Here is a 72,089-nt window from a genome sequence, read left to right as displayed (position 1 = left end):
TCCAGGTTGATTACATTGGACTGCTTCCACCATGGAAGGGGCAGAGCTTTGTTCCCACTAGAATAGACACTTACTCTGGATACGATTTGCCTTTCCTCCATGCAATGCTTCTGCAAACCTACCATCCATGGACTTACAGAATGTCTTACCCATGGTCATGGTATTCTCCACAGCATTGCTTCTGATCAAGGAATTCATTTCACAGCAAATTAAGTGAGGCAGTGGCTCCATGCCCATGGAATCAATTTACTGATCTTAGCATTCCCACCATCCTTTTGACAACTCAGTTAGAGTCAGCTGGGTGGTGATACCTTGCAGGGCTGGAGCAAAATTCATCAGGAGGTTGTATATGCTCTGGATCAGCATCCAATATATGGTGCTGTTTCTCCTCTAGCCAGGATCACAGGTCCAGGAATCAAGGCGTGCTAATGGGAGTGGCACCACTCACTATCACACCTAATGACCCACTAGCAAAATTTTTGCTTCCTATGCCTCTAACCTTATGCTCTTCTGTCTAGAGGCCTTAGTTCCAAAGGAAGGAATGATTCTGCCAGGATATTAAAAAAGGATTCCATTGAACTGGAGGTTAAGACTGCTGCCCAGCCACTTTGGATTCCTTATGCCTCTGAATCAACAGGCAAAGAAGGGAGTTACTGTTCTGGGTGAGTGATCAATCCTGACTGCCAAGGGGAAATTGGATAGCTACTCCACAGTGGAGGTAAGTAAGAGTGTCTGGAATACAGGAGATCCTGTATTCAGGATTCAGATGCCTATTAAGGAATCTCTTAGTATTAACATGCCCTGTGATTAAAGTCAATGGAAAAATCTAACAACCCAATTCAGGCAGGACTGCTAATGGCCCAGTCTCTTCAGGAATGAAGGTTTGAGTGTCCCACCCCCAGGTGAAAAACCACGACCAGCTGAGGTGCTTGCTGAAGGCAAAGGGAGTATAAAACGGGTAGTGGAAGAAGGTGGTTATGGATACCAGCTATGACTACCTGACCAGCAAGAGAAAGGACTGTACTGTCATGAGAATTTCCTCCTTATTTTGTTGTGAATACGTTTGTGTTTATATACACATATGATATCTTTACTTTCTTCCCTTTCATATCCCCTTATTATGTAACATAAGATGTGTTGACTTTACTTCATATTATTTAAGCATTAACTTTACATCATAACATGATAGTATTTAAGTTATGGAATATCAAGGAGAAAATTGCCCAAGAAAATAGTACTCTAATGAACAGCAATTGGAAATTAGGAGCAGTAAATAGTTTATGACTAGGGGAGAGTGGGGAAGAGGAGGGGAATGAGTTAGGTTTTAAACATTTCTAGGACTGAGGTGCCATAGGAAACAAAGTTGGGACTATCTACCCAGCAGTTGAAAATATAACAATCCTGGAGAAGGTTTGGACTGGAGATTTAGACGTGGGAATAAATCACATAAAGTTGGCATTTGGAGTTTTTGAAGGGAGAAGAGTGTATACTTATATCTGAATTTCAAATTCATAGACTCTAGGTTGGAAGGGGTCTGAGACTGTTCTTTTATTTCTTTCTTCTACCCAGTTGGAAGCCTGTAGTCTTTTAATCTCTTTCTTACAATGAACCCCTAGTCTCTTAATAAGAAGTATATTTAAACTGAAATGCCCTGGATTCGTGGACAGAGGTGTAAGCATGCTCTCACAAGTTTGCATGAGAAGCATGAATCAGATTCCTGAGAAACAGAAGGCTTCCAGTTCTGTTGATGCTGACACACATTTATGACATTCCAGAAACAAAGCTGAAATCTATAGCCTCTTATCACAAACCTTGAGAAGCTTACTATAGGAAGCTTTGTATTTAGATTGTTTTATGATTTCAAAGTATTGTTTTTTTCCAGCTTTAGATCTACTTTGACGTAACTGCACACCAGCCAGAATGCCCAAAGACTGTTTGTAAAGGCAAATCTTTGGAAGACAGGAACATCCTGCTGGGGGTTGACGTGCCAGGCAAATATCATTGTGAAATCTCAAGGTGTTTAGGCATTAGATATAGCTACATGATCAAGTACACTTAAAAACAGTTAAAATTTTTTTTTCTCTATCTCTATCTGTCTATCTACATCTATCCATCTATCCATCTCTCTCTCTCTCTATCTCTCTAACTATATTTCTCTGTCTCTCTATTTCTCTCTCTATCATCTTTCTATCATCTATCATCTATTTTTCTATATAAAAGGATAAGCGCTTTCTCTCAGAAATTAAGTAAAGATCTGTTTAATCTATCCAGAAAGTAAAGCAATATTTTGTCTCTTTAGTTTAAGTGAAGCTTGCCTGTTTAGAAATTTTGCCATCATTATACCTCAGGGCTCAGGTGTTTACCTCAATTCTTCCTGATTGCTCACTCTGCCTGTCCCTCTCAGCTCCTCCCCGTCCCTGTGTTCCTTCAGCTTCATGTTTTAGTCCTGATACACACCCCCAGGCCATCTTCTCTGGCTGACTTGTCTCAGTCCCCATTTCAGACTTAGCTCTTGACTCTGTGTTCTCCTGGTTACAGTAAGACTTGTGCCCTGAGTGAGTGATGTGCTCTCCCAGGCCCCTACTGGCAGGGACCCCCTACCCGTTGCCCCATGGAAGGCAATTAGAATGTTGTGCTTCAGGTTCCAGGTAGTTCCTACCTGAGTGGCTACACATCATGTGTCAGGCAGCAGGGTAAGGTGAAATAAGAAGGGAGACTTCCACCTGCAGCTGAATGTCCTCCCAGCTTGGGTGGCGAAGGACAGGGCAGAGCCTGTAACGCTGAGCTGGCAAATCGATTCCACACAAGCCACACTGCTGTTCCTCACCCTTACCAGTCCTCATCCCCACCATGTATTCACCTGGCTACCCAGATTTCGGTTTCAAAATGAAGCTTTCCAATCATACAGAGCTCAGGTTCTTGGTGGCTCTTCCACAGTGGTGAGCTTTTCACATGGGACTCAGAAGTGAGCTCTGCCTCACTAAAGCTTCCTGGAAATGGAGCAGTGCTGCTGGTGCTCTGCCCAGATTCCCTTGGATTTGCACCACCAGTCCTCCGCCTCATCCCCCAGCCAAGTGTTTCCCTTTTATAGGCCTAGGCCTGCTTCCTTCAGAGAAGGAAGTACGTATGCCCTTGGGTGCTGGGACAGCTTTGCCCAGAAGCTCTAAGAGCACAAGAGTCTGGGAGCCGACATCTCCTTGGGGCAGCCCCCAGGGAGGGACTGATTGCAGGAACAGGAAAGCCCAGCTCTCTGACTCGAGGAACGACACTCCCTGGAGCGCCCCTGAGAATCGGGCTGAGGCCAAGACTGTGCTAAATCCACTCCCTCCTTGGCTTTTTCCTCCCCCACCCTGCTTCCCTGCTCCCTGATGATCCCCTCCTGGGAGCACTTTTTAAGTAAGTCACTTGCACAGGAATCCTCATCTCAGGGTCTGCGTCTGGGCATCAACCGCAAGCGGGATTCCACAGGTTTCCTGAGCTCTGAGAATGCTGCCTTTGGAGGCAGCCAGTGGCTGATTGCAGTCTCCTGCTGGATTAGAAGCAGGGTGGTGACATGACATTCCAATAGCTTCCATCTCCCTGGCACCCGAGTGGGGGGAGGTGCTGGGAGATGTTTTGTGCTAGTTTCCTGGGCTCGAGAGCATGTGAGTTGCTGGGGACAACATCTGAACTTCTATTTAGGTGTCACAGCCAACTCTGCACACAGATCCTTGTGTGGGAAGCTAGCCTGGCCTGCCTCTCCCCATACCCCCACTGTTCCCTACTCCCACTTGCTGCTACTGGTCGTGGTGGAGGATATTCTCCAACATCTTGGAGCTTAGAGAGGCAACCAGTGGCCTCTTGGTTAAGGCCATGATGGACTGTGGAGTTTTAAGCATAGACTAGCCAGAGGTCTAGCCAGTCAGTCTAGCTTTTCCTGCTAAACTTTGGACCTAAGCCTGACCCCTGTCAGTGGATCCCACCAATGACTACTCCTGGGGGACTGGTTACCCACAAGACCGTGACAAGCCAGAGGTTCACTGGGATGACCTAATACACAGAGAGCTGTCCATTAGCCACTTGCAACCCTTCCTGTTCCTTGTCTTCTTCTGGCTGGGGACCCTGTTCCTGCTACTGCCTGACTGCACTCGGTGTTTACTTTAGAGTTCCTGCCAGCATGGTCAACATGCACCATGCGTCCCTTCTACACCCACCTCTTTGTTCCTAGAACCTGCAACATGTGTGCTGCTTCTCAAGAGGTGCTTCCAGATGGGAGTGGAGGAGCAGCCCCCACCTCAGGGGCTCAACAGCTCTGGAGACCTGGGCCCTCCCTGAGCCTAGACAGCTGGATGTACTTCCCCCAGAAGCCTCAGGGGCAGGCCCTTCACGGTGCACACACTCTCATTCGTGGGGGTGCTCCTCATTGTCCTGGAAGAAGCAAGTGAAGCTCTGACCTTATCTGGATTTCTGGGGCTTCAGTGTGATCTGGACCCCTGAATTCAGGGTCCAAATGTGGGAGCTTGAGTCTTCACAAATATGGATCTTCAGGATGCCTACATACTCATTCACCCAGCTAAAGCAGACCCAGAAACTCAACTTGAGCCAGCTGAGGAGGGCTGCCTTGCACAGGTAGCGTAGAAGGAAGATTGGACACATTTTTTATTTGTCTGAATGGGAAGCATGCTCTGACTGAATTCTCCTCACTTTCTCTCTCTAGTTAAGGTGCGGGTGAGTCCATTCAGTGACAGTCACCAAAGGCAGATGGAGGTTTACAGAAAGTGCTAAAAGCCCTGAGTTCTGCTTTGTAGCCTTTGGGGAAGCTTGGTGTAGACACCCTTCCATAGGTTTGTAGGAACTGGCTCCAACAAAAGGCAATGCCAGGACCTCGCTGAGTGGTTGTGTCCCTAAGAAGACATGGTGGCCCAGGGTTCCTGCAGAGATCTGCCAGGGAGGAGAAGACAGGGCCCCATGGCGAGAGCACCCCCTGGCTGGGATGGGAGCTTTCCCAGAGGGCTACCAAGAGTCTCATAAGAGACAAGACCCTCTTTCTTTCTTTGATGACAGTGAAGATGGACACACAATTGTGATGGTTCTCATGAAGAGAGTTCAGAATTAGTCAAGTGGAAGCCAAGGTGAGCATTTGAAGTCACTGACATCCAGAGACTGATGATGGAGTAGAGCCAGCTGGGATTGAGGGGGTAGGAGGGGAGAGACGTGTGAACACTTCTCAGGAGCTACTCAGGGTGCCAGGGGAGGGCATAGCCACCCACATCACATCTACTCTCCTGAGTGCTCCCTGAGGGGGACAGGCACCAGCTGGCACTACCTCCCTGTCTGTGGTGCCCAGAGACTGAGAGGGGATGGTGACCTCAAGGATGAAAAGGACTCTGCTGGAAACCTGGCCACATTGCCAACAAAAATTCAATCCTCAAGTCGTGGCCTATAAACTGGAGAAAGCAGAGGATCCCCTGATTATCTCAGACCCGTGAGAGGTTCCCCCACTCCTGCTGCCCCAACCCAATGCTGAGTCAAGTGATGAAAAGAGCTCTCTAAGGAGCATTGCCTCCTCTTCCCGAGGAGGGATTCTGAAGCACCAAGTGAGAGGAAAGACATTATAATGTGCCAGGAGAACCCAGAAGACGGAGAGGGTGCTGAAGGTGCTGCTGATAGGGGCGGGGTCCGAGGGGAAGAAAGGACTCGGGGGCTGTGGCGTCTGTGGTCTTGGTGCTCACTCTGTTGTAGATGCAGCTGGGCTTAGGGTGCTTGTCAATATTCATTTGGAAAACCACAGTCCGTTTAAAATGGGCTTGATTTTTCTTCCCTTCTTTCCTCCCTTTGTCCCCCCTCCCTGGAGCAGCGGTGGAATACCAGCGGTCTGACCACAGGCCATGGTGTCTGCATCAGGGCTAGGGTGATGGGGGTGTCGGGGGAAGAGGAGGAATCTCCCTCTGCCCTTTTCCTTAAGGTTCTTATGGCTGGCCAAATAATTAACAAGACAGGTTAGCAGGAGAAAATAATACCAAGTTTAATAACATGTATACATGGGAGAAAGCAGGGACACTGCGTTTCTCAACACAATAGCAGAAATTCTCGTCTTAAATACCATGTTCAGCCAACGACAAAGGAGGATTTTGGGGATGAGGGGGAGTCAGTTACAGGAGATTACCACTAAAGCACAGTAAACAAGAGTAAGGTTTATTATGCAGATTTAAGGCCTCAGCTTCCACATTGTTAAGCCTCTAGAAATGAGGCCATCTCCCCTCTTCCCAAAACAGAGAGGGAGATACCTTTACAAATGGAGATTTCCCTTATAAATGTAAATGATTGTCTGGCAACTCCTCTCAGGGCCATCCAGAGAATGTGGCCAGAGAGAACTTCCGATAAGATGGGCTTGTTGGTGCCTTTCCTATTGTAACATTTATCCTACATTATCTTTACAGCCATCATGATAGATCTGTTCCAGGAAGGAGCCACCATGTCAAATTCTTTAGGCAGTTAGTGGGGGAGGTCAAATGTCCCTCGAGAAAACAACCAAGGTAAAGAGATAGATTTCAGGGTGGCCAAATCTTGATCTCCCACAGTCCCACCTTTGAAACTAAAAGTTTCACAGTCCTTTTGAAACTTAAAGAAGTTTCGTAGTCCAGAAGCTGAGTTGGTAGATTGTTTCATCTCACTGAACACATTTCTTAGTCCTGATAATAGATCAGTTCAATTAAGTTCCTTTTGGAAGGTGGTGATGCAGGTGGGCTCTCAAGGTTACGGCTATATTATGGAAGCAAGCAATCAGGTATTTAATAGAAGCATTTCTGTGTAAATGAAAGAAAAACAAGGTTAATGGTTGGAGCAAGTTGTAAAGCAGTTTCTGAGTTTAGAGGACAGCCAGTTAAGGTTTTAGATGTCAGCGTCAAAGCATCTTTTGCAGTTTAAAATGTCTCTGATGGTGTTGTCAGGTCATCTCTTAAGTTTATATCAAGTCCGTCAGCTTCAGTTTGTAAGGCTTCAGGAAAAAGGGCAGGTTCAGTTTTCAGTGATTTCAAATGAAAATGATGGAAAAAAAAATGAAAAACATTAGTTTGGAGATCTGTAGCCAGATATTTTAGGAGACTAGAAGAAATCAGGATCCAGTCCAGTAAATAGATATAAGACAAAAACCTCAAAAGACAATTAACAGAACTAGGATCTAATATCTGCAAATGTATACTATAGTTTTTACTGAAATATAATTTTTCTCTCTAAAATCACCCTCATTTTTATTGATAGCCAAATTAAAACTAACTAGTTTGCAAAATAAGTCTAGTTCCAATAGAGTTGGCACAATTATTTACATAAGTACAGCAAGAATAGCAATTAATCATATAAGCTCTCTTAAATCTGCTTTGCTGGAACTTTTTATAAGGAATCTCAGATTGAACTTCAAAGGCCTCTCGAGGCCAGGAAAGCCAAGCCAAGGATTTTGTCATCAGACTTTGCCTGCAATACCTACAGATTTGGGTGAATTCCTCTCTTCCGAGGTCCCCCCAAAAATATTTTGAGGTTCCTTGTACCTGCCAGATAAGTGATATTCTTTACTTATCCTGGTAAGTGCTGCTTGGAACATAAGGTACCAGGCCAATATTTCCACGTGGCTTTATTCCATAAAGTCCAATCTTCATTCTTCAAAAGCTGTATGGTTATATCGCAAATATGATGTTCCAGTCACAGCCTTGGTAATATAACCAGTGTTTCCAATTGTGTCCTGTTATAAGGAGAACAGATTTTTATTGAACTTATGCAAATAACTATATTGCCATGAAAACAACAGTACTCACTTACTTACTAAGAGTTTCCAAATTAGAGGGATCAGGTAGAGAGAAAAAGATAAATATTTCAATTTTACTTACAAAAGTATCATTTACCAAATTGCTATAAGTCATAGCTAGCTCAGCAGAAAAGAGAAAAGGTTTTCCTTAAATCTGAAAAAACAAAACATTAAAAACTCAACAATACTTCAAATGAAAAATCATAAAAATTATAATCATCCTTATCAGTTCATTTAGTCCTGTGTAATCCATTCTTGATCCCAATCTTTTTGTTAGCAGCTTCATGAAGTTATCAGTCTCTCCATCAGATTTCTGTAATTTTTTTACCAAGTTCAGTTTTATGCTCAGAAAGTTTGTCAAAAACGTGTACTCCAGTGTAAATGTCAGAGTCCTTTCCATGAATTTTTCTGAAGTTGAAACATTTTGCAAAAGCATTAGAGCAAAGAAATGTCTGTAAACAACAAGACCTCAAAATGGCAATTGACAGAGAAATTTGGTTAATTTTGTGACATACAACACTTTAAAATAATAATAACCACAATTATGACTGATAACAGGACAGACCAGATTTTCAGTAATGTTATACAATTTTAAAACACCTATATCAATAACATTCACCCACATAATACCACCTAAGAAGGTTTATCTTCACTTGTCTGACAATGCTTTCCATGTAATTTAACATACTGAATAAGCCTAAGAAGTTTAGTATCTTTCTTCTTAAGAGAGCAAACTTATTTGAGAAGTTCCAGGGCCCTTTGAAAATTCTCAAAGAAAAAAAGTAAAAAAAAGACTTTATTTAAGATATGAATTTTGGGGAGCTTGTCAAAAATATAAAAAGTCAAAGCAAATAGAGCACTAACAGTCCAAAAAGCCTTAATAGAGCGACCTCAGTCTTTTGAAAGCAGGAAATTATTTTAACAGTTTTTTTTTTTTCTGTCTTTTAGGTAGACTTACCCAAAGGTAAAGAAAAATCTTTTATAACCTCTTTATCAAGTTTAAGCAAATTATCCTTTTAAGAGAAAAAAGACCAAAGTATAATTTTGTACGAGCTTACTTCTGCTATTAAAACTCATTTACTTAATTAAATTCATTTCAATCTTAGCCAACTTGACCATGCAAAAACTCCTTTTCCAGAATTCCTCTTCCACAAACCTATAACTTTCTTTTTACATTCAGAATTTGTCCCATGTCTTTCTTTTCCCTCCTAGTACTTGAGGACAAATTTATCTTTCTTAATCAACCAAACAAAATATTTCCATTCTTTGTTCCTTCTTTATACATCTTACTTTCCTTGTGCACAGACATATTTTTCTTAATTTTTAGTAGCTTCAATCACATATACTAATTAGAAATTTTAACCCTTAGAAACCTTAATTTGTAAGTAAAAACTAAGTAAACAATTATAAACTTTCTTTTACATTAGTATCTTGTGGCTTGGAAAATTTATAAACACTTCATAATTTCTAGAAATATATTACTTTATAGTACAATCTTTTAATAAAACACATGTTTACCAATAGACCCAAAACACCTTTTAGTTTTCCTGTAATGAAAAGCCAAAAGTAGACAAATGTACATTTAGCAATCAATGTCTAATATCTTATGCTATTTGGAAATGATCTAGATACTCAATTGAATTTTTATCATAAATTTAGCAAAACTCTAAAGTTTTAAGTTACGAAAAAGAGTTTGGAAGCTGTAACCACCATAATACATAATTATTGTTTAAAGTTCACCCAACATTCATCTTTTTCACAACTATTTAGTTACTTATTCCCAATAATTATTTAGGTTGCCTACAAGACTTCATAAGACATTAGATAAAATTAGCCATCATTTAAATTACTGTTTTTGTTAACCAGTTCTGTAATAGAAATAACATCAGTTTTTTTTTCTACAAAATTTTATGTAAATTTCATCATCTCTTATCCCTTTAAACATAGTTATCATTAAGATTTTTATCAATAGGTCTTGGTCTTCTAATTTTGGACAAGGGAAGCCTTCCCAGTCAGACATTTTAAAACATACTCAGGCAAAGTTGATGTAACCTCTTTATATAAAATTAGCTCAAACATTCCAACCTTTATAATCTTATCAACACTTACACTTTTACATGTTCTCGATTCAATTGTAACCTGAGTCAAGGTCTTATTCCCTTCCTTTTTTCTGGCCTTTTCTTAGGTACCAAATAAACAATTATGTGAGAGCTCTCAAAACATTTTTTTTTCCCCCAATTTAGAAGTTTTCCCAATTCAAAGGATCCGTCGTCTGGCCATTGACGAGTAGGATCTCCATTTGTATATTTATTCCAATAGTGACTCAAATCAATAGCTTTTTAAGGAAAGACCCGGAGGTAACTTTCCACACTTAGAATAAATCTTTACCGTGGATGCAAGAGGCATCCCTGGTGAGGGCGCAGATGATGTAGCCCCCATGATCCACAGAATTCACTCCCAAAGATAGTCAGAGAAAGTAAAGACCTTCGTTGCACAGGCGGTAATGATGGTGTCTCCGGTCTCCCACAATAGTGTGGGACATCTCCAGTCACAGACCCGCTAATCTGTGACACCGGGCAGGCAATACTGGAATGGGATTTTTCCAGCACTAACAAGCAACAAGGGTTAAGATGACAAAAGCCCTTATGGACTGGGCCCTTTATGACAAAATCCCCTGAGAGCTTGGCACAGCCGGACAAAGAGACAGTTCGGAACCCCAGTCTACTCGACTGGCCACCAAGGTGCACCCCGGTAAATGCACCTTCCGTATGGTGGAGACCAAGGAGAATATTCTCACTGGTCACAAAGCCAAGTTCTCAGGACACAGAACAAGACAGAGACTACTCTGGGAGGAAAAGGGATCAAGATCAAAACCAAGAGTACTCTACCAAATTTAAACCAAGAGTCACTAAAAGCACAAGAAACTAGTTTCCCAAATATTTTCTCCTGCCAATCTAAATTTAGAAAGAGAAAAAAATTCTCACCACTTCCTTCCATCGGACTCTGCAGATAGAGATTCCGGGAGGCTGACGTGGTAAGAAGTCTTACCTTTTGCCGGCTTTCATCAGGCGTTCCCGTATCTCATCATCTACAGTAGTCCAGGGAGAAGGCAGGTCTTCCAGCCAGAGAAGGCAACTTGCCAGCCAGTGTGGCTCCTGGCGACTACGCCAAAACTGTCGGGGGAAGAGGAGGAATCTCCCTCTGCCCTTTTCCTTAAGGTTCTTATGGCTGGCCAAATAATTAACAAGACAGGTTAGCAGGAGAAAATAATACCAAGTTTAATAACATGTATAAATGGGAGAAAGCAGGGACACTGCGTTTCTCAACACAATAGCAGAAATTCTCGTCTTAAATACCATGTTCAGCCAACGACAAAGGAGGATTTTGGGGATGAGGGGGAGTCAGTTACAGGAGATTACCACTAAAGCACAGTAAACAAGAGTAAGGTTTATTATGCAGTTTTAAGGCCTCAGCTTCCACATTGATAAGCCTCTAGAAATGAGGCCATCCCCCCCTCTTCCCAAAACAGAGAGGGAGATACCTTTATAAATGGAGATTTCCCTTATAAATGTAAATGATTGTCTGGCAACTCCTCTCAGGGCCATCCAGAGAATGTGGCCAGAGAGACAGAACTTCCCATAAGATGGGCTTGTTGGTGCCTTTCCTATTGTAACATTTATCCTATGTTGGGGGAAGAGGGAGAATCTCCCTCCGCCCTTTTCCTTAAGGTTCTTATGGCTGGCCAAATAATCAACAAGACAGGTTAGCAGGAGAAAATAATACCAAGTTTAATAACATGTATACGTGGGAGAAACTCAGAAATGAGCAACTCGTCCCTCTGTCTAAGCTGCTTGCTTAAGTATTGCAGCTAAAGGTGAGGAGTGTGTTGGGGGTGGGTAGTGGCCTGGGACTTCAGAGGGCAGGAGGACAATTCTTTTCAGGGTCATCTATAGATAATGTGGTCAGGGAGAGATAGAGTTTTTTGATAAAAGGGGCTTGATGCCCCTCCCATTCTAACATCTATTTTACATTATCATTACAGCCATCATGATAGAAGATCTGTTCCAGGAAGGACCCACCATGTCAAATTCTTTAGGCAGTTAGTGGGGGAGGTCAAATGTCCCTCAGAGAAAACAATCAAGGTAAAGAGATATATTTCAGGGTGGCCAAATCTTGATCTCCTACACCTACATTATCTTTACAGCCATCATGATAGATCTGTTCCAGGAAGGAGCCACCATGTCAAATTCTTTAGGCAGTTAGTGGGGGAGGTCAAATGTCCCTAGAGAAAACAACCAAGGTAAAGAGATAGATTTCAGGGTGGCCAAATCTTGATCTCCCACAGGGGTCAGGGGCTCTGCCTGCAGGAGAGGCCTGGCTGGGGGCTTCTCCTGAACCAGGGCTCAGCAATCATCTTCTATAAGAGAGTGAATATTTGAGGCTTTGTGGGTCACATCTTCTTTGTTGCTGTTGTTTTTGTAATGATGAGTAAATGAAAAGCAACAGGATACTGGAGGATATGGGGAAGCCATTTGGTTTAAAACTAATTCAGCCTGACCTTGTTTTTCCAAAAGGGCCTGATGTGGCCTGTTGAGCACACATTGTACATCTGCTTTAAACATTTACTATGTCCCCAAAACAAGAACAATGCCCTTAAAGATAGAGATGGAACCTCCCCCTCCCCCCTCTGCCCCCGTATTGGCATTTCTTTAAGGATGAAGAACTTAACTTTCTTTAAGGTCTTCCTGGGAACTAAGGATTAATTACTAACCTGCTGTGCTCACTTTGTGACCTGCTGCCCACTGACCTGCTGTGCTGGCTACGCATGTAGTAAAAGAGATACTCCTGTCACATGTGATGTATGCTCTTTGTTCCAAGACGGTATATAACCACTCTGTGCACCCCACTCCTTTGGTGCCCTTCCTTCCTTGGAGAAGGAAGGCCCTGGGCTATAGTCCTTAAACCTGGCTCATAATAAACTTACCCCAATTTTGATTTATAGATTGATTGTGGATTATTTGCATGGACAGTAACAACCTTTTAAAAATATAAAAACGTTCTTAGCTCCCGGCCATACCAAATGAATATGGATTTGGCCCAGGGGCTATAGTTTTCCAACTCCTGTGATCCTAGACCAACAACCCACAGGGAGTGAGAAGGGGAGGGCATGGACAATGAAGAAGGGAGGTGTGGGTTTTCCACTTCAAAGTAAACCCCTTAGGGGAAGAAAGCAGATTGTCAGATCCCTTTACTACAAGCTCTAGTTCCTTCAAGGTCCCCCCACGCCCCCCAAAAAGAGTCGATACCTAGAAAGTTTTTAGAGATTTTATTCTCATGTCTAGTCTTTCTCTCCCCTTCATTTGTTGTGGGCATTCCCCATATTTGAATTCAGAATACTCAAGTTTATATGGACTAAATTTGCCTCAGATAGATGTTTTAAAGTGCTCTTTACAGCAAAACCCACACTAGTTTATTCGGGGTGAGATGGGTAAGGGTCAGAAGACACATGGACTTTGATGCCAAGTAGGAATCAGGTCCTCTCTCTGCCAGCAGGCAGTGGGCCGGGGCAGGATGAGATGTGGCCCTGTATGGTACCTGAGAGTAAAGGATGCCCAGGATCCCAGGAGAATGGGGCGGGAGGTCTGGAGAGCGGGTGGGGCGCAGAGGCAGCTGCACTCAACTTTGTGGAGGGGCAGTTTCTGCCCAGGGCTCCCTCCGGCTAATAGACATTTCCATGATAAAGGCACTCTGAGCCAGGGGCCCCTTCGGGAAGAAATGCCTTTCTAAGCATATTTCCACCAAGGCTTTGTTGTTTTCTTTTTCTAAACATGCCCCTTAGAAAAGTTAGGAGATCTGTTAAATAATCAGGAAGGCTCCCTGGACACTCAAGCTGTGGCGGCACTGCTCTCGCACGCAGAGGAACTGAAGAAGCTGCAAGCTGCAGCCTGATGAGGCGGCGTTGGCCACGTGCGTGGTTCCAGGAGCGTGCAGGGCAAGGAGCACCAGTCGCGGCTGGGCCCCAATCCATGCCATTTCTGCCGGACCTGACTGGGGGGCCGCCCCGCTCCTGGATTCTTAGTCTTCTCATCCCAAAAATCTCATCCCCAAAGTGAGGCTGTTGAACAGTGTGACCTTCTTCTAATTCTCATTCCAAAGTTTCATGATTCCAAGCTCCTAGTTCCATTTCCCATTGCTGCTTTTTTTCTCCTTCTAAGTGAATGGTTTCAAAGTAACTTAACTATGAACAGCTACAGTTTGATCTTTCATGACTGTGGTATATGTAGGAGAGCGTGTGTGTGTGTGTGTGTAAATATGTATATGTGATTAGAGTAAAAGTTCTTTTAAACATATCCATAATCATTGAGAATACTGGATCGTCCAGGATACATGGGTGTATCTTTATTTTATAGTGCTGGGACTAAAGATCTTTTCAAATTGAATGAAACATTAATTCTTCTTCAGAGTACATACATCAAGTATTTTTTTAAAGGACATAGCAGAGCTTTGTAAGAGAAGTCCATAAATACTTTCGGTGACTGAAATTTACGGAGAATATAAGAATGGAATTGATTTTAACAATTAAAGTAAAAGTAATTTTACAATTTATAACAGATGAAAGGCAAGTTTTGCCTAGTAGGAAACTCTAGACACATTGCCTATTTCTTACCATTACCTCCTATATGCCTCTGCTACATGGTATACAGAGAAGGAGCTGTTACGTGCTTGCTGTCTAAATTTTTAGGTAGTTCCTGGAATGTACACTGAAGACACGTGGTGTGAGGGTTTCCTGATAAAAGTTTATGTGCTATTCAATCTGCTGGCTCCCTTCACCTTATCTTTCCTCGGTGCAGCTCAGTACTGTGCGTAAATCCTATATCGGATTATTTGTCACATGGCTAATGAGTCGCATGTTTACCTTAGAAAGTAGAAAGATGAAAGAATGCAAACAGAGCTTAATTTGTTCCTGGGTGGAGCAGATAATTTTCTGTATCGTATGATTTAGTGGCACAGGAAAGCACAACTCCTACAAAATGCACCTTCCTGACCTTTTAAAATAATGCACCGATCTTTGTACAAATTGTGTAAATGATGGTACACACTTTCTTGAGATAGGTTTTAATAAAAAGAAGCAGCAGAACACAATTACACGTGTTGGCCAATCCTGACAATTTTGCTAGAAGCGTCTTTTTAAGAAGCATAAAACATGATTCTTCCCAGAGATAAGGGAATATCAATTCAAGTTTTCCTTAAAGTGCATGTGATGCTGGCTATTGTATTTTATTTTTTCCTTGTGCTAATCTAAGGCTTTTTTCCTCTCTGTCTAAGAAGTCCACTTGAAATATAAAATCTTTTTCTGCTTTCCAGCCTTGTGGTGGCCACAGAAGTGGGCTGTTTCATGTTAATCGTGTGCTCCTCATCACTTGTTGCCCAACTTTGGCCTTTCTCTTTGGTATTCAGACCATCTCCGGCTTGAGACTGCCCAAGTCAGGTGCAGCTCACTGGCTTCCCTTCCTCCTTTCATCCTCTGTACCTCGTAACCTAATATCTCTCAGAGCTGGGTCATCCTCTGTGTCTCATTCTTTTTTTTTTTTTTTTATAATTTTATTTATTTTTTTCCCCAAAGCCCCAGTAAATAGTTGTATGTCATAGCTGCACTTCCTTCGAGTTGCTGTATGTGGGACGCGGCCTCAGCATGGCCGGAGAAGCAGTGCGTCGGTGCGCACCCGGGATCCGAACCCGGGCCGCCAGTAGTGGAGCACACGCACTTAACTGCTAAGCCACGCGCACTTAACCGCTAAGCCACAGGGCCGGCACTGTGTCTCATTCTTGACTGGTAAGGATAAAAAGTGGTTCCCCTTTCACATTCTCCCTCGTGGTCACTCCTCATCTTCTTTGCTTCTCTTGTTCATTTTCTCTTATGTTGAATCTCTACTCTTGTTTATTTCTCTCTTATCATGAATTTGCCTCTGGGAGGCCAGGCTATTGTAAACTAGTGATGGAGTTCACTCGGGTGTTTATTTTGCCTTAGTGTAGGTAGTATCATGTGGCAGGTGAGTACATGAATGATCATATCATTTAACTTTAAACATCTACTCAGGATTTGATTACATTTAATGAAGTTATTATAGTGGCATAGAATCTACGGACAGTGTAGAAAAGCTTAGGATTAGAGGAAGGATGTCATTGTCTTAAGAATCCTTGGTTATGAGGCTCAAATGTCTAAAACCTAGTAAGGAAGTCCTGACCAGTTGCTCTCAGATCTCTGTGCGGAAGGTCAGGGTGCTTCCTGCCATCTTCTTCTGGTAGTCCTTGTCAAATTCTTCATTCTGAGCCACAGTAAAGTGGTTTTTCCAGTCCCCAGGCATCCCTGAAACAAGGCAAAGTCTCAGTGATAGCTACAGGAGTACAGGGAGAAGTGAGCATGCACCCTTAGAGCCAGCAGGAGAATGGGGAAAAAAAGGAAGTTTGCCTCTGTCCTGTCACTGACAAGAATAAGTAATGGTGTGTGAAATGTCACTGGAAAACCTAAACGGATCATGAGGACCACAGAGTCTAATTTGGCATCTTAGAATATAAGTCTTATGTACCTTTCCTCATAAAAGGGGAGATAGAGTGGTCCATGATGCTGGTCGGTAAAGTGGTGTAGTTGGCCATTGGGTTTTGTTTCATGATGTCAAATGAGGTGTGATAGATGATTTTATCCAGAACTTCCTCCGGCGTGTCTTTCTCTAGGAACTTCACTATCTTCTGAATTTCCCGCTTTGGGTCCTGCATGTAGAACAGTCACACAAAACAAATAATTTTGGGTTTTCCATTAGGGATGACATTCTGTTTGGACAAATAGTGTTTGGGGAGGGATGATTTAAGGGATCAATTCAACCATATTCAATGAATATTCCTCAAGTGGTGACTGTGTGAGGCACAACACAAAGGAGAGAGCCATCCCTGCCTTACCTGGCAGTAGGGGATGAAGTGTAAACACAACTAACTGCAATACCTGGCCCAGAAAATACGCTGCCTCCATACAGAGAGAGTGCCATGAGCTTTGATGGGAAAGATGAATTATATGTCCTGGGGGAGATCAGGAAAGGTCATTCAAAGGAGGGAAAGTGCTGCTGGTGAGGCACAGTATGGCTAACTCTAGTATTTGAGCTATAAGAGATGACAAAAGAGTCTATGAGTTTAACAGAAGGTCAGTAAGAGGATGACTAAAAGGGATCTCAAGTTGCCCCAGAAATGTGAATCCTGTACCTTGTTTCTTTCTGATCAGAGATGGAGAAAAAAGGAGCTATAGCATTTGATTAGATTTCAGAGGACTTCTTCTTAGCATTGGCATAAGAAGTAGCTTTTTGATTCTAGGACACTAATCCACTGGGTCATGTGGGTGAACGTGTGATGCCACTTGTACACAATGACTTGAAATGGAGAAATCAGTCGTCTGACCCAATATGTGGGATCAATCCTGCTAATGTTTATATGGGTTTATATGGGTGTGGGGTATGGAAGAGGAAGAAGGAAACTAAATTTATTGAACACAACTAAGCACTTTACAAATATGATCTCATAAACCCTTAACAATAATTCCATAAGATACAAAATGAGATGACACCCATTTTGTGGGTGGAGAAACACGGTTCATAAGTGTCAGGTTTAATTCGACCATAAAGGCATGTGATATTTCCTGAGGAGGAAGGATCTTTTGGAAATTGTAAACTGTAGCAAAGAAAATATAGAAGACCAAAAGAGTAGTTAGAGCTTTTGAGGATAAAACTGAGTTGGAAATAGTGTCACGGAGAGAGAGGATTCACATTGAAGGCTTTTCTGTGGGTGAGAGCACATGTCAGGGTTCTAAGTGGTGTTTGCTGCATTGGAGAATGTGGGAGGAGCTGATGGAGACTGCCGTGGTCCTCACCTCCTTCATGTCCTCGTAGAAGAGGTAGAGAATGCGGTGCTGGTCTTTCGCATCCCACCATCCCTTTACATGGTCATACCAGGAGCCCCACAGCACTGAGGGGAAGGAGAGAGATTTGGCATCAATACCAACTTGAAACTTATAAAATGAACATGAATGTCTCAAATAAAAAAGGACATTTAATAAATACAACCAGAAGACAAAGACCCTGGGCAGAATTCTTATTTGTGGAAGACAGGGATTTTTTAATATTTAGGGAGACGATGAAAAGTATTCTGGATTCCTTGGTTTATATTTCCACCCTTGAACTTACTACCACATGAGATACAGTCTTGTGGCCAAGGATTCATAAGTTTTATTTCCCTTGCATCACTGCATAGATCAGTGTTATGCAATAAATCTTGTTTCCTAAGAGGATGATTTTGAAAGGAAGACTTTCATTCTGAAAAATCCATAATTAGCATATATTTGGGCACCTTTACTCTCTGTGATGGTGAACGGGAGGAAGAGAGGTGCACTGGGTATCTTTTGTTGACCCTGCCAGATCCACTCTCCATCCTCTTCCACCCTGCGTGGTTGACCTCTATGGACTGTGTCAATGGGCTCCTTTGACCTCAGAAGGCTTTTGGAGGCAGGAGGAGAGTGAGGATGGTGTGTTTATTTCCCTGATGTCCTCCCTGTTGGCTCACCATGGTTGACTGTTTCCCCTACCAAAGGACTTGGCTCCTGCTAAGGGGCCCTCTCGTTTCTCCAGGGTGCAATGGCTCTCTGCTGGCGCTCTCCCCGGAATATTGTACTATCACCTGTTGGTTTCTTTAAACTCTGCCCATAGCTTTCTAAATAGTCTCTTAGCTAATCTCTCCCCAAATGACCCAGTTTGAGTGTGCCATCTATGAGATAGGCAGGAAGCTAGATATTAGCTGGGAGCAAGGTTACTCCACCAGTTGCAGCATCCTAATTGCTGGGCAGCAACTCTTCAGACGTGTAACACTCCCCCCGACTGACAAAAAGGTCACTCCACCAGGTGCAGCATCCTAATTGTTGGGCAGCGACTCTTTTTTTTTTTTTTGCTAAGGAAGACCGGCTCTGCGCTAACATCTATTGCCAATCCTCCTCCTTTTGTTTCCCCAAAGCCCCAGTAGATAGTTGTATGTCATAGTTGCACATCCTTCTAGTTGCTGTATGTGGGACGCAGCCTCAGCATGGCCGGAGAAGCAGTGCGTCGGTGCGCGCCCCGGATCCGAACCCGGGCCGCCAGTAACAGAGCGCGCGCACTTAGCCGCTAAGCCACAGGCCGGCCTGGGCAGCGACTCTTCTGACATGCAGGACTCCCCCCAACCCTGACTGAGAGTAGCCCCAAGCCTCATTATACCTTCCTTTGCATTGCGATTTTGAGCCCCCTGTGGGGGATCACTGCCATAACAGTGCCGGAGATGTCTATGTAAGGAAAAAATCTCCCCCTCCCGACGTGAAGGTAGAGACAATTGCCCCAATTGGCACACGTTCCCAGACCCTCACCTGCCCGCAGACTGACATTTCAAAACCACCAACAACCACAACTTCACTGCAGTTGCTCCCCCTCCAGCCTGCCCGCCCCTCCCCTTGGGGGTGTACTTTCGCTTTGCTAATAAATCCTCCTCTGTTAAAACTTCTGCTATGTGTCCATTCTCAAATTCTTTTGTGTCTGTGGACCAAGAACCTGGGACCCCACAGCATCGATCTGACAGGTGCTGGTAACAATCTACATCCTCCCAGGACATTGATGAATACAGTGTCAATGAAAACCCTTCCTTTCTGATGTCAGTATGTGAATGAATAAGGAAACATGAACCACAATTTCCTTTTATTTACCTTTTCCAGCTTTGAATGTCTCAACATATTCCTCCCACGTACCAGGATCAGGCACCATTTTATTCATTCTTGAGAAGTGGTAGTAGGACACCAGAGAGTCCTTGGCATTTCTAGCCACATAGATAATCTCGGATCAGCCAGCAAGGGGATTTAGACACAGAGAGAAAACAAGACAGAAAAGAAAAATCTTAGACTATCCCGTCTGAGTAATTGAATGTCCATGTGTTTTCTATGATCAAGATGACCGTATCCTCCAGCTGTCCAGGCAGAGTTCAATTGATATCTGTGGTCTTAGCATAATTAAGAGCATCCCTTTTCTCTCTGAAAAGTACCAAGTTTGCATGATAAATACTACAGTCACCCTAACTATGATATTCCTGGAGGTTAAGGAGGCTCCCGTGGTATTTTTCAGTGTGAAAGGAAGGTCCTCCTTGGCTTTCACTAAGCAGGGAATCTAACTAGATTATAGGATAGAAGGAGCTAAAGCAGTTAGCCCTCTAGTCACATTTGCACACCATGCATTGTGGCCTTACAGGTGAATTATCACTCCTAGTTTTCATTTGCTGATGAGATTCCAGGACCTCTCAGGGCAGTGCTAAGTCCACCTTTGGAGCTGCTTGTGACGATGTTTTCTCACAGGAAAAGCAGAGGTGTGATTTGGCTGAGGAGAGCTGACCTCTTTGCTTTTTGTCCTGCTGTCGCATTTTTCCCACTCACCACCCAGCCTCTGATCCTAGCCTGAGCTGCTGTGTGCACTCTCAGCAGAGCCGGGGTGGAGGAGCATATTATGGTTTCTCAAGCATTTCCCCCTATGTCTCACTTACTGAAGAGAACTTCTGTGTCCACACAACCAGTCACCCAGTCCTATTTTCCTCTTAGTGAATTACCCCAGGCTCCTGCCTCCCGGACTGCGTTTCCCCAATTGCTCTCTCAGACGAACACACACCTCCCATGATTCTGTTTCTCTGCCCCTTTTCCTATTGCTGGATTTCGCTCCAATATTCATGAAAGCACTTAGGAAACCAAAAATGTGACACAACCATAAAGCCCAATTATTATGTGAATATATTTCTTAATGCTTATTATGTTGGTTATTGCCTTTTTGCAAATCAAAGCCTGAGTAACTAGAAGACGGGAAGTCTGGGCTAGACAGGGAACGTATTCAAGTGTACTTGTGATGTGGAGTCAGGTAGCTGGGTGTGATCTAACATCAAATGCTTAAATTTTCTGAGACTGTTGATCCATCTTTGTGAGATATCTATTGCTGCTGTAACAAATTACCACAGACCTAGTGGCTTAAAACAAGAGATATATACCCTTATGGTTCTGGAGGCCAGATTTCACTGGGCCAAAGTCACGCTGTCGGCAGGCCTGGTTCCTTCTGGTGGCTCTAGGGGAGAATCCATTTCCTTGCTGGTTCTAGCATCTGGAGCCACTTGCATTCCTTGGCTCTTGACCCCGTCCTCGAATCAGTCCGATCTCTTGCTTCAGTTGTCACATCTGCTACCTCCTCCTTTGATCTTCTTGCCTCCCTCTTGTAAGGATCCTTGTGAGGCTATTTGGGGCCCACCCAGATAACTAAGGATAATTTTTCCATTTCAAGATCCTCAGCTTAATCCCATCTGCAAGGCCCATCTTACCATAGATGGTAGCATTCACAGGTTCTGGTCATCAGGATGTGAACATCTTTCAGGGATCCTTAGTTAGCTCACCACTCCATCATAAAATGGAAAGCTTGGACTAAGCTCTCTAAGCTCACTTTCTACTCAAATAATCCACAATTCTAAGCAGCTAAAGGGAGGTGCTGCCATTGAGATTTTTACATTTTTAGAAGGCCTGATTTTACAAAAAGAAGGTGTTAGTGTGATGACTAACCAAGTATTAGTGTGTCTTCTCACAGAGTCTACAATATCAGTTGGAAAGAATATTGTTTCTTATACAGTAAAATTAACATATGAGTGAAGTTATCTATCTGTGGGAATAAACCAAGAAGTTTTCACAAGTCAAGGTGACCTGGGTGTAATCTCCGGGAAGCAATTCAGGAATGGGATAGCATTTTGATACATGAAAACCTATTCAATTGTATCGTATCCTGTTTGGAGTTAGGAGATGGACAAGATGAAGAGCTGGTGAGTCATGGAAATCCAGAAAAAAGGGAGAGTCAAAAGCAATCACTTGCATTGTATGTCTGAGCACTGCACTGAGGAGAGGGCGTCTTGGCTACACATTATAGTTTCCTTGGTAAGGGTTCAGCCCAAAAGTTGAAAGAGTCCGCCATTGGGTTTCCAAAGTAGCTTGTCCGTTGGGAGAAGGTGTGCTGGTTCAGCTGATACAAGCATTTGATTCTGCTGGGTGCCTACACTTTTCACCACAAATTTATAAGTTGATATTTGGTTTATATTCCATATTTCATTGATTTCCAGACTCACTGATGAAGCAGATATCAAAAAGAAACACTAGTAAATTCAATGCACACTGCATTTATAGGGTCTGAATTTCAAAGTGTCAAAATAATAAAATTTTTGAAAATGGAGGACAAGAGGTAGAAGAGTACCTGGGAGATTGCTCCACGAGCGATGCTCTCTGTAAGCGTGGACCAATTTCTAAACACTGAGTCATGGTCTTGTGGCTCTCCATCCTCCTTTGTCTTGCTCCACTTTTCCCCACACGGGTTTTCCTTAAATAAATCCTTTCACATCTTACTCTGCCTTGGCTTTTGTTTCTTGAAGGATTCAAACTAAGATAATAGCCTTCCTCAGGAAACATGTGCTTTGTTTCACTGCTCAGTCTCTTTGAATGTGGCTTAATTGGCAGCCAATCAGAATGACTTTGTCTGAAAACTTCCTAGTGTATACCCAGAAATAGTATTTTGAAGGAAAGGTGGATCCAGAATAGAGTGTGTGGGAATGTGGGGGTAATGCCACCATCTGCCCTGTATCTCCACTGGTTATCTTTTGATATCTTTGTTGTCTCCACTTAGATAGAGACATTCTGTGGCCATACTGATCAAAACTGGGTTTGAAGAGTTGGCTCTTCTTACCTTTGAATTTTCTTTCCAGAAGGAAGGTGGCAGCATCTGAACAGGTAGATGAGTCTTCAGAGTTCTAGGAGAGGGCATTTTGTTGGCTCGATCCAGACCTGGGAAATAAGTTCATGCCATTTAGCTGAACATTTCTCAATATTCTTGTTTTGTCAAACATCTGGAATCAGGCTTATCAAATAGTTGGCTCTGCCTATAAAAACCATACCATTATGGTTTTACATGTCTAGTTTTCCTCATGATGAGAACTTTACCGTTCCTTCTGGTAGAGGAAAGCACTAAGGAGATACTGAAAACTACTGAGGCAACATTACTCTCCTTATCTGCTAGGTATTGCAGTGTGCTTGTGTGGGAAATAAACTGCTTTGGGAGGTTTGAGGTTGGTGATAACTACGACCCCAACAAGCTCTTAAATGTTTGTCCCTTGTGGTTTTCTGTTACTGCAATGGGAAGTAGAGAAAGGCAGCTGGAGAAGAGATGACATCCCTCTTAAGGGAGGGACGTTGTTGGGCCAGCTCTACAGCCTTAGAAGCTTTGTCTAAAGAACTTCAGTCTTTCTTTCCACGTTTACTTTCAAGGCCAAGAACCACAATGGCCACCAGTCTTATGCCAGCACTGTGCTCTGTGCTGGGATGTATTGTCACATGAAAACTTGAGCCTTATAGTGGTCAAATAATTTTTCCAAGTTAGTAAATGTGAGAGCCAGGATTAGAATTCAGTTAGTCTATGGGTGTGGAGCTAGGGAGGGAGGCTTAAGAGACTTTGTGAAAAATAGTAGAGAGGCAAGGAAGACTTAGATAAATACCAGACACAATCCTCCCTGGAAATAGAAAGTCCACTGCTAAATGTGAAAATCCTGAATACAGGCTGAAGTTGGCCATACACAGCACTAACCATGGGGAAGGGGTTTGCAGGTAAAGCAGAGTGGCAGCCTTGGAGAAGAACAGCGTCTGATGGAGAATCAGATATCTAGAGAAGGGGAGGTACTCCCTGGAGACCTGGCAGTGAAGGGAAAGAAGAAAGTAAGAGGGAGAAGATTTAAAGATCCTGCAGAAATGAAAGAAAAACAGAGCACGCCTATTTCTCCTTGTCACCCAAGCACCAATGCCATCCATACACAAAACTGCACAGCAGAGGGCAGAACTGACAGAAGAGGGTGCTTTCAACCAAGACCCACGGCCATGAAATGAATACAAAGAGAAAGAGGCAGATTTCACTGATACAAAACTACTACAAAATCAGAGCCTTTAACTTGATGAAGTATTCTCCCCAAAAGCCGACTACAAAGCTGAACAAAATTGTAACACAACACTCCAAACTGAATGAAAAGGCAAATCAGAGCTTTTAACTTGATGAAATATTCTCCCCAAAAGCCAACTACAAAGCTGAACAAAATTGTAACACAACACTCCAAACTGAATGAAATATGCTGAAACAAACATTTGAGAATATGAAAAAATAACTCAAATATATAAAAATTCAGAACAGAAATAGACCAAAAACAAAAGGAGATGTAAAAAAAGATCTGATTGAACTCAAGAAAGAAATAGAAGACAAAATAACATAAGAAATGATTAAATCATAAGGTTGACAATATAAATTTAATGAAGGACAGGGAAGAACAGAAGGAAATAACCAAGAAAATGATACTGCGATAAGAAAGAAGTAAAAAGGGTCTGAGAGACAGCAGCTGACCTAGAAGACAGGCAAAGGAGATCCAACACTGGTGCAAATTGGAGTTTCTGAGAAGAAAATTAAAATAGTGGAGTAGAACTAATATTTAAACCTGTAGTCTGAACAAACTTCCTGGTAAAAAGGAGACTTGAATTTATATCTGTTGCCAGTTTAGCTAAACTGATACCAGCTCAACACCAGGTTGACATAAGGGAAGCCATATTGTAGAAGAGAAACCCTGTTGTTACTTTGAATGACCTCTAATTAACTAGCCCAGACATGCTCTGTGGATTTTATGGCCCCTCTCAGCTGCTATAAGTTGATAACTTTGTTTTCTTGAGTTCCTTAGGAATGTGATGACTCCCGGGCAGAGAGTCTACACTGATGGCCATCACCGAGGACAACTGAAAGATCAGGGTATAGGGCATTGCTCTGGTCTCTGATGCATATCCAGTAAAACCAAAGACTATCAGGAACTAAGATCAGATGTCTGCCCCCACCTGGAGATCAGATGGATGCCCCACCTGGAGAGCAGATGTATGCCTCCACTTGGAGATCAGATGGATGCTCCACCTGGAAAGCAGATGTCTGCCTCCACTTGGAGATCAGATGGATGCCCCCTTCTGGAGATCAGAGGGATGCCCCCATATGGAGATCAGATGGATGCCCCTATCTGGAGAGCAGATGCCTCCCCCACCTGGAGACTAGCCCCCTATATACCTGGCTGGTAATCTTTGTTCTGGAAGATGGTTCTTTCAGACATTAGTCAGCCATCTTCCCTCTTGCTAGCAAGCTGAAATAAAAAGTTTTTTCTTTCCTACCACCTTGCCTCTTGACTATCGGGATATCTTGCGGTGGGCAGACGAACACCCTTTATGGGCGGTAACAAAACTATTCCATAATGTCACTGCCTCGGCATCCATTCCATGTGTCCAAGCAGGCTGCAGGGGTCTTGAGCTGACACTAGCCCCTCCTGCCAGCTCATGCCCTCAGATAACAGCCTGCAGAGACTCGTCCAGTGGCCCTTGTGATAAACAGTCTCCCTGGCATCCCAGGACCTTCCCCTTAGATAAGACCCCCTTGAAACTTACCAAAACCTTGCTTTTTGTTTTGAATTGACCAATCTGGCCTCATCCCAGGAACCTCAAAGCACTCCACCTGTGGACCCTAATAAGGGTGTGTGTCCCAGGTCCTGCTGAGCTCTCTGCCTGCAGCCTGCCTTGACCTCCCCACGTAGCCCCTCAAGGCGTGCTGTGTACTTCTTCCAGGACTTGTGAGTAATAAACCTCTATTTTAATTCCCTGTGGTCTTTTGTTGAACTGAGGCTCACCATCTGACACCCTGGGGCTCTACTTAACGAATGTTCATTTGACAAAGTCACTGACACTTGGCTTCACAAGCAGGATGGATTGGGTCAGCTTGCAATTGACCATGGGGAATGCACATGGCTTACTGATTAGCTCTCCAGAGGGGTAATTCTATCTGGGAGGGGCCCACTGCCTGCTGGCACCTGGTTGCCCTGCTTTGTGCTACTGCATCCTGCCTCTGCAGAGTGCTGCCTGAGTTCCCTCCCAAAGTGCAAGCTCTGAAAAAAGCAACCCAGGTCCTCACGAACCTTGGAGCATTGCTCTTTGGAGCTGGTTTGAGGGGCCACAGATGTGTTTCCCACCTCTTAACTCCCCACAGGGGTAAATTACCCCAGCAGATGTGAGACTTTGGGTGTGTTTCCCAACTCTAAGCACAGACCCAGCTGCTGACTCAGGACAATTGGCTAAGATTTTCACAAGGTCCTGCTGCATTTGTTAATAGCTGGGACCTGTGAGTGGCAACTCCTGCCCTGCTGTTGGCTACTGGATAAAGGTGCCGAGCAGTGCCCTTAGAAGGAGCAGAGGGACATTCCCCTCCCTGACCACTGTTCTTACTGGAGGCTCTAGGACTCTCTCTGGGTTCTCCCTGTATCATAGGGACACCCTTGCTGGGGAAGTCATGGCTTCTCATAAAGGCAAGAATGGCTGAGGACAGCAGTCCGTCTGTTGCTGCATATACCTTGCTGCTGTCACACCTCATCCCCTGACCCGTAGGTTATTGTAGGTCCCACTCCTGGTGCATGGTGGCACAAAATCTAATGGCCCGATACAAACAGTCTGAGCACCTGGTGCCTGCACCAACTAAAATGCCCGAGGAAGTTAGCAAGCTCCTCACTAAATGTAAACTGCACATAATGGTGGCCTGGGTGCTGCTCGGTGCCATGGAGTGCCAACATGCCAAGACACTGGTTCTATGCTCTCAGGGTCTAGGAGCCACCTAATGATCCTGCCACCATTGGGCTAGTGGAGGTTGACCCCAATCCCAGAGAGGTCAATTGGGACACTCTGGAGAGGGAAGTGGCCTCCTAGGAGTCTGGCCACTGGGGACGTCCACCACAGATCTTTCCAGTGACAATTCATAAGGTCAAATCAGTGTGGAATAATAGAGAATTAGAAACTGAAACTCAGAACTTTATACGCCTTGAGATTCAAAATATTTGAAAAGACTTTGTACAGCAGGAAGGAGAAAAAGGGGCTGACTGGCTGTTGAGAGTGTTTAATACTGGCTCTGAGCTCTTACTCACTGATGCAAAAATGGGGCAACTAGCCCATATTTCCAAGAACCCCAAAATGCATAGCCTTTAAAAGACCCCCAGAGCCTGAGGGCCAAATCTTGAGAGACACAGGTGACCCAACCCTCCACTTCTGAGAGGCCGCCCCAGGACTAATTAAACCAGAATTAAAGCAAAGGCTGATGCCATGGACAATTCCAATGTTATAGTTGAGATTTCTAATCATGAGGGAGAGTCCAAACCCAAGGCACAAGCCCTAAAGATGTAGAGGGAGAATCCCTTCCTCTGCTACTTGGATTTTTATGGCTTGGCATCTAGCCCACCCTTCTCCCTTGGTTATTACTGCAAAGGCTCAAAGCCAATGGAAGACTTAGGTGAAGCCTGACTTCTTCTCCATATGATTAGTATGGTCCAATCGGTCTATCACTTCTTTGAACATAGCAACCCAGATGACTCGGGTTTCATCTCCAATCCTGAGGAGGCCCCAGTAGACCTCGAATTCAGAGAACTCTTCTTATAGGGAGTCCCCCTCCCCACCAAATTACCAGGCCATACTCCATTTTGTGGGGACCTCCCATATTATTCAGGAGGCCTTGGTGGGAATAGACATAGTGGCCCATAATGAGGGAGACACTTACCCAGACTCCTAGATTTTACAGTACCAAGGCAGCCCACAACCCCAAGGATAGCCCTTGGGTGCCATGCCCCACAACCCACCTCCTGGTTCTGGAGCCACCATGCCAACCCCATCGGGAAGCAGCACCCAGGATGATTCTAAACAGCATAAGATCTTATGCTGGCAGCTCTGCCAATTGGGGGTCCCCAATGATCTTATATCTGGACAGTCCTGGTGCAAGTTCCTCTCAAAAACAAGCGATCACCTCATGACAGAGTCCAATCTCAACGGCCCAGAGGCCTTCAGTGTTTCCTGAGACTCCCTCTGCCTCAAACAACTTCCCTGACCTGCGGGCTTGACAACCCCCCAGAGTGTTACTGTAGAACTCAGCAGCTGCCCGGTGCTTATCACCTCGTGGAGACAATCACCTATTCATGACTCTGGTGGTCCACTGGGACAAAGGCAATAACCAGAGATTCTTGGCTCTATTAAACACAAGAGCCCAAGTCATAGTAGTTTCAGGTAATTCTAAATTCCCCAAGGGAACCTCCTACAGCCTACAAGTCATAGCAGGTAAAACTGTAAAGGGGGTATGCTGTAAGCTGGACGTGTCTATTGGCACCCTGTTTCCAAAACAGTTGCCACTGGTGGTGGCCCCCCCGGCTCTTTCTTTTCCTGTTAGAGGTATGGATGCCTTCACCCAGCAACACTCTGGTGGAGTAAACCTAAATTCCTGGCCTTTCTCGTGGGACCTGCCAGATGGGAACCTGTCCAATTGTTCCCTCCAGTGAAAACAGTAAATACACCACCATATCGGTTGAAGCAAGGTACACAGAGCCTTTGCCCTCGTTGGAGATATGCTTGACACTGGGTTCGTCAGGCTACCATGTCACCCTTTGGTGGTCCTATCTGACCAGTGTTAAAACTGCCACCAATGAATGGAGATTAACAATTGACTATCGATGCTTAAACGCACAGGTTCCTGCCATTAAGGCTCCCATTCCCAATATGATAGAGGTAGTAGATGACATCCAAAAAGCTCAGGGCCCCTACTTTGCTGTCCTAGATTTAGTCAACATGTTTTACTCGGTGCCGATAACGGAAGACTCACAGCCTCAATTTGCTTTCACCTGTGTACCTTCACTCGGCTGCCTGGGTTATCTTAGTAGCCCTACCATGACATAACCCATGCAGACAAGATTCTGATTCACTCCAACTAACCCACTGCCACCTTTGGCATCATATAGATGACATTCTGAGGGCCCTCTGAGGATGCCATCAGGGAAGATTTGCATCTAGTAACACAACATTTACAGCAGAGAGGATGGGCCATTGCCCCCAAAATATCCAAGGACCCGCACTTCTGTCAAGTTTCTTGGCATAGTGTGGCAGCTGAGGGCCTCAAAATTCCTCTCACTATAAAATATCAACTCCTCACCATCAAGCCTCTCATGTCGTTATGGCAGGCACAGCATGTATTAGATCTCTTCACCTTTTGGAGGCAACATATTCCACACTTATCTGTTTTACTTACGCCTATTTATGCTGTTACATGCAAATCAGCTTCTTTCCATTTGGGAGGACCTCATCAAACGGCCTGGGGCTAGCCAGGCAGGCCATAGAGCAGGCTCTGCCCTTAGCCTCTCGGGGCTCAGACTTCCAAGTTGAATCGCTGGCGAAACCTGATTATGCCTCATGGAGTCTCTGGACTAAGCATGCTCTAACTGGCTGCCCATGGGGTTCTGGACCAAACGCCTACCCTAGACAGCAGCCTGGTACACAACACTCAAGCACCAAATTTTGGCAGCACACTGGACCCTTCTAGAGATAGAGGCATTCACAGCCCACACTGCTCTGCAACAGGTCCCCATCATGTGTTGGGTCAGAGATTCAACCCAGCATGGCCACTGAGGCCTCATTGTTAAAATGGAAATGGTACCTTCAAGAAAGGGCTAAATCTGATGTCAGTGGGGCTTCCCCCACATTCAGCCTCTTGCCCACTGACATGGAGGTGCAGCTAGTGGCACCCCCACTGCCAGCCACTCTAGCAGCTTCGAGAGCCCCTTGGGGCCAACTGTCTGACATGGAAAGGGAGTCAGTGTTCTTCACCTACAGCAGCACCACCACTGTGCACAATGCAGCCCGCTGGAAGGCTATAGCATCTCATCCTGCTAGTGACATATCCCTAGTCGAGGAGGGCTCTCCTGGCTTGGCCCAACTGGCAGAATTGGTGGCAGTGCGCCTGGCTCTAACAACAGGCAATAAAAATGGGACTCTCAAAGGCACACATTTTTACTGACTCCTGGGCAGTAACCATTGGGCTCACAGTCTGGTCTGTACAATGGCAAAAGGATAATTTAATGATTAGGGAAAGCCACTCTAGGGTGCCTCCGTTTGGAGAGAGAGAGCCTACTCGTATATGCCGATTGTGGTCACTTATGTCTCTGTACACACATGCCAACAAATCCCAGAAGCACATTATAATAACACTATAGACTCCTTATCCAAATTGCATTCTTGTTCCAAGGCCCTGCATAAGCCACCTCGCAGAATACCAGACACAGCCCCAGATGTAACTATTCCTCCTGCAATGCCATACCCACTAGGAGAGTGGGCCATTATTACATCAGGCCACAGGGGAGCGACAGCACTCACTGATTGGGCATGCACTGTGGCATTCTCCTCACTCTGGCTCTATCCAAAGTGGTGGTAGTTACTTGTCCGGTTTGCTTCCAAACAAAACTCTGGAAGGGGCTCCCAGGGGCGACAGACTATTGATGGCAAATTGATTTTTATTAAACCGCTGCTGCCCTCTGCTGGAGCTAGTAGGTATGCAGCCACCATCATCAATGCGTCTCTGGACTCCTGCTGGCTGCTCTGTCCTGAGCACTGCTTCCTATCCTGAAAACTCCTTCTTAACTAGGGATGTGCACAACCTCTTTGGACCACCAGACATTATGGACTCAGATCAAGGTACCCATTTCAACTTCCAAGCTGTTCAGTCATGGGCTCTAGAACATGGAATCCTGTGGAATTTCCATCTAAATTACTGGCCCCAAGTGGGTGGACTCATAGAGAGGCACAATGGCCTACTCGAAGACATGCTCCTCAAGCTTTTAAATAATAGGGGTCCCCCAAATGGACTGAAATTTTACCCCAGGCTTGAATACTGCTTATTCCCTAGCCCTCAGGTGTCCAACCGCCCACACCAATTATCAGTCTTCTCCAGAGACTCCCCTGCTAGTGCTTACAGGGAAGCCCCACTGCTCTGACATCAGAGAGGACATCATTCACATCTGCTTACCGGATGAATGCTCCCTACCATTTTGACTTTTTGATCATCTCCCATCTTCCTCATGCTGGCAACATGATCGAGGGTGGAATGTGCAGTATGACCGTCTTATAATGGAGGGGACAAACCCCTACCCACTAGTTTAGAGATTATGATTATACAGATTTCGTTGGCCAGACAATGGCCCAGTACCAGTGCAAAGCTAGGCCCACAGGCTTTGCCTCACTATCTGGGTTATAAAGGCTAGTTAATTAAACCAAATTCATAAAAAGTTTTGCAGGAGATTGAAATTACAGCTCCAGGATCAACTAGCAGAACTGTAGATCTCGGAGAGAGGAAAAGAGGTCCTCTGCCTAGTGGATGCCCAGCACATAAAGAAACGAAGTCCTCAAGGGAACCCGGGAACCCTGCAGTTGCTATCAGTGGAGGAAGGCCAGGTCTCTACCCCACCTTAGATGAAGAGGTAAATGACCTCTTGCTCTAAAGCAACCACACTCTGCCTTTGGTCAGATTGCTGGTTGGAAGGATGCCCCTCAAAGGTAGTCAAATGCAAATACTATCCTTTTTTTTTCTTTTTTTGTGAGGAAGATCAGCCCTGAGCTAACATGGTGCTAATCCTCTTCTTTTTGCTGAGGAAGACCGGCTCTGAGCTAACATCTATTGCCAATCCTCCTCCTTTTTTTTTTCCCCAAAGCCCCAGTAGATAGTTGTATGTCATAGTTGCACATCCTTCTAGTTGCTGTATGTGGGACGTGGCCTCAGCACGGCCGGAGAAGTGGTGCGTCGGTGCGCGCCCGGGATCCAAACCCGGGCCGCCAGTAGTGGAGCGTGTGCACTTAACCGCTAAGCCATGGGGCTGGCACCGCAAATACTCTCCTTTGTCGTTGCTATTGCTCTTATTGTGTACAGCCTGGATACACAATAATTGCTGCTGGGCCCCTCCAGCCTAACCTTGTCTCAGGTGTGCTGGAGCAAACCCAGCCAGATGCACACCTGCACCACAGGATGCCTGGGTACCAGGTGCTGGCAGGCCCTGTGAGAAGGGCTTCTGCCAGTGTGCCATCAGGCGTGGATCCTGACCCAGAGTTCACATTCCTCTACGTTAAATGGTGCCAATGGAAGCGATGCTTAAATGAGCCACTCCCTCCTTATACCACGTCTCAAATTACACCCCTGGCAGAATAGCTCTCTTCATGTAACCAAATCAGACCCATCTGGCCAGCAGGTCTGTGTTCTAATGAACCCACCATAGTTTTAATGGGGCGATCTCTAGTTATAAAGCTGCCATCCACAAAATGTCCCTACAATTAGCTTATCAGTGTGCCCGGAATCTATATGCATTGTGGATGGAGTCCCCACAAAGCTCAGTCACAGGCATCACACGCTCCTTTGCAAGGTGCACCCTGATGATCTGATGGAGATCACTGAGATCTGCTCAACCAGCAGCAGAGCCCACACTTGTGGTTCCATCCTGAGCCAGGCCTCTCATGTACACACTCAGAATTAACACCAGCAGCCACTCCTACCCTTCATGGATGTCCACCTGGGAAGGCCACCCTCCCCTGGGCAGGCCTCCACCACCACTCCCAAGTATACCAATGCCTCAAACGATGTTGCCCCAGCCCAAGAGCTCACCATTGGAGATGGTCACGCCTCAGATGGTGACGTTACAACCCAAGAGGATAAGGAGGGAGACAATGCACCTCAACCTCACTCGACGTTGGGACTTTCCCCCTAAGATCGCATCTGCACCAGGAGGGAAATAGCTGTGGTAACTGTCAACCTAGAGGCTGAGTTGCAAAAATGCCTCTAGTTGAGGGACCTTGAGGACCCTATAGAATTCTATTTTTCTGAAATAGCTAACTGCTTGCCTTGGGAACCTTGCCTCTACCAAAACACTTGCACAACCATGAGTAAGTCTCCTGCTGATGGCCTGGCAGCACCAGAGGTCATTTCACCTTTATGGCAAGCCAAACTGTGTGTTCTAAACCACACTAGCCACAATAAGGCACTTCCTTGCAATACCCCTAGCTTGACCTGCCTAGACCCCATGGCTGGGAGCTCTTACTGCTGTGTGCACTGCTCGCTGTACCAGACTACAGCTTTCGCTTTCCATCTGGTGCATCCATTACAAATCCTACTCCCCTCGCCATTCACACCACCACTGCTGTCACCTTCTCCACACCCAAAATTGCCACCTCCACACCTCTCCACATCTTAGGCTTAAGCCCCTGTGCCACACCACGACCAAGTGGGACAGATCTGACATGCCAAATATATTCCTGCAAACCTCTGAGATAACAGCCCAGGCCTTGCAAGTAAAAAATGTTGGATCTGTCACCACGCAGGGCCAGACCTACAGCCCCATGTCACTATCTATCCCACAGTTCTCCCTAGTGATCAGCCCCTGCAAAACACTGCCAAGTCTCATTTAAGCTAAACCAAACCTCTAATCTAGACCCCAAACAGGACACCCTGTGGGTAAGCATCAGAATAATTAACCCCCATCCCCACCAAGGTGATACTTTCTAAAGGCTACCAATTATACTCAGACACAAAGGCTGGACCTCACCCTGTATACTCACTGCCTGTAGTGGTAAATAATGCCTCATTTGGATTCTATTATGGACTTGACTCAAGGGGCCAGGAGCAAGTCCACTTAACCCTACCCCACCCACAAGCTATCTGTGGAGATGGCTCCTATTATTGCAACATTAATACTTTTAATATTTCCAGCCACTCTTTATCCTCCCAGCACCTCTCCTCTGAAGAAGTCCTGCTCGTGTACCAAAAGGGCCATTCTTATCCCTATCCTGTTGGGACTGGCTATCCTGTTGGGACCGGTAGGTATAGGAACAGGTGCTACTGCCTTTCCCCAACAAAATCAAATACTAAAATCCACCCAGCAATCATCACCCACCCTAGCCAACTGCATGCAAACACTACACCATACTCTGAGTCTGATGCAGCAACAGCCTATGTCACTAGCACAAATGGTGATGGATCACTGACTGGCGTTAGATTTCCTATTGGTTGGATGAGGTGGAGTCTGTTCTTTACAGGGCACCTCTTGCTATATGCACATTAACAACTCAGGGCACGTCCAGGCCAACCTCCAGATGTCTCAAAGTATACAGCTCATGCATAATGTAACTAAAATATTTCAACAAATTCCCACACTCTCTGAGGTCACTGATTTGTTCTCATGGCTCTTGCCATCTGCGTGGGGGCAATGACTGAGAACGAAATTTCAAACAGTAGCTAGTCTATTATCATAGGCTTCGTTGTTATTGCTTTGGTTAAATGTGCTTTACAATGGCTTCAGAAAACAATACCCTTATCGTTTCAGATATCTGTTACATGAGTGTTTGCTATTCCTGATGCTGAGACATCACGGGATGGATTATTGAGAGTTTAGCTAAATTACTCCATAGTATTGCTGCCGCAGCATCCATTCTGTGTGGCCAAGCGGCCTGCAGGGACCTTAAACTGACACTTGCCCCTCCCTCACACACATGCCCTAGATAGCAGCCACAAGGTCACAAGTAAATCTAAGTTCCTGATATGACTCCCCCAATGGCCCTTGTGACAAGCAGTCTCCTCTACCTTCCAGGGCCCTCCCCTTAAGTGCCCCTTAGATGAGACCCCCCTCAGGGAGCTTGCCAAAACCCAGATTTTTTGGTTTGAATTGATCAATATGGCTTTAGCCCAGGAACCCCAAAGCACTCCACCTGTGGACCCTAGTAAGGGCATGTGTCCCAGGTCCTGCGGCCCTGTCTGCCTGCATTCCGCCTTGACCTCCCTGCGAGGCCCCTTGAGGCATGCTGTATACTTCCTCCAGGACCTGTGAGTAATAAACTTCTCTATTTCAATTCCTTTGTGGTCTTTGTTGAACTGAGGCTCACCATCCAGCACCCTGTGCTCCACTTCACAAATGTTAATTTAACAAAGTCACAACATCCTAATAATGGTGTATCAGGGAAAGTTGACTCATTATGATGAACTCTGAAATGTATCACAGTAAAATTATTATATTTTAAGATAAAGAAGAACATCCTTAGTGCCTGCAGGCAAAAGATTAAATAATTCATATAGTCAAGAGAATCAAATTGGCATCAGACTTCTTGAAAAACAGCATACGACGCAAGGAAAGAACAGAGCAGCATTTTTTTAAGAATTTAAGGAAAGAAAGTGTGAATGAAAGATATTATATCCAGGCAAGCTGTGCTTCAGGTATCAAGACTATAGAAAATGTTTAAAATATTCAAAACTCAGAGAATGCAACACGCATGTACCTTCCTGAGCAATCTACTAAAATGAATTTGATTCAACCAAGAGATGACTGGGAAAATATTATCTAAAGGACTGATGGTGAGCATTTCACATTATTTAATACTAGAACTAAAATTAAGAAGAGTGAGGTGATGGGTAGAAGAATAATACGTAAACCTTATAGGTTCTGACAAAGTAGAAAGAAGGCAACTTAAAATTTAGAATAAGACCATGGTAGTTGTATAAGTAATAGAGAGAGTTGAAGGATTGCTTTGAAACTGGCAGATCAGATAGTAGAAGCCTAAGTAAGAGAAAAGAGGATTAAGTCCTTATACAAAGTAATAATACACAGGCAACCAGCTACTAGGAAAGAAATTAAAAGTTTCCTAAAAACACCCCACAAAACAAAACTGCCCCAATAAAGACAATACAAAAAACTCCCACACAATTAAAAGAAAAAGAAAAACAAAAAGGATACACCAAATAGGGAAAGAACTACAGTAATAGTACTTAGTGCACATAGAAGTTTCAACACATGATAATATGACATAATTATGACCAAACATATCAGTCATATCAATAAATGTGAATGGGATTAAATCATCTATTAAAAATTTTCCAATTGGCTCATAAAGGAAATCCCAACTATATGTGGAATACAAGAGAGACACCTAAAACACAGAAAGCATAAAAATAAGAGGATGGATAGAGATAGAACATGCAAATGCAAACTATAAGAAAGCAGGGATTTTGATGCTATCAGATAAAGCAGGATTCAACTCCAAAAGCATTACATAAGACAAAGAAGGAACTTTATAATGCTAAAGACCCCATTATATCAGTAAAATATAATAATCATGAATATCTATGAACCAAATAATATATAAAGCAGAAACCACAGTAGATGTAAGGAGGACTAGAAACACATTAATAACAGGAAACTTTAACTCTGAGTGCAAGGCAAATGAGCAAAGGAAAAAATAGGAGAAGGATATAAAAGATTTAAACAACAAAAACACTTTAATAGATCTTTTGGATAATAGAGAATATATCTTCTTCTCAAGTGCACATAGAAAATTCACAAAAACTGATAATCCATTAGGGCACAAATAAAGCATCAGTAGGTTTCAAAAAGTTGGAATACTACAAACAACACTCTGATCACAAATGCAATAAAACTAGAAATTAAACACAAAGCCAAAAATTAAAAATATCCTTTCATCTGGAAATTAAAAATATTTACTAAACATCTCTGCTATAAGATTACAGAAATTCTAAAAAATGTAGTGAAATGGTACAGAAAATACTACATATCAAAACCAAGTATATTGAAAATAGTGACCAGAGAAAAATGTATAGCCATAAACAAAGAGTGAATGAAAATAAATTAAATCCCCAGCTCAAAAAGCATCTGACAGAATCCAACACTGATTTATGAGTAAAAACTCTGAGAAAACAAGGAATACAACAGAACATCTTCAGCCTGATAAACAGCATCTACAAAAAAGCTACCACTAGCATCATACTTAACGGTAAAACCTGAATGCTTTTCCACTAAGATCAGGAACAAGGCAGGGATGTCTGCTCTTGTGATTTCTATTCAACATTGCACTGGATGTTCCAGTCCATGCAATAAGGCAAGAAAATGGAATAATACGTATCCGAACTAGAAAGGAAGAAGTAAAATTTTCCTTATTCACAGAAGACTTGATTGTCTATGTAGAGAACCCAATAGAACGTACAAAAAGTGGCTCCCACACTGGAGGGGCACACTACACACTACACACCAGTGTGCTCACAGGAATCATGGCCCAGGCACAATAGGAGGGTGCATGCAACCCAAACAGGGGACACACCTGGAGCACCTGGGTCTGGTGACCAGGAGAGATTGCACTACCAGGCCCACATGACATCGTTTACACAAGGCCACCCCTTGTGTAGACCAGGAGATGTAGCTGATCTACCTAATACATAGAAATGAAAACAAAGACAGGCAAAATGAAGAAACAGAGGAAGGTGTTTCAAATAAAAGAACAAAAACCTCAAAAAAAAGAACTAAATGAAATGGAGATAAACAATCTACCGGATAGAGTTCAAAGTAATGATCACAAAGATGTTCACTGAACTCAGGAGAAGAATGGATGAACACAGTGAGAACTTCAACAAAGAGATAGAAAATACAAAAAACAATCAATCAAAGTTGAAGAATACAATAACTAAAATGAAAAAATAAGATGAGAAATAGAGGGAATCAACAGCAGATTAGATGATACAGAAGAATGAAACAGTGATCTGGAAGACAGGGTAGTGAAAATCACCCAAGTGGAACAGCAAAAAGAAAAAAAAAATTTAAAAAATGAGGATAGTTTAAGGGAGCTCTGGGACAACATCAAGCATACTAACATTCACATTATAAGGGTCCCAGAAATAGAAGAGAGAATGGAACAGAAAACCTGCTTGAAGAAATAATGGCTGAAAACCTCCCCAACCTGGTGAAGGAAACAGACATCCAAGTCTAGGAAGCACAGAGAGTCCTAAATAAGATGAACCCAAAGAGACCCATACCTGACACAGTATAATTAAATTGTCAAAAGTTAAAGAGAGAATCTTAAAAACAGCAAAAGAAAACAACTAGTTACATACAAGGGAACTCCCAAAGACTATCAGCTGATTTTTCAGCAGAAACTTTACAGGCCAGAAGGGAGTGGCACCATTTATTCAAAGTGCTGAAAGGAAAAAAACTTACAACCAAGAATACCTTACCCAGCAAAGTTATCCCTCAGAATTGAAGGAGAGGTAAAGAGTTTTCCTGAGGGGCAAAAGCTAAGGGAGTTAATCACCACTAAACCAGACTTACAAGAAATGTTAAAGGATATTCTTCAAATGGAAAAGAAAAGCCCATAAGTAGAAACAAGAAAAATATGAAACAAAAAAATCTCACTGTTAATGGCAAACATATAGTAAGTGTAACGGATCAACCATCTATATAGCTAGTTTGAAGGTTAAAAGACAAAAGTAGTAAAATCATCTATATCTACAATAATTTGTTAAGGGATACACATAATAACAACATGTAAAATAGGACTTCAAAAACAGAAAACATGGGGGGAGTAAAAATGTAGCATTTTTAGAACATGCTCAAACTTAAGCAGCAGTATATAGACTGCTATATACATGGGCTGTTACATATGAACCTCATGGTAACCACACACCAAAAACCTGTAATATATACATAAAATGTAAAGAGAAAAGAATACAAACATAACACTAAAGAAAGTCATCAAATCACAAGGGAAGAGAGCAAGAGAAGAAGAAAAGAACAGAGAAGAACAACAAAAACAACCAGAAAACAATTAACAAAATGGCAATAAGTACATACCTATCAATAATTACATTAAATGTAAATGGACTAAATGCTCCAATCAAAAGACATAGGGTGGCTGAATGGATAAAAAACAAGACCCAAATTTATGCTGCCCACAAGAGACTCACTTCAGATCTAAAGACACATTCACACTGAAAATGAAGGGATGGAAAAAGATATTCCATGCAAATAGAAAGGAGAAGAAAGCTGGGGTAGCAATACTGATATCAGACAAAATAGACTTTAAAACAAAGACTGTAACAGGAGACAAAGGACGGCATTACATAATGATAAAAGGATCAATCCAACAAGAAGATGTAACACATGTAAATATATAGGTACCCAACATAGGAGCACCTAAATATATAAAGCAAAGATTAACAGATGTAAAGGGAGAAGTTGATGGTAATACAATAATAGTGGGGGACTTTAACACCCCACTTACATCATCAGATACATCATTCAGACAGAAAATCAACAAGGAAACATTAGCCTTAAATGACACACTAGACCAGATGGACTTGATAGATATATACAGAACATTCCATCCCAAAACAGCAGACTACACATTCTTTTCAAGTGCACATGGAACATTCTCCAGGATAGATCTTTAGGCTGCAAAGGAGTCTCAATAAATTTAAGAAGATTGAAATAATATCAAGCATGTTTTCTGACCACAATGGTATGAAACTAGAAATCAATTATAGGAAGAAAACTGGAAAAAACACGAAAACCTGGAGGCTAAACAACATGCTAGTAAACAACCAACAGGTCAATGAAAAAATCAAAGCAGAAATTAAAAAGTACCTTGAGACAAATGAAAATGGAAACACAACATTCCAAAATATATCGGACACAGCAAATCAGGTCTAAGAGGGAAGTTGGTAGCGATACAGGCCTACCTCAGGAAACAAGGAAAATCTCAAGTAAACAATCTGACTTTACACCTTAAGGAACTAGAAAAAGAGGAACAAACAAAGCCCAAAGTTAGCAGAAGGAAGGAAATAATAAAGATCAGAGTGGACATAATGAAATAGAGACTAAAAAGACAGCAGAAAAGATCAATGAAACTAAGAGCTGGTTCTTTGAAAAGATAAACAAGATTGATAAACCTTCAGCCAGACTCATCAAGAAAAAAAAAGAGAGGGCCCAAATAAATAAAATTAGAAATGAAAGAGGAGGTGTTACAATGGGTACCTCAGAAATACAAAGGATCATAAGAGATTTCTACGAACAATTATAAACCAATATTTGGAAAACCTAGAAATGAATAAATTCCTAGAAACACAACTGTTCAAGACTGAATCAGGAAGAAAGAGAATCTCGAGAACAGACTGATACTAGTAATGAAATTGAATCAGTAATCAAAAAACTCCCAATAAACAAAAGTTCAGGACCATATGGTTTCACAGGTGAATTCTATCAACTTTCTCAAACTATCCCAAAAAATTAAAGAAGAAAGGGTGCTTCTAAAATCATTCTACAAGGCCAGCATTACCCTGATACCAAAACCAGAAAAAAGCACTACAAAAATAAAGTACAAGCCAATATCTTTGACAAACATAGACAGAAAAATCATCAACAGAATATTAACAAACCAAATTCAACAATACGTTAAAAGGATCATACACCATGATCAAGTGGGATTTATCCCAGGGATGTGAAGATGGTTCAATATCCACAAATCAATCAACCTGATTTACCACATTAACAAAATGAAAGATAAAATTCACATGATCATCTCAATAGATGCAGAAAAAGCATTTGACAAAATTCAACATCCATTTATAATAAAAACTCTCAATAAAGTGGGTATAGAAGGAACATACCTCAACATAATAAAGAACATCTATGGCAAACCCACAACTAACATCATCTTCAACAGTAAAAAGCTGAAACCATTTCCTCTAAGATCAGACACAAGACAAGGAGGCCCACTCTTACCACTTTTATTCAGCAGAGTATTGGAAGTCCTAGCCACAGCAATCAGACAAGAACAAGAAATAAAAGGCATCCAGATTGGAAAGGAAGAAGTAAAACTGTCATTATTTGCAGATGATGTGATACTATGTGTAGAACACCCTAAAGACTCGACACAAAGAAATATTAGAACAAATAAATGAATTCAGTAAAGTTGCAGGATACAAAATCAATATACAGAAATCTTTTGTGTTTCTATACACTAATAATGAACAATCAGAAAGAGAAATTAAGAAAACAATCCCATTTAAAACTGCATCAAAAAGAATAAAATACCCAGGAATAAATTTAACCAAGGAGATGAAAGGCCTATACTCTGAAAACTATAAGACATTGAGGAAAGAAATTGAAGATGATACTAATAGATGGAAAGATATACTGTGCTCACAGATTGGGAGAATTAATATTGTTAAAATGTCCATACTACCCAAAGCAGCCTACTGACTCAATGTGATTCCTATCAAAATACCAACGGCATTTTTCACAGAATTGGAGCAAATAAGCCTAGAATTTGTATGGAATTACAAAAGACCCTGAATAGCTAAAGCAATGTTAAGAAAGAAGAGCAAAGTTGGAGGCATCACGTTCCCTGATTTCAAACTGTACTACAAAGCTATAGTAATAAAAACTGTATGGTACTGGCACAAAAACAGACATGTAGACCACTGAAGCAGAATAGAGAGCCCAGAAATAAATCCATGCTTATATGGTCAATTAATCTATGACAAAGGAGGCAAAAATATACAATGGACAAAAAGACCCCATGTGTCTTCAATAAATGGTGTTGGGACAACTGGATAGCTACATGTAAAAGACTGAAACTGGACCACTTTCTTATACCATGTACAAAAATAAACTCAAAATGGATTAAAAAATTAAATGTAAGAACTGAAACCATAGGACTTCTAGAAGAAAACATAGGCAGTAAGCTCTTTGACACTGGTCTTAGCAATTTTTTTTGTACTTGTTTTCAGGCAAAGGCAACAAAACCAAAAATAAACAAACAAGACTATATCAAACTAAAAAGCTTCTGCACAGCAAAGGAAATCATCAACAAAATGAAAAGGCAATCTACTGAATGGGAGAAGATACTTGTAAATGATATATCCAATAAGGAGTTAATATCCAAGATATATAAAGAACTCCTACAACTCAATATCAAAAAAACAAACAATCCAATTAAAAAATGGGCAGACGACCTGAATTGACATTTTGCCAAAGAAGCTATACAGATGGCCAACAGGTACACGAAAAAATGCTCAACGTCACTAATCATCAGGGAAATGTAAATGAAAATCACAATGAGGTATCACCTCACACCTGTCAGAATGGCTCTTATCAAAAAGACAACAAATAACAAGTGTTGGTGAGAATGTGGACAAAAGGGAACCCTTGTGCATTGTTGGTAAGAATGTAAATTGGTACAGCCACTATGGAAGACAGTATAGAGGTATCTCAAAAAATTAAATATAGAACTACCAAACGATCTGGCAATTCCACTTTTGGGTATTTATCCAAAGAAAACAAAAATACTAACTTGAAAAGATATATGCACCACTATGTTCATTGCAGCATTATTTACAATAGTCAAGATACGGAAGCAACCTAAGTGTCCATCAATGATGAATGGATAAAGAAGATGTGGTATATATGCACAATGGAATATGACTCAGCCATAAAAAAGAATGAAATCTTGCCATTTGTGACAACGTAGATAGACCTGGGGGGTATTATGCTAAGCGAAATAAGTCAGGTAGAGAAAGAAAAATACCATATAATTTCACTTCTATGTGGAATCTAAAAAACAGAACAAAGAAACAAGCAAAACAAAGCAGAAACAAGCTCTTAGATACAAAGAATAAACTGGTGGTTACCAAGGGGAGAGGAGTGGCAGAATGGGTGAAATAGGTGAAGGGGATTAAAAGGTACAAAATTCCAGTTATAAAGCAGATAAGTCACGGTGACATGATGTATAGCATAGGAAACGTAGTAAATAATATTGTAATAACTTTGTATAGTGACAGACGGTTACTAGACTTGTTGTGGTGATCATTTCATAATGTATATAAATGTTGAATCATTGTGTTATACAACTGAAACTAATAGAAGATCGTATGTCAACTATAGTGAAAAAAAATGGAAAAACGAATATGTTCTCTTAAAAAATAATAACAGTGGATTTTCAATAGGTATTACTTTATGAATGAAGATACATTAGGTTTTGAGAGGTTTAACAACTTGCTTAAGGTAACCTCGATAAGAATCCAAACCAGCATTTGAAGCTGGACTGTTTGATTCTGAAGTGGGTTGTCTCCTATTGCAGATGCTATTATTTACTATTTGTAAAAACATGTCCTTGAGCCAGCCCTGATGGCCTAGTGGTTAAAGTTCAGTGCTCACTGTTTCGGCGGCCCAGGGTTCAGTTCCTGGTGGCGGAACCACACCACCCATCTGTCAGTTGCCATGCTGTGGTGGCTGCCCGTATAGAACTAAAAGGACTTACAACTAGATGTATACAACCATGCACTGGGGCTTTGGGGAGGGAAAAAAAGGAGGAAGATTGGCAACAGATGTTAGCTCAGGCCAAATCTTTCCCTGCAAAAGAAAAAAAATCCAAAAACAAAACACAAAACATGTCCTTATTCCTAATTGATTGAAAGCTCCTCAAGAGTGCTATGTTTTATATTTCTTAGTATCTTTGGTGTGAAGTGTAACAATTTGTTGATAATAATGATACTACATACAATTTAGCTTGATTCTCTGGTAGACAGGTTATAGATAAAGCACATTTGAAGACAATCCTCTATAAGAGGGTGGCACAATGACACAGGAATATGGTTCTTAATTACTGGATGCTAGGAGTCCTCAGGCCTGCCTTTACCGTGTTATACATTCGTGGTCACTCTCAAGTTCTCAATCAGTAGCAGGGTATGTGCTCTTTCACGCGACCCAATCATATATTTTAGGAGAGGAATTTAGGAGTCTTTTTTCCCAATTGAAGTATGTTGACCTGACGCCCCTTCAAACTCCTTCCCAGTTCCCTTTGGAAATATTTTCCAGAAGTCTGATTGTAGAAATAATTCTCTTCTCAGATGCAAAATGACCCAGCACAGCGGTTATGACCTCATGCGTCCTAGCTGGGCACTTACCTGAGGGGCTGGGCGGGGGCAGAGTCCACTCGATGAAAGGCTGCCGGTCAAAGGTGTTGGCCCGCTGGCACTTCTGCACATCTCCGTCATTTTGGATCATGTCCACAATCTCCTGTGTCCAGGTTGTGCCTAAAAACATTAGTTATTCTCAATTCCACCCACTCAGTGCACAATTTAATTCTATTTCCTTGACTATTCTCATATTGAGTAAAATTCACATTTGGTGAGTGTTGAGCCATATTAGCTCGTCATCTCCTCTGCATAACACCCAGCGTGGACAAAGCCTCTGTGTGACACCCAGGATGGATAGAGCCTCTCCTGTGAACACTGGTGGCCCCTGTGCTCATTGTTAAGGTCTGCTTACATATCTGCCTTGTGAGACTCAGAGCTCAGCAGAGGTAGGGACCTGTCCTTTTGTTCCTGTTATCTTTAGTACCTAGCATAGGGCTTTGCACCCGATAGATGTAGCTCGAGCAAAAGAATACTGAATCAAATCAATGTGGGGAAATACAAAGCTGAGTTAGCCACTGTCCCTGCTCTAACAAGCTTACAATCTTTTTGGAGGAGTTAAGATATGACAGCGACTGCTTCTAGCCTAGTTAATATCCACTCTTCCCTTCTGTCTCAAATTAATAGATCCTCAATTTTTAGCTGGGCATATAGGTACTTGGCTCAAAGGTGACATTTTTCAGTCTTTCTTGAAGCTAGATGTGGCCATGCCATTAAATTTTGGGAAGCTGTCTTTAAAGGGAAGGAACATGACCTTATGCCTCCCTTCCTACCTCCTTGCTGCTGTTTGGAACGTGCATGTGATGGCTGAAGCTCCAACAGTCTATTGGACTATAAAACCAAAAGATACACATGAAGACGGTGGAACAGAAAGTTAGAAGGACCCAGGCTCTCCGCTGATCGATGTGGCCACCATTTTAGCCCTGGATTATTAGCCTCCAGGCTGCTTTTTCTTTTGTGTTATTTTGGGTTCTCTGACGCTTGTAGCCAAATTGAATCCTACCTGATACAGAAGAGGGATATAGATAAACATATGAGTAGCAAAGACCTAGATTGTGTCTGTTGTCCATCAAATATCCATTTTCCTCTTTACACCAAAAGTATTTGGTGTCTCCCCGACTCTTAGCCAAACCTGATGCTCAGTGATACGTAAGACATACACACAGATAACTAAAAGTGTACAGTCTACAGTAAGAGCCATAGAGGACGTGCAAAGGGCTATAGTAGTTCTGAGGAGGAGGGCCAACTTATGGTGGAAGGGATCAGTAAGGCTGGGTTGAGATGATAGCTTTGGAGTGAAGAGTTAAAGCAAGCCTAGAATGTCCACCCACATTAAGAAGCCAGGGCATCCCCGGTGTGGAAACCTCAGGAGCCAGGATAAAGGCAGGCATATTTCCACATTGGGAAGTAAAAGTTGGGCTCACAGGGGGTTGGGAGGTGGTGAGGCAGGTGGGAGAATAAGGCTGGAGAGAGAGTTTGCACTGTTGTGTGGCGGGTCTTGGGGATGACTGCATAATTTCCAAGTTGAGCTGAAAACAAATATCTGCTCTGAGGTGCATTACAAATTAAGTTCAGGTCTGAGCAAGAGACGTACAAACCAGACAGGACAGGAGACTCTTGAGAAATTGAACTGAATTTCTCAAGACATTCAGGGGCCCAAAGGAAGCCCCTACTCTAAGTAAGACCTGGCTGGTTAGCAATGTTGAGTGGTGAGAACAGAGTGAAGCCTAGGGAGGGAATTCTGAGCCAGGGAGGACAGAAATCCGTTCCAAGATGGTTCACAGAACTGCCCTGAACGAACTCTTCTGAAATCGTTCCAGTTATGAACATCTAGAGTTCTTTTTCTTGAGCCAAATGGCCACTTGAGAGACTTTCCCAAACTGGTTACAGCTTAAAGTTTCTGACCTCACTCGGTCCCACTGGTTTAAATGATGAATACAGAGAACACAGGGGATGACCAGCTGTACACAGTCTTCCCTGATTGTGATGGGCTCTGTTCCTCTGCCCCTGCACAAGCCTGGCATACCCTTTGCCTCTTCCGACTCTTACATTTTCCAAACTCCTCTTCATTTCATAAGATTCTGGTATGTGTCACCCCCTTTCCCAGATCCTTCCCACTGTATGGTGTAGGTTTGGGCCCAACACTGTTAACACTTGTTACAGTGGGGTGAAAGTACTCAGTTCCACTAAGTTCCACTGTCTCCTCCACTAAGAGAAGCTTCTTATGGGCAAGGGCTGTGATTACTTCCAGGAGAGCTTAGCAGATAAGACAAGGAGTGGCTGGGTTGGCAAGATTTACTGTAAGAACTTCTGTGCTATTTTTCAGACTCTATGCTTTTAAATCATTCTGTACTTCATTCAGTCCTTTGATGATTTGGGATTCTGCCCGTCGTTTTCTCCATCAGGGACCTAAATAAAAAGGAGGATCTTGGATTGTAGGGGACTGGAGCTCACAAGTGAGTCTGGTTTTCATTTTCTCAGGGGCCTGCCCTGGTGACAACCTGCACTTTTAAAATCGAGATGCCCCTTCCAGGTGTCACGGCTTCTCTGAAGCTGGCTTCCCCACCACCAGTTTCTCAAACCTACCTGCCTTTGCATAGGTCGCAATGAGGAGATCATCAGGTTTTGCTTGGAAATTCCAGATTTTGTCCCAGTTATCACTCATTATCTTGGTCATGAGGATTCCATTCACTTCTTTCGTTTCTGGTTGTAGGTATTTTCCCTCCAGGCAGAGATCTTTCATTTTCTCCAAGGACATCTTTCTATGTGGACTTACTTGACAGGTGCTTAAAAGAAAGTTGTGCTTGTGTCGTTTCTAATGCTTAGAGCCGTCGTTCCTTTTTAAAAAAATTATTCTCTGAGAAAGTTAGGAGAGATACTATGTTTAGTGTTAATTTGAGAGAAGTCAAAACTATGGGAGCTTGAAGCATTTTGAATAGCTTTGTTTCAGAGTGTAAAGATGATAAAGAGATGAACATATTTCTGATGGAAATAAAGGCCACAGAGGAAGATAAAACTGGGAGATGTGTTAGACAATGGGGTTCTGGATTGGCTCATCAGAGATGGCCTGTTTGAGGCCTGAATGACAAAGAGGAGACAATCATGCAGGGGGACCAGGGAAGAGGGCCATTAAGTTCACAGACCCTTTTCAAGTTTGAGCCACAAAAGAAGGCCAGAATGGAATCAGCACTTAGGTTGATTGGACACAAACCAGTGTTGAAACAGGCTGGGGGTAGGTTGATGAAACTATGACTGACCTTGACAGCTATAGAGCTGAGAGAAGAGGCAGGAGCAGGTGAGGCTTAACTAAACTCGTGTCAGGGTTCCCTGCTGGCACAATGGCCATCAAAAAGTTTCATTGTGGCAGTCTGGAGTACACAAAAATCTCCCTGCATGTTTACAGCTTCAGGTGTCACGTCCTGCCCCAAATCTCTGGGTGAAGAGCAACGTTTGCCAGCTGAGGAGGTGACCCCAATGTGCTTGGAGGAGTAACGCCGACTGGCTTGGGACGCTGGGATGATTCCCTTAGTAGATGACTTTGTTTCAGTCTCTTAAAATCTTGAAATTAAATTTATTATGGAAATGTAATAAAGTAAATCAAACTATAACATTACTATTTTTAAGTTTAAGAATAATCTTGGCATATTTACTAAGTACTTATTATGTAGAAGAAACTTTGGCATATTGGAATATACAACAGATGAGCCTTACAATTAGAAGTTAATATATTATTGAGTAATTTCATATTTAGACTCAGGATTTTAGGTTGAAAGGTTAGGCAATTTTACTTAGTTTCTAAATGCTTAAGAGAATTTAAGAGTCACCATATTCATAAGCTTAATTTATTAGATTTGTGAGATTTATTGAAGTAATTAGGATTCTTTTGTTTTTGTTATTGTTAGACAACTGAGATACTTAAAAAAAGAGTAGAGGGCCATGTGTGGTGGCCTAGTGGATAAGTTCAGTGTGCTCTGCTTTGGCAGCCTGGGTTTGGTTCCTGGGCGCAGACCTACACCACTTGTCTGTTGGTGGCCATGCTGTGGTGGTGACCCACATACAAAATAGAGGAAGATTGGCAACAGATGTTCGCTCAGGGTGAACCTTCCTGAGCAAAAAAAAAGAAAAAAAGAGTAGACTATACTAAATTAAATGCAATTTAAAATATTTAGGGGAATTTTATTAACTAGGTTGAAACAACCTTTGTAAGTGGAAAACATTTACCCGTATTCCCGATACACTGTGGCTCAGTGTGGGGTGGAAGTCTTAACTCTGAGTTTTGCTTTCCTCATCTGTAGAATGAGGAGGTCAGACTGTAACTCTAAGTTCCCTATGATTTAATAATTGCATATCTAATTTAACGTTTTCCTTAGCTGAGAGTCAAATAAAAGAGTGACGACTCCATTTACAAGAGGTTTTTGCTTTCTGAGACCTCTTTCCTCAATCTTAAAATTTAAAGAGATGGACCACACGCTCAATTGTGCGTTTGACAAAGCTTGACTTTGAGACTTCCCTGCACCTTTTCTGTCTTCCGCCTTGGGGCTCCTCGTGCGCACACCACACCCAGGCCTGTCCCTCTTCCTCATTCTCCTGGCCCAGTTTAGCAGTCTTAGTATCCATTCTTTAAGGTCTGACATTTTCAAGCAGCTGTAGGTGTTTCTGGATCACTTGGGATGCCTCAGTGACCACCAGGGAGGCCTGGGTGCGTGTGGTTCCTGAGCGGATGGGCTCTGGGCCCCGCCCTCCCATCCGGTTTGAGCTGAGCAGGTTCACATTTACCTGTCTTCTACTTTGGAACTCCGTGTACATTTTGTTTTGAAGAAAAGGTTCTGGAATTAGTAAAACAGGTGTGACAACCACCTTTTCAGGACACTGCTCTCCACTTCTAATGTGGCAATCAGTTCATGCTAACAGTGTGTTAAACTTTTCTGGGAACTAACCTCCCTGAAGTCAGAGGAGATGAAGCATATTGGGGGTGGAGGAGAAGGGGCAGCTAGAGGTGTACTCTAAAGAAGCCTGAGGCAAAAGAAACATTTTTGGAGAACTTTCTTCTGTCTCAAATATTAAACAAATTACAACAGCATATTATTCAGCACTAAAAAGAAATGAACTCTCAAGCCAAGAAAAGATACTGAGGGGTCTTAAATACATATTACCAAGTTAAAGAAGCCAATATCAACAGGCTACGTACTGTATAATTCCAGCTATATGGCATTCTGGAAAAGGCAAAACCATGGAGACAATAAAATGATTGGTGGCTGCCAGGAGCTAGGGGGAAAGGAGGGATAAATAGGCAGAGCACAGAGGGTTTTTAGGGCAGCACTCTATTCTGTATGATACTATAATGATGGATACATGTGGATGGACACATTATACCTTTGTCCAAACCCATAGATTGTACAAAATCAGGAGTGAACCCTAATATCAGCTGTGGACTTTGAGTGATTATGATGTGTCAATGGAGATTTATCAGTTGTGACACATGTACCCTCTGTGGGAGGTTGTTGATAATGGCGAGGTTATGCATGTGTGGGGGCAGGGAGAGTATGGGAAATCTCTGCACCCTCTGCTCAATTTTGCTGTGAACCTAAAACTGCTCTAGAAAATAAAGTCTATCAAAAAAATTAAACAAATTTTCCATTCCTCCTTGTGATATTTCTATTAACTTTTCACATAATATTTTTTATCCACTCAGACTGTGCAAGTAAAATTGATGCTTCAGAGATATGTAGCGTGTTTCAGGCACACCAAGGCCCACTATACATATTTTCTGTGGCATCTGTGATCTCGTTTGAGAACAAAATGAATGACATACTAGTCTCTGGCAGGATGGTTTTAGTAAGGCCAGGGAGACATAAGTCAACTTAAAGAAGCGAGTCCAGTGGTGGCAAATCCAAAGAGGCCAATGGAGCTGGCTTTGTCGGTTGCAGCCTCCAATAACTGTTGGTGCTACCTCTTCCTCCTAAATGGAAGGTACATTCTACCTGAGTGTTTTAGACATTGCCCTAGGTTTGGGTAGAGTTTGAGATATTAAAAATGGCATTTTTTCCAACTGTGTAGAAATACGATTCTATCAACTATTCCAAAGAAGGCCTCAGGAAGAGAGAATCTGGTCCCTGACGGACATTTGTTTTCATCTGTCATCACTCTCCTCCCCCCAATGTCCTGTTATACCCACACTGGACTTATTTCCATTTTCTGAGCAGCCTTAGACCTTTCATGACCTGGGCTTTGTGTATCCATGCCCATGTCTTTGGGTAATCAATCTTTGACCCATTCTTCAAGACACTCTAAAATATACCTTCACTGAGCTTTGACCCTATGTGTTAATACACAGTACAACATCCTGCTATACCTTTATCTATACTTTACATGCCATGTTTTTACAGGGAAGGAATTAAGTCATTCACTTATCTCCAAGGAAAAAAATAGATGTGATCTGTTTCAAGGCATGTAGCACAGAGTATACAAAGAGCCTATACTTTAAATTTGGAAAGAATATGCCTATTATGTTTTGTCTCAATCCACACATTTTTGTAGCATTTTATGGATGGAACTAGGTAGAGCCCTTGAGACCAGAAATATGACTCATGGTCCCCCCTCACCCGCCAGCAGACCACTGTAACTCCTGCAACCCAGGCCTGACACCCTCAATGCTGTGCTGGGGGGATAGGGAGCTGCAGCTGCAGCTGCTGCCAGGGACTATTAGGGCACCTATGTCTGTGCTCAGAGGGACACGTTTCACCTCGACCTCTAAACAGGAAGCACTCTTTTCACTAACTTCCCCTGCAACCCCACGGAGCTGGACAGAATTGAGTGATAGGTACAATAACGGCCCCCAAACACATCCACACCCTAGTCCCTGGAAACTGTGGTTGTGTCACTTTACATGGCAAAAGGGACTTTGTAGATTGATTAAGTTAAGGTTCTTGGGATGGGGAGATTATCCTGGATTATTCAGGTGGGCCCAACATAATCATGAGATCCTTATATGAAGGAGGCAGGAGGGTCAGAGTCAGAAAAGGAGATGCGATGACGGAAGCAAAGGTTTTATATATATATATATATAGATATATTACGTTTATATGTATGTGTATATATGCGCACACACACACACACACTCTCACGCATACTATGCTGCTGGTTTTTGAAGAAGGAGGCCACAAGCCAAGGAATGCAGGCAGCCTCTAGAAGCTGGAAAAGGCAAGAAAACAGATTTGCCCCTAGAACCTCCAGAAGGAAAGCAGCCTTGTAGATATCTTGATTTTAGGACTTATGATCTCTAGAACCCCAAAATCGCAAATTTATGTTGTTTGAAGCCAACAGATTTGTGGTAATTTGTTATGGCAGCCAGAGAGACTGACACACAGTAGTGATCCCACAGAGAAATCGTAAACCTTAGGGCTTGCATTAGAGAAGCAGGCCAGGAGCAGCAGCCAGCTAGAGCCAGGACTGTGCAGAGCGTATTGGAGGAAAGCAAAGTCTTCTGTGAAATCAACTGGATAAGGACTTAAAGAAGGCCCATAATTCCTTATTAGCAATTTCAAAACTCCCAAAGCTCTGACAATGTTTTTTAATAAATCATTTGATGGCAAACCCGCCCTGCCCTGTACTCATTAAGGGGCAAAATCTGACCTGAATGGCCATGAGCCCCTTTTGGGCCTGTGTGTCTCCCTGGTGTGAGTGTTCATATGCTTTGTGCAGTAGATTCACCTGCTTGGACATGGGTTCTGTTCCAGACCCCACCTCGGGTGGTGTGTAATCCGCAGCATACTCCCCCTGTTATCTTTTTAAATCAGTATGTTCTGAAACCTGAAACACGTCTGGCCCTGGGGGTTTCAGATAAAGGACTGCGGACTGTACTTCCACACGACAAGACTGACTGCACAAGAAACATCTTCATGACAGAGTTGAGAATGTAGAAGTATCAGCCCTGAAGCACTTGGAAGACTTCCCTGTATAGAATAAGTGATCCCAGAGGGACAAGACCAGACGTGCCCAGATAGCACTTTCGTGGGCAGAGCCTGTATGTGCACAAAGTGGCTTCCCTCGTCCTTCCAGTGTGTGGCTAGAAATAGGTGGTTCTTACTACAGACTGGATTCAGCTGTTCTCAACAGGCCTCTTTAATGGAGTTCACTAACCGTTGAGTTAAAATGTCCTCATCCAGTGCGAATCCTAGTACCAGAGGATCTCCCACCTCACCAGAAGAGTCTAGACTCTGGGGCCAGTGTGGCCAAAAACAGACCAGCCATTTCTCCTCCTTCTTATTGGTCTGAACAAAGGCAAAGTGTCTGGGTATGGAGATAAAAATTACTCCAATTCCCACCTAACTTCTCTTGAGGAAAGGAAATTCAGGTGGAAGGGCATAAATCATATTTTAGTATGAATATCGGAAAGCGGTGTTAACATCAGGGCTGACATCTTTGTGGCTCTCATCCAGCACAGAAGGTTGTTCTGAGTTCGACTCTGATGTCTGTTCCACTCACCCTTTTTCCACTGTAGAAACGAATGGAATTTTTGTTGGTTTATATTTTAAATTATTAATTGTGAAACAAGGCAAATATACCAAAAGAACCGCAAGAAATGAAACAGACATTCATGGACGTACCGGGAAATTTCAGGCACTGTTCACATTAGCCTGATGCGGTTGAATAAGACATGGTTACAGAAGCTGACGCTGTCTCCAGTCCCCTTCCTTTCCTCCCTCTTTCCCCAGAGAGAATCAGAATCCTGAACTGAGTGTGTGTCACCTTCATAAATGTTTTTGTAATTGTAATTATATCTGTATTCATAGTAAATGATAAATACTACTTTTGTGAGTTAAAATTTTTTACATAAAAGTATTATGCATATTCTTTTGCCTTTTCATTTAGCATTACATTTTTGAGGTTTTATTAATATGGTTAATATTTCCTATAGTATTCTTGCCAAAATTATTTAATCTGAATCTAAACACGAGGAAATGATCATATAAATCCAGAATGTGGGACATTCTGCAATACAATTGGCCTGAACACTTCAAAAGGGTCAGTGTCATGAAAAACAAAAAAATCCTGGGAAACTATTCTAGATGAAAAGAGGCTAAAGAGATACAACCAAAAGCTTTGATTGCAATTTGATCAGATCCCAATTTTTAAAAAAAATGCTATGAAAGGTATTCTTGGGACAATTGGGGAACTTTGACTATTGACTGTGTTTAATAGTATTATGCTTATATAAAAGAGTGTTTGTGCAGATTCTAGCTAATTTATTCCAGTCACTGTGTTGTGGTTCATTTACAATGAACTCAGTTCATTTATTCACTTCTCTACTGACATTTGTTATTTCTTGTTAAAGTCTTCAATAGCTTAGCTATATTTTGTCTGAGTCAACATTTACTGGAAAAGAACAGCCCACTAAGATTATAAAATTTTCCAAGTTCTTCTTGTAATTCTCTCAGTTTTTCCTTTTATCATTATGAAATGCCATCTTTGTCTCTAATATTGCTTTTTTCTTAAAGTTTAGTCTGTCTGATGTCAATAGCCAAACAACCTTTAGATAGTATTTGCCAGGTCTACATTTTCCTAGCCTTTTATTTCCAACCCTATCATCCCATTGTTTTTTGGCCTCTTTTTGCTGTTGAGAAATCCACTGCCTCGTAGATAGTTCTGTTGTGGCTAAAGTGTCTTTCTTTCCTAGTTTTAAAAATAATTCTTCTCTTTGTTCTTAGATTTATAGGGCAATATCTAGGCTTGTATTAATTTTATCTATCTTTCTTGGAACTTGTTCTTTTTGATTTCAAGGATTCATGAGTGTCATAGATTCTGGAACATCTTCAGCTCTTCACATATTGTCTTTCTCCCATTCTCTCTGTTCTTTCCTTGTGGAACTCCGACTGGCTCTACATTTGACTTTCTCACTGTGTCTTCATATTTCTTAGCATCTCCTTCATGTTTTCCTTTGCTTGGCTTCTCTGGCTATGGTCTCTACAAATTTTTCAGCCCTATCTCTGTTGTATGAATTCTCTTTTAAGTCTGCTATTTAATGCTTTCTTAGTTTCAATTATTGTTAGTATTTTTATTTATAGATATTTTATTTGTTTCTTAAAAGCGTGCCTGTTTATTTCATATGGTTTATGATTTTTCCCTTTACATATCTTAGTGTATATATTTTACATTCTGTTGCTGACAATTCCAGTACCAAATCTTTGCAAGTCTGACTGTTGTCTGGTACTTCAGCTAGCTCTTGCTCAAAGTGCCTTGTTCCAAAGATGCTTTGTAATTTCTCATGGTGATTATGATCATTAGCATTTTATTGGTGGGAATTCTTTAGCTCTCTTTTGAAAGTGGGCTCCTCCAGACAACATTTGCATTTGCTTCTGCCAGGCTCTGCGACTGCTTTTTAAAAGTCTCAGCCGATCTTTAGAGAAGAATGTCAGCTAATAAATGTGGAAGGAATGATAAAAATAAAAAATCACCAATGGATGGTAAACATCATTGGAGAAAATGTTTAGAGAAATAAGATATTCACAGTCTCAAAGTATCCGCCCACAGATTACAAAGGGGAAAACGTGCCTTCAGAATGAAGAGCTCTGAGGTGATCACCTTATTCAAGTGTTGTAAATTAGCATCCTTCATAGCAGAACTACCTGGCATTACGTGCCGGCTGTGACATAGTCTGCTATCAACAACCTGACCTTTGTAGTTTACCAGTAACAATGTTTAACCTGAATTTAATCATGAAGAAATAATCAGAAACAACCAGACTATGGGATGTTCTATGAGACAACTGGCTTGAATTTTTCAAAAGAACCAACATCACAGACCTATACAGCAAAAGAAAATGAAATGGTTTGGGCTAGGAGTACTGTTCTAGATTAGAAGAGACCAAAGAGACAGAACTAAGTGCAATGCAAGAAACTAAACTGAATTCTGAATTGATTGGGACAGTTGGGGAAATTTGAACACAGACTGTATGTTTAATAGTGTTATGATAAGGGAGGAGAATGTCCTTATTCTTGGGAGATCAGCTGAAGGATGTAAGGGTTAAGTGTCACAGTGACCACAACTTACATTCAGATGTTTCTTCAAAACACTATACACTTATTTGTATATATAGTGATGAAAATAATGAGAATAATGAGAAGTTTTCACATATTGAGGTATATGGGGAAGCCATTCTGGTCTAAATCTGATTCAGCCTAAAATTTGTTTTTCCCAGAGCAGCCCGGTGACTTAGGGCCCACTGAACATGCATTCTACAACTGCTTCAAACATCCCCAAAGCAAAGAATGCACTTGTTAAAGATAGGGATGAATATCTCCCTTTCTCTGATGCTGATACCAGTACTTCTTTGAAAATAAGCTTTTCTTCCCAGAGAACCAAGGTTAAGTTGCCTGCCGTGTAGGTGCTAATCTGTGGCAAAACATCTCCCTGTGACTTTTGGAAAAAATTGTATTCTTGTCATGTTTGATGCGTGTGCTTTGTTCTGAAGTGATATATAACCATGCTGTGAATCATGTGTCCCTAGAGTGCTTTCTTCCCTGGGGAAGGGAACACTTCCAGGCTGGTCCTCACATTAGTTCATTAAATTGGTTATTGATTATTTGCATAGACATTTCTTAGCGTAGTCAGCAGGATTTCAGAGAAATTCACCTGAGACCCCCTGGAATTTACTTTGAACCAGGACTGGTACCAGCATGGGCCCGTTGAATGTCTCTGGCTTCACTACACTCTTCAGGTGCCTTGGAGAGTCCTCCTAAAGTCTAGATGTCCTTGCTTAAGTTCATGGTCCTGATATTTATTTGAGCAGTTTCGGGTCTTAAGGCTAGGTGTCTTAGGGAATATTGGTACGTTTCCTAGGCAAGAAGAACCTAGGGGGACATTTCCTAGGCAAGGTGGCTTTGGGGAAACTTTGAAATGAACTGGGTTTTGGCTTTTTTGGTTTTGTCCTTTTAATTTGGCTTTAATTGAAAAGGAATTGTGCTTATAGAGTCTGAACAAACTGTTTGATAGTAAAATGACAGACCGAACTCCTTCAGCTCAGAAGAGCAGGGACACTAGCTCCTTCCAGCTGTAAGGTCTTTTCAGGCAACTGAGAACCAAGCGGAAGTGTCTGAGGCTGATCCTCATGACATGCAATGGTCCATGGGGAATTCTACCATGATTGCGCACTTTAAATAATTAAAGGCTTATCTGGGGATGTGCTCATGAGGATTAGTCGTCTAGCGCTCTGAGCCCCCACGGTAGTTTTAGATTACCAGAGGCAGAAACTGAGACACATAAGAGAGTGTTCATGGCCTTTTAGGAAGTGACACTCACACGCAGCACCCTTCTGACCCACTACACTGTCCTTAGAAACTGTTCAGACTTGATAATAAAATGAAACTAAAAGAAAATGGGAAATCGTGCTTCTAAAGCTGACCAGTTCCCCGATGGGCAGCCACCCACTGGAACTCTGGCTGGCTTCATGTACAGTATGTATACAGCCAATACTTGCAAGTACTTAACAAAATGGGCTATACAATTAAACACATAGAGTGGTAAGCATATTATAATTGGCATTTAGAAGCTTCAAAGCATGGTATGGTAATGAGAAAACGACATCTTTACGAGAAACTAACCAGAACTTTGTAGAGACTGTAGCAAAATTAGAGAAAGAGAAACTCCAGAGGCTGCCCGCCTCCTCTGCCTCCTCCTCCACATCCGCTGCCACTTTGGCGCCCAGAGCTTGCCGCCTCCTGCGACTGCTTTCTTCTCCTTTGGCACCTCCTTCTGTGGCCACTTGATCTCCTCTCCTGTCTGAACTTTGTGCCCTGACTTGTCTACTTCGCTTCCTCCTCCTCCTCTACTCTTAGAGGAAACAATAAGTGCATCCCAGGGAACTATTGCTGAAAGTAAATCTCAGGAAACCAATATCAGAAGTCCTAAGGCCATTGTGGCTCCCTTTAGAGAGAAAGCTACTGGGAGAGGTGAGCCTGCACTTTGTATACTTCCTGGACTAGAGCTGAACTTAAGAATTTAACTAAGGACTTCCCAGACCCTTTACAATATCCTTTAGAGTTTGCTCAGGGATTTGACCTAACAGTTAAAACATATGAATCAGGATACTCAGATTTATATCGGCTTGTGCATTTGCTAATATCCAAAAGTAAAGCTAAGGATTGGCTAACGGAGGCAAATTGGAAAGCATTCATCGAAGATTTTCATAAACATGAGTTTCCTGACGTACAGAAGTGCAAGGACATTGCTTTTAACTTGTACCAAGCCATTCCCAGGATTTTTCCTAAGAAAATAGATTGCAGCAAGGTGCAGCAATGTAGACAGAGGCCCAGATAAACTATTTTTGATTATTTTGAAAGATTTGAAAAAACCTTCAAACAATACTCCATGATGGCTCCTGGGAGTTTCCTGCATCATCAAAATGATCCAATTTTATATTTCATCTCTTTGGAAGGATTAGATGAGGAACTAGCAAGGCTGATCAAAAGACATGAATTGGATTGGGCTGCATTACACACCAGAGCACTTGTCACTATTGCAGAGAAACTCTCTAAAACTTCACAGAATAAAGAAAAAGAGAGAGACACTAAGGTTATGAGTGTACAGCTGCAACAGCTTAGTGGCCCAGTTAAGATATCTTTTTCAAACACTGACCAGAAGCAAAATGACCTCACTTGTTTCTGTTGCAAAGAGCCCGGTCATTTCAAATGTGATTGCCACAAGCTTAAGTGAGATTCAGAACATGGAGAAGTTAAAAAGGAATGGGGGTGCTCTGAGGATCATGAGACGGCATTTCCCCTCCTCCTCACTAACTCCTCACTTAGGGAAAATCCAAATCTGACACTTCAGAAGCTAAAGGAAATCAATTTGCTTATGCAGCTGCTAAGCAGGCAGCTTTAAAAACGTATCCTTTTCTAGAACTTGAGATCAACAATCCAAAGAGGCTTATGCATCCTTATGTTCATTGCAGCATTATTCAGTATAGCCAAGAAGTGGAAGGAACCCAAGTGTCCCTCAACAGCTGATTGGATGAAGAAGATGCGGTATATATATAAAATGGAATACTACTCAGCCATAAAAAAGACAAAATAGTCTCATTTGCAACAACATGGGTGGGCCTGGAGGGTATTTTGTTAAGAGAAATAAGCCAGATAGAGAAAGACAAATACAGTAGGACTTGACTCTTATGTGGAATATAAACTAACACACAGACAGGACAGTTTGGTGGTTACAAGGGGTAAGGGAGTTTGGGGGTGGGCACAAAGGGTGAAAGGACACATTTATATGGTGATGGAAAAATAATAATGTACAACTGGCATCTCACAATGTGATAAACTATTATGACATCAATAAAAGAATTTTAAAAACATAGTTAGGATGGCACATTTAATGTTATGTAGTTTTTACCACATTAAAAAGGTAAATAAAAAAACAAACAAAAAAAACTTATCCTTTTCAGCCTCAAGAATGCCCAGTGCTCTCTGTTAACCCTGCTAACCCAGTGAAAGATTTCTTTCAACACGCTCAAGACACTTCCATGGGAGAAGAGAAACAAATATGGCAACAAAAAGGGGGAATTTTGACCCCACCACACAAATGTGGTTTGGGCCCAATAAAAAACCCATAGTGCCGATTGGAGCACAATTGCTGCTGCTCTGGCATGTACATCAATTAAGACATTGGACACCTGAAAAGATGAGGTTGTGGGGAAAACAATATTTTTGGAAACTTTCTCCCACAGTGGCTCACAAAATCTATGCTCTTTGTACTATATGTCCTAAATATAACCCTGGGAAACCACTCCATGGGTCGCAAGGCCACTTTTCCCTTCCAAAAGGATGGTTTGAGATATGGCAATTGGGCTTTCTTCAAAGGTCACCATCTCAAGGATATAGGTATAGCCTATAGTAAAATAGTAAAGTAGTAATGATTTGTATGTGTTCACATCAGGTTGAGGCTGTCCCTTGCAGAAAAGCAATGGCTTTACCAGTAGGTAAATTGTTACTAGAAAGTATAATTCCTGTTTGGGGAATTCCTATTGAGTTACACAGTGACTGGGAACTCATTTCACCAGACAAATAATTAAATCTATTTGTGACATTCGGCCAAAAATGCAGCACTTTCACTACGCTTATCATCCCCAATCCTCAGAGTTAGTGGAAAGAACTAATGGCACAATCAAAACTCAATTGGCAAAACTTTCAGAAGCATTTAGTCTCTCATGGGCCAAAGCTCTTCCACTAGTGCTCCTCAATCTTAGGTCTACACCGTTTGGTAAACATCGGCTGTCTCCTTTTGAAATAAAAACAGGACAGCCTATACAATTAGATAAAGGAATGTATGAACCAACTTTGTTCAAAGGAGATATCTTGCATTATTGTCAAAGTCTTATCGAGACACTAAAAGAAATGAAAAACTGGTAGCAGATTCTTTTCACAGTGAGCTCCTGGGAGAAGACCTTAAGGATCATGGACTACAACCTGGAAATTTTGTTTATGGAAAGAGACATCAAATTATAGAATCTTTGCAGCCTCATTGGAAAGGACCATACCAGGTAGTTTTAACGAATCCATTCACTGCAAAATTGAAAGGCATACTCAGGGATTCACATTTCTCATTTAAAAAAGGCCCCTCCCTGGCCCCTGTGGCCCAGTGGTTCGGTTCAGTGCACTCCACTTCAGTGACCTGGGTTTGGTTCCTGGGTGCAGACCTACACCACTCATTGGTGGCCATGCTGTGGCAGCAACCCACATATAAAACAGAGAAAGATGGGCACAGATGTTAGGTCAGTGTGAATCTTTCTCAAGCAAAAAGAGGAAGATTGGCAACAGATGTTAGTTCAGGGCAAATCTTCCTCAGGAAAAAAAAAAAAGGCCCCTCCTCCTGAGTGAATTTCAACTCCCGTTACTGACACCCAACTTCTACTACTAGAACAAGTACTCCCAAACCAGGATGAGAAGAAGCCAACATCTGTCGTAAACAGCTGTCCCAAGATCTCAGACCAGGCTTGTATTCCCGACCTTCTATCTCCTCATTTAAATCTTTTTAATGCTTAAACTGTATACCCATTTAAAATTGCTATAATCATATTCTGAGTATATTAACAATTTAGTACTTTTATGTGACCCTGGGCACCTTCCTTGTATTTTAGATTGCCTTTTTTGTACCTTTTAATTATTGTTCCTATAGCTCAGAGAATTTCTTTCTATCCCTCTAGATTAAAATAGATCAGAGCTTAAGTACAGATCTTTTAATTAACTCCAGAATGTCACTTAAGGTTTTCCTGATACTATGGTCGTTTATTCAGTCTACATCTGAATGGACCTCTAATGGCAATGTCTTCTTACAATGGGCTCGTTCCTTTGCTCCACATAACAATCAGTCCAATTGTTGGATATGTGGCCAACTTCCCCTGTCTAGTACATCTGGGTTAACTTGGTGGGTTTCTCCCTTTCAAGTTGTAGATTGGAAAGCTCTAAAACAATTTATTATGATAGAGAGGTCGAATTCCAATGTTCACAGTTCATCTGATATTACTAATTATGATGCTGGAACCTGGCCAATAGCCAATACTCTTAATGGTACAGGACATGATTATTCCTTTTCTGTTGCTCAAACTACTCAATTATCCCAACAATTTGCCATTAAACAAAAGAAATTGGATTCTACAACAAGAACTACGGGAGGTTTCACGCAATCTGGGATGGATTTGTTTGGCTCACTCCTAGTTATGAGTCTTTAAGCACATCAGCGCCTTTGTGCTGGGAACAGAGAAACCATTCCAAACAAAACTTACCTAACTGAACCCAAAACATGGGATGGATACCCCCAGAATCACGACAAAATACTATCATTCTTAAAGAAAGTGATTGGTTTGGAATAGACTGCTCTCAAAGGCCAGGCATTTATTGGATGGCTCCTAATGGGACTCAGTGGTTATGTGGAAGACATCTTTGGCCTTGCTACTGCCTCGATGGCTAGGACACTGCATCCTAGGTTTCCCTTGGATGCAGGGAAGAATTTACCCTAAGTTAACAACCGTTGCCAATCTCCCTCTCCTTAATGCCAGATGGACTCATTCAGTGTTCCATTGGTATGACCACCAATATATTGTTCCCTCCATAGGATTAGAAGATGTCATGTCATATATAGAAGTCCTGACTAAATTTACTCCAGCCCTTAATGATAGCCAAACAGGAATATCTCTATTGAATACTGAGATGTCCTTAATGAGAAAGGCTGCCCTTCAAGATAGAATGGCCTTAGATATTCTAAGTGCATCCCAAGGTGGTACATGTGCTATAATTCAAAGTGAACGCTGTGATTTTATACCTGGTGAACCTTACAATGCATCATTTCTGTTAAAACACATGAAAAACCAGGTGAATGCCCTAAGCTATCCCTCACCATGTCTCGATTTGTTTAGTTGGCTCCCTTAAGATATTGGTGCCCTTCTGCGATCCAGATTATAATTCTTATTTTTGTTACTTCTTGGAATTCTTATATTAATCATAATATTCAAGCTAATTTCAGTTTTCTTTACTTGATGTCATAAGACTGATATGCAAGCTAGAGTAATGATCCCTCAACAACTTGAGATGGTCTATCATTCTTATAATTCTGAACGAGCCTCTTTTTCTGATAAGGACAGTGCTTAAGACGCTCTTCTGAACTAAACACTTTATTATCATTACTACTATATCTGCTCTATAGTTGCTAACTGTTATAAGTGATGATCACAAAATCTTGTTGAAGTATATGGACAATGTTTGTGCAACTGTGCAAAATTACTGGCCTGTAGAGTGCTCCCCTATCACCATATACCTCTACGTCTGCTCACTATGCTCAGCTATTTTCCCCTCAGTGTGGATAACTGGGTAAATCAATCAAATAAAAGCCAAGCTCTGAGGGACATGATGGACCCAGGGCAGGCAGCACCTACCCTGGCGCTGAGGGACAATAACTTGATCATCAGTGCTTTCCATTGAAAGATTATCGATCAAAAGGGAGAACATGATGAAAATAATAGGAGAGTGAGAAGTTTTCATATATTGAGGTATATGGGGAAGCCATTCTAATTTAAATCTGATTCAGCCTAAAACTTGTTTTTCCTAGAGCAGCTTGACTTATGGCCCACTGAACATGCATTATACAACAGCTTCAAACATTTTCCCAAAGCAAAGAATGCACTCTTTAAAGATAGGGATGAGTGTCTCCTTTTCTCTGATGCCGATACCAGTACTTCTTTGTAAACAAGCTTTTCTTCCCAGAGAACCAAGGTCAAGTTGCCTGCTGTGCATGTGCTAAACCGTGGCAAAACATGTCCTTGTGACTTTGGGAAAAAATTGTATTCCTGTCATGCTTGATGCATGATCTTTGTTCTGAAATGGTATTTAACCATGCTGTGAATCACGTGTCCCCAGAGTGCTTTCTTCCCTGGGGAAGGGAACTCTTCCGGGCTAATCCTCACATTAGCTCGTTAATTATCTCTCTTATCTATAGATTGGTTATTAATTATTTCTGTCAACAATAGGTATTTGTATACATAAAGATATACATATACATATATTCAGGGGGCAGGGGAGAAGAGAAAGAGAGAGAGAATAGGTCCAGCAAAATCTTATCAGCTGGTGAATCTAGGAGAATGTTTATAGGTATTCTTTGTACTAGTTTTTAAATTTTTATGTAGTTTTAAAATTTTCTAAAGAAAATATAAGAGAAAAACAAAAATCTCATTTGTTTTTCTGACTACCTAGATAACGTGTATGTGGGCTGCTAACATGTGTGACAGCCAGCGTGAGGTTTCAAATGCACAGGGAGATTTCTCCTCCTCCCTCCCAATACCCAAGCCGAGGCAGGGGAGTTCTCTTGCTGCCTCTCTCCTCAGGGTGGGCTCTTTCTGGAGTGTCTCTCATCAGATTTCACCTCTTTTGGTGCTGGGCTTTGTCTCCTGGCCCTCCTGCCCTCCCCGGCTGCCAGAATGAGAGCTCAGGGTCAGACTCCCACCCCTTCCCCTGGCCCTGCCCTCCTGGGCAGCTTTCATATCTATGGATTTTTTTTATAGTTTTGTTGGTTCAACAATGTGTTTTAAAAATATATATATATTTATTATTATTTTTTTTGTGAGGACGATCAGCGCTGAGCTAACATCTGTGCTAATCCTCCTTTTTTTTTTTTGCTGAGGAAGACCGGCTCTGAGCTAAATCCTCCTCCTTTTTTTTTTTCCCCCCAAAGCCCCCAAGATAGTTATATGTCATAGTTGCACATCCTTCTAGTTGCTGTACATGGGATGCGGCCTGAGCATGGCCAGAGAAGCGGTGCGTTGGTGCGCGCCCGGGATCCGAACCCGGGCCGCCAGTAGCGGAGCGCGCACACTTAACCACTAAGCCACAGGGCCGGCCCTATATATATATTTAAAAAATATTTTGTATAGCTTTTTAAAAGATGTTCTGCAGCTGTAGGCTTGTTCAGGGTATTTACTTCTCTAAACATATAATCTCTTTCTGCCTATGCCTAATCTATATTTTTAAATATTGATGGCTATATATTCATATTACCTGAAATTCTAGGAGGTCTTAGTATACTGGTTGTCTTTTCTGCTGGTTCTTTCTCAGTGAGGTTTTAATTTTGGGTTGTGAGTTTGTTTTCCACTGGCATACATGTCACAACCCTATGTAGTGTGGTTGTCTCTCCAGAGAGATTTTAGATATGCCCCTGTCAGGTAGCTCGGGGCATTACTAACTTGTCATTTAATTTGATGTTAATTTATTGTCTTGGGGTTTGCTGGGCCAAGTGGGTTGTATAATTTGGTCTGTAGCACAGGCCCATGCTTACAAACTCTAAAGGGACACTCGTTCATCCACAGGCATTGTGACACCTCAATCTCCCTCGCTATCTCCCTGAGTGGAGACCCGTTTTCAGCTGAGCACTTGGAGGAATTCAAGTTTGTGACAGGTCTATTCAACTCCAACTGCCCTCACTGCAGCGGCCGAGGTCTCCTCTCCGGATCTTCAGAGGCACAGAAACAGAGACGGGCATTTCACCGCCTCACCCAGTGCGGCAGCGGCGTTGGGGCCTCTCTGGTCCTGTGGGTTGCAGTCCCTTTTTTCTGGGCACCGTTGAATGTCATTTTATCCCTCCACGTTCAGCTCCACATTTAAAAGAATGTTTGTTGTATGAATCTAGAATTTCTAGTTGTTTGCTTTGGGAAGATTTTTCAAATAATCTGGTCTGTTTTGTTACTGGAACTGGAAGCTCCTTAGTCAATTATTTTTACCTTAAGGAAAAAACCTATTTATTTTGTAAATTGGCAGAAAGGACCTTTGTGGATGTAAGTTTTAAACTTTTTAAGGTTCTTACACTGAGTCAAAAAATAAATAACATTTACCTAAAAATCAAATTCTTTCTTACATTAAAAGATAATTTAAACACATTCAGTTCAGTAAAAACAATTTCAATGTCATAGAAAAACAGTGATACTTAAGCAAACCTTTGTTCTGGAAATCTATAAACAAACTAGTTTTAGCTTCTTGATTGCAAGAACCATATTCTATTCATGTGGTCTGATAACTGGCACAGTGTGAGAGCCCGATTTTTGTTATTGTTGTTAAATGACTTTAAACTTGCTTATCCACCCATCAAATAGAAAGACATATCTTTTTCTTCTTGAATCACAGCTTCCTTCCTTGTACAACCCTAACCCCAACTGCACATGATCATTACTACTACTTGCAGACACCGGGCCAGCCCGTGGATTTCCTTGTGGGAAAATGGAATTGGCACATGGCCAGCTCTCCTGTCGACTATGAGAGTGGGGTTTCATCCTGGGCTCCCATGGGAGTTGCAGGCCCCCAGGATCCAGCTTCTACCACAGCTGAGCCAGTGTAGTATGCGTGAGACAGGACTTGCCCAGGAAACTAGCACAGGAGTGTTCCCTGCAGAGCTCCCAGTCCAGGTCACCTGCCCTGGTGGAATGTGAACGTGTCTCATTAGGCCAGGGATGTATCTTGCTTCCCCATCCACCTATTTGCTGTGTCCAATCCACCTATTTACTGCATCCTCCTGTGGTTTTGTTGGGCTCCAAGGGAGGGTGAAGGGCCCAGGAGCCAACGCTGCTGCAGTAGCCTCTGTACAGTGGTCTCAAAAAGTTTACTGGAGACCAATCCTTCCATGTTCATTACCAGTGCCCACCTGATGGGTGGAACCCAGAGGGTACTGGATGGTTACAGGCGAGTTCACTGACTTGATCCTGCCGGGCACACAAGGACCGTCTCCATGACCCAAGTTCATGCCTAAGTGCCTCTAGCATCTGAGGGAGCTTCAGTGACAGGTCAACCTATTACTGGGGTAAAGGGTGACGCTTGCAGGGAGCATCCGAGCCTGATTTATCGGAGATCTAGGTACACCCCAAAAGCAGCGCCCTACACGACTGCAACCTCCTTCTCTCCTGTGGCCTTGGAATGTCACGACTACCTGGCTGAGGCTCCAGGTGCCTGGGACCTACCTCCTTCCCATTGCCCTTCCGCTCCCCTAATAAAGAACTTTGCTAGACCTCTGTGGGTCCAGACATCAGAGCTAAATGTCTGCGGTTGTCCAGCCTGAGCCCTTTCTGAGGATGAAAAATTAGGAGGTGGGAATCCTTCCTGCAGCCAAAAGAAAGGCACAGAAGGCCTTTGGTCAGCCCTGGCTCCTCAGCCCTGGCCCCACGACTCTGCAGGCTGCATGTCAGCCCTGAATCTGCTGTCAGTTTGCTCTTCAGTTCTCTTCCCAATGACTTCCTGTGAACAGGCAGGGAAATCTGGCTCAGTAGTGACGCTCTTGGCAGAGAAGCTGGAATGGGGCTGTCCTTGGTTGGTCTGGGCCCTGTTTTAGGATGGCCTCAGTTGTCTGACAGTCACACTTAGATTGGGAGCCTTACTGCATGGAATGAATCTGTGTGTCTCCCATCTGCAGGGAGTGGAAGTTCTGAGGGAAGAGTTGCCCTTTAATGCAGTAAGGCCACCTGGGACCACTGGACAGAGGTTTTGGGAAAATTGGGGACTAGGGGCAGAAAAGTATTTTTTTCTCCTTCAGATCTTTGAAAAATTGTTTTTCCCTTACGAGCTGGAGAGAGTGACCAGCCCTTTCCCCTTCTTCCCAAGCTTGCTCTCTCTTCTCCTTGAAGAAAGCTAATCTGGTGATACCATATAAGGACTTTCAAGTAGTACTCACACGATTCCAGTGAGTGGTTTTAAATATCTTGATCTTTGTTTTCTGTTTGTTGATGCTTGACGACTGTGCTTTATTTAGCCTCTTCCTCCAGGGTGCTCCCTGAGTTCTGAAGCCCTAGATGTGTGAGCACTTGGAGCAGTTCTTACATTAATCCTGTCCCTTCAGTCCCTTGATATAGGACCTCCCTAAGGCAGGTCAGGAATCGGGTTACACCTAAATGCTTAGTAATTGAAGGAGGAGGTGAAGAAAGTAACCAATGAAAGCCCTGGTCATTATCTCCACTGGTCCTCCTAATAGCACAGTGGGCCTTTGTTTACAAATTGTTCTGTCCTATGGCTGCCTATTTCCTGGTGCTGGCAAACAATTTTGTAATTACAAGTTTGAAATTACAAGGAATAGTAATTACACGACATGTGCAGCATCACTTTCCCTCCTGTCCCTGTAGTGTATGCCAGCAATTGATTGGAGAACTCTTTTGCGATGAACCCAGATGTGTCCTCAGAATCCTCCTTAACACAGTTTCTCAGAGAGTCATTTCCAATTGATAAGAGTTGGCTAAAAGAGAAATCCTGTTTGCCATCCCTGGTTTTTAGTGTACATGATGTTCTGATAAAATAAAAGTCAATGGTTAAAATGCAATGGAATTCCTTTTTTGTTTAGGATTCCATTTATTGATAATTACTAACAGGGCATTTTTATTTTGTTTTGCTTGTTTAGTTGAACTGCCTGGGTTCCTCACACAGTTCTGTCATCATAAAATGTCCTCGTGTTGGGCCGGTCCCGTGGCTTAGCAGTTAAGTGCATGCGCTCCGTTACTGGCGGCCTGGGTTCGCATCCCGGATGCACACCGATGCACTGCTTCTCCGGCTGTGCTGAGGCTGCGTCCCACATACAGCAGCTAAAAGGATGTGCAGCTATGACATACAACTATCTAGTGGGTCTTTGGGGGAAAAATAAATAAATAAATTAAAAAAAAATTTAAAATGTCCTTGTGGACACATGGCATGGTTATCTTGCACATTTGCTAAAGTCTGTTTTTATTTATTTCATAAAGTGATAGCTACTTTTATCTTAATGTGATTTTGCATATGTTTTATCCTACTTGCAGTTTAAACTGCAATTGTTTTCTGATTTTTATTATATTTGAGAGGGTTACATGGTAATTTTTGCCCATTTATGGCAATTGCCATGCAAGGAACCTGTGGACCCCCAAATAAATTAAGCCAAACAATAAACAGCTAACACTTATGAAAGGCTAATAAATATTGGGCTTTACTTATATTACTATAATGTTAAAATTCTTACCACAGTGTTGCCAGATAGGTACTATCATCTTTCCCATTTTACAGATAAGGAATCTCAGTCCTAGAGAGCTTAAATAACCCACCAGAGTCACACTGTTGGTAAGGGATTTGAGGTTCAAAGCCTCCTAGCCACTATACTATTCTTCCTACAATAGAAAGAGAGGCTTCAAATGTAAGGTGGTTAGTGCAGTTCGATGTCTGGATGCTTACTTTGAATATAACAAATCAGATTTATTAGATCTATTGGATTCTCCATATTTTGAATCTATGACTTTAGATTATGAAAATAGACTAAATTATGAAATTAGATTAGCACAGTTATAATTGTCTAAATAAACTATACTTTAACATTTTATATGTTAAACTGATCATCTTAAAAGCCTACCAAATCATATATATATGTATATTACCACATTTAAAAAGAGCTTATTAGGAGGAAGTCAAGATGGCGGCATAGGCAGACTCTGAACTCACCTCCTCCCGTGGGCACAGCCAATTTACAACTACTCGTGGAAAAATTACCCCTGAGACAGAACTGAAAACTGGATAAGAGGAACTCCTGCAACAACAGACAATCCGAATTGAGGTGGAAGAGGCAGAAACTCCCTTCTGGAGAGGAGAAACGCTGCCTTCACAAGCCGCAGTGCCTCATGGCCGCCGGGAGCAGCCCATAGGTATGCAGCCTCCCTGGAGGAGCAGGGCCCCAAGCCGGGAGTGCCCATGCTGTGGGCATTTTGTGGAGCCAGCACAATCAAGATGAGTGGCATAATATCTGACTTTGCCTGCTACTAAAACATTGGGGAATACCCCCAGAAAAGCTGGTTCACAAAGAAAGTAAAACCATTCTTAAAGGGCCCACACGCAAACTCACCCGTTTCAGAAAGCAACCTAAAATCACCAGAAAGAAAGGTGAACAGTGCTTTGGTGAAAGGAGACTCACCTAATAGGCCCTGTGTGCATCTCAGTGAGGGGTGAGACCTCTCCAGGGACTGGGACATTGGCGGTGGCCATTGTTGTGGCCTGATGTGGGTGTGCTGACACAGACGCCATTCGAGTTCTCCCTGAGGCCTGCTAGCCCAGGGTCTGCCCCACCCACTAGAGCACCCATTTAACCCAGCTCAGCCAGGGCAGGCAGCTCACCGTGGAGACTGGCCCCAGCCAACAACAAGCCCTTAGGCAACTTGTGGGCCAGCATAGAATGGTGACTGGATTCTCTGCAGCCTGGTAACTGAGCCCACTTCAGTGGGGCAGAGCATGCACAAGGAGTGGGTGGAGAGTGTGGGGTGGTGGTAGAGTGTGTGGGCCTCCTGCCGTGGAGAGACTGGGTCCACTTCGGGAGGTTGGGGCACGCACATGGGGCAGGACTGTGTTGACTGTGTGTGTGTGGACCTGTGGGTGGCAGGGCTTGTCAGCTGCAGAAAACTTGTGCTTCTCAAAGACCCACATAGGGGGTTTGCCCCATCTTCCAAAGCCTGAAACACTTGGGTGCTCCTGTGCCTGAGGCCAGCCACACCCAGCTGCAATCCTCAGAGAGCTGACAAGAGACCTAATGGATGGAGGTTTGTAGCAATTGTAAGGCCCTGAGCCTAACAACCTGCCATGCTGGAGGCCAACTCACTTAAAAGAAATACTGCAACACAAATGTGGTATTAGAACTTGCAGCCAACTGTGCTGGGGCTCCCCACACCTCATAAAGAGACTGAAGGGCCCACAACAACTACAAGCAGCAGAGCATTACAACAGCTGGCCAGGAGCATAACTCGGCCTCCCTGGGCACCTACGGGGAGAGCAAACTGGCCACAACAGAAGGACACACGTAGCCCACATAGGGGTCACCCCTGGAACATTGAGAACTGAGGGAAGCACACTGCAGGCCTTCTAAGCCATCACTTACATAAGGTCACCTATCCAAGAGCAGGAGATGTAGCTGACCTACCTAATACGTAGACACAAGTACAGGCAAAGAGGCATAGTGATGAGGCAAAGGAATACATTCCAAGTAAGGGAACAGGACAAAACCCCAGAAAAGGAACTAAGTGAAACAGAAATGAGCAACCTACCCGACAGAGAGTTCAAACAAAGAGTGTTAAGGATGCTCACTGATGTGGGGAGAAGAATAGATGAACTCAGTGAGAATGTCAACAAAGAAATGGAAGATATAAAAAAGAACCAATCAGAAATGAAGAATACAATACTGGAAATGAAAAATTCACTAGAGGAACTCAAAAGCAGAGTAGAGGATACAGAAGAACGGATCTGTGAGCTGGACGAAAGACTAGAAGAAATTACCCAAGCTGAACAGGTAAAAGAGAAAAGAATTAAAAAGAGTGAGGACAGTCTAAGGGACCTCTGGGACAACATCAAGCACACTAACATCCGTGTTATAGGTGTCCCGGAGGGAGAAGAGTGAGACAAAGGGGCAGAGAATCTATTTCAAGAAATAATAGATGAAAACTTCCCTAACCTAAGGAAGGAAACAGACATCCAGGTACAGGAAGCACAGAGAGCACCAAAAAAGATAAACCCAAAGAGGCCCACACCAAGACACATCATAATCAAAATGTCCAGAATTAAAGATAAAGAGAGAATCCTAAAAGCTGCAAGAGAATGTCAAGTTACATACAAAGGAAACCCCATAAGGCTGTCAGCTGACTTCTCAGCAGAAACCTTACAGGCTAGAAGAGAATGGCATGATATATTTAAAGTGATAAAAGGAAAAAACTTACAGCCAAGAATACTCTACCCAGCAGGGTTATCATTCAAAATGGAAGGAGAGATCAAAAATTTCCCAGACAAGCAAAAATTAAAGGACTTTGTCACCAAGAAACCAGTGTTACAAGAAATGTTAAAGGGACTGATTTAAGGGGAAAAGAGAGGACCACAAATAGGAAAAATTATCTATTTCCATGATAAGAGGGTAATGGATACAAATGCACAAAAAAGAGGTTAGATATGATATCAAAAACATAAAAGGAGGGAGGAGGGAAGTTAAAGAGTAGAGCTTTCAGACAGAGGTCAAACTAAAGAGACCATCAATTCTGTATAGAAGAAGGAAGGAACAGAGAAGGACTACTGAACACTAGGAAAAAAAGTTAAAAAATGGCAGTAAGTACATACTTATCAATAGCTACTTTAAACGTCAATGGACTAAAAGCTCCAATTAAAAGGCATAGGGTGGCTGATTGGATAGAAAAACAAGACCCCTATATATGCTGCATACGAGAGACACACTTCAGACCTAAAGACACTCACAAACTGAAGGTGAAGGGATGGAAAAAGATACTCCACACAAATGGCAATGAAAAGAAAGCTGGGGTCGCAGTACTCATATCAGACAAAATAGACTTTAAAACAAAAACTGTAAAAAGAGACAAGGTCATTACATAATGATCAAGGGAACAATCCAACAAGAGGATATAACACTTGTAAATATCTATGCTCCCAATGTAGGTCCACCATAAATAGATAAAGCAATTATTAACAGACATAAAAACAGAAATAGACAGTAACACAATAATAGTAGGGGACTTTAACACTCCACTTACACCAACAGATAGATCATCCAAACAGAAGATCAATAAGGAAACATTGGCCTTAAATGATACACTAGAACAGATGGACCTAGTAGATATATACAGAGCATTCCATCAAAAAACCGAAGAATACACGTTCTTTTCAAATGCACATGGAACATTCTCCAGGATTGATCACGTATTAGGCCACAAAACAAGTCTCCATAAATTTATGAAGATTGAAATAATACCAAGCATCTTTTCTGATCATAATGGTATGAAACTAGAAATCAACTCTAGGAAGAAAATCAGAAAAGCCATAAATACGTGGAGATTAAACAAAATGCTACTGAACAATGACTGGGTCAATGAAGAAATCAAAGAAGAAATCAAAAAATACCTGGAGACAAATGAAAATGAAAATACGACATGCCGGAATTTATGGGATACAGCAAAAGCGGTTCTAAGAGGGAAGTTTATAGCAATACAGGCCTATCTCAACAAACAAGAAAAATCTCAAATAAACAATCTAACAATGCACCTAAAGGAACTGGAAAAAGAAGAACAAACCAAGCCCAAAATCAGTAGAAGAAGAAAAATGATAAAAATCAGAGCAGAAATAAGTGACAGAGAGACCAAAAAAAAAAAAAAAAAAAAAAACCAATAGAACACATTAATAAAACCAAGAGCTGGTTCTTTGAAAAGATAAACAAAATTGACAAACCTTTAGCTAGACTCACCAAGAAAAAAAGAGAGAAGGTACAAATAAGTAAAATCAGAAGTGAAAGAGGAGAAATTACAACAGGCACCTCAGAAATACAAAAGATTATAAGAGAATAGTATGAAAAACTATATGCCAACCAATTTGACAATCTGGAAGAAATGGATAAATTCTTAGAATCATACAACCTCCCAAAACAGGATCAAGAAGAAGTAGAGAATTTGAATAGATAAATCACCATTAAGGAGATTGAAACAGTAATCAAAAAACCTCCCCAAAAATAAAAGTCCAGGACCAGAGGACTTCCCTGGTGAATTCTACCAAACATTCGAAGAAGACTTAATACCTATCCTTCTCAAACTCTTCCAAAAAATTGAGGAGTGGGGGAAGCTCCCTAACTCATTCTACGAAGCCGACATTACCCTGATACCAAAACCAGACAAGGACAACACAAAAAAAGAAAATTACAGGCCAATATTACTGATGAACATCGATGCAAAAATCCTCAAGAAAATACTAGCAAATCGCATACAACAATATGTTAAAAAGATTATACACCATGATCAAGTGGGATTTATTCCAGGTATGCAGGGATGGTTTAACATTCGCAAATCAATCAACCTAATACACCACATTAATAAAATGAAGAACAAAAATCACATGATCATCTCAATAGATGCAGAGAAAGCATTTGACAAGATCCAGCATCCATTTATGATAAAAACTCTGAATAAAATGGGTATAGAAGGAAAGTACCTCAACATAATAAAGACCATATATGAGAAACCCACAGCTAATATCATCCTCAATCATGAAAAACTGAAACGT

General features: G+C 42.3%; 1 protein-coding gene across 1 annotated transcript; it reads right to left on the bottom strand.

Annotated features, from left to right (window-relative positions):
* Nucleotides 1-14,439: 14,439 nt before the first annotated feature.
* Nucleotides 14,440-46,311, bottom strand: LOC101392812 (sulfotransferase 1C1). Its single transcript, XM_004435885.3, has 7 exons — nucleotides 46,123-46,311; nucleotides 43,528-43,656; nucleotides 22,582-22,679; nucleotides 19,542-19,668; nucleotides 17,691-17,785; nucleotides 16,366-16,546; nucleotides 14,440-16,145 (listed from the first exon to the last, which is right to left on the bottom strand). Exons 1-7 carry the CDS (start codon nucleotides 46,292-46,294, stop codon nucleotides 16,033-16,035), a joined length of 915 nt encoding a protein of 304 aa, XP_004435942.1. The 5' UTR covers nucleotides 46,295-46,311; the 3' UTR covers nucleotides 14,440-16,032.
* Nucleotides 46,312-72,089: the final 25,778 nt, after the last annotated feature.

This window comes from Ceratotherium simum, chromosome 40 (assembly GCF_057802395.1).
Source record: "Ceratotherium simum simum isolate JZ-2026a chromosome 40, ASM5780239v1, whole genome shotgun sequence".
Classification (NCBI taxonomy): Eukaryota; Metazoa; Chordata; class Mammalia; order Perissodactyla; family Rhinocerotidae; genus Ceratotherium; species Ceratotherium simum.
Note: the sequence above shows the minus strand (reverse complement) of the source record. Positions and strands in the feature narration are given on the sequence as shown.

Bases quoted from the DNA above. Each gene is read 5' to 3' on its own strand.
- LOC101392812 (XM_004435885.3), bottom strand. From the start codon at position 46,294: ATGTCCTTGGAGAAAATGAAAGATCTCTGCCTGGAGGGAAAATACCTA. The intron at 43,657-46,122 runs GTAGGTTTGAGA...TAATGTTTTTAG, and splicing joins TGCGACCTATGCAAAGGCAG to GCACAACCTGGACACAGGAG. The intron at 17,786-19,541 runs GTAAATAAAAGG...CCTTCCCCTCAG, and splicing joins GACATTCAAAGCTGGAAAAG to TGCTGTGGGGCTCCTGGTAT.